Here is a 72,089-nt window from a genome sequence, read left to right as displayed (position 1 = left end):
TTAGGGTTTAGGGTAGTGTTGTAGTGTTTGCGTAGTGTAGGGTCATGCTGGGGGTAGTGTTTTAGGGTTTAGGGTAGTGTTGTAGTGTTTGCGTAGTGTAGGGTCATGCTGGGGTGTAGTGTTTTAGGGTTTTGGGTAGTGTTGTAGTGTTTGCGTAGTGTAGGGTCATGCTGGGGGTAGTGTTTTAGGGTTTAGGGTAGTGTTGTAGTGTTTGCGTAGTGTAGGGTCATGCTGGGGTGTAGTGTTTTAGGGTTTTGGGTAGTGTTGTAGTGTTTGCGTAGTGTAGGGTCATGCTGGGGGTAGTGTTTTAGGGTTTAGGGTAGTGTTGTAGTGTTTGCATAGTGTAGGGTCATGCTGGGGGTAGTGTTTTAGGGTTTAGGGTTGTGTTGTAGTGTTTGCGTAGTGTAGGGTCATGCTGGGGGTAGTGTTTTAGGGTTTAGGGTTGTGTTGTAGTGTTTGCGTAGTGTAGGGTCATGCTGGGGGTAGTGTTTTAGGGTTTAGGGTAGTGTTGTAGTGTTTGCGTAGTGTATGGTCATGCTGGGGTGTAGTGTTTTAGGGTTTTGGGTAGTGTTGTAGTGTTTGCGTAGTGTAGGGTCATGCTGGGGGTAGTGTTTTAGGGTTTAGGGTAGTGTTGTAGTGTTTGTGTAGTGTAGGGTCATGCTGGGGGTAGTGTTTTAGGGTTTAGGGTAGTTTAGTTGTTTAGTGTATGCTAAAGGCATATTCGTTCTAAAAGTTTTCGTTATTTTAATTTTCGGCCTAATAGTACATGCAGGATTTTTTTTGCGGACTGATGGTATGCGGGATTTCGTCATATATTCGCTAATCATACTTTCTATGGCAAAATGAACCCCCTCATTTTGTTCCTTTTTAAATTAAATGTTTTAAGAGTTACCACTTTATTCCAATCAAGATGGCTTCAGGTGTGCCATACCTTTGTAATAAGTAGGACTGTTAGCACTCTAGTTGTTCTTTAGAACACTCTGGGACATTCTGTCATTGGGCTATAGTTGGGCTACATCTGGCTGATATTTGGGCTACATTTGTTTTTTTTGTCTCTGGTGGCCATCTTTGGGCTACATTGGGCTACATTGGGCTACATTGGGCTACATTTGGGCTCCAACATATATATAGCCCAATGTAGCCCAATATATATTTTTCAAAGTTACTTTTCGTACAGACATAGCAAAGGCACATCGGGCTACCAGTCCCTACAATTTTGCCAAGTTTGGTGTAAATCCATTCAGCCATTCAGGCTAAAAGTGAGGCCAACCGCCCTATGGAAAATTGCATGGGAAAAACATGCTTTGGGACCCCCCTTTTTTCTCGGCCCCCCCTTGACGAAACCCCCCCAAATTTTCAGGGGCTGCTCAGAAACAAAATGTTCCATTTTCCTGAAAATTTCAGCCAATTCTGTCCTCAAACGCCAGTTATTCGACATAGAATTTTCAAAAATCCCATAGGAAAAAAATCCTAACTATATATACCTACTGGCTATCGCCAGTAGGTAATATATATATATATATATATGTATATATGTATATATGTATATATATATATATATATATATATATATATATATATATATATATATATATATATATATATATAGATATATATATATTGAATACGATTCATTTTGGCATCTGGGAAAGCCTTTCTGTTAGAGAGCATTGTACAAATAAGCCCCGACCCTTATTCTACTGTGGGAGATTCTGTATTATCTGAAAAGCGAAGCAAGACACCCCCCAAGGGACGATCCAACCCTATTACCTGATGGGACAGAGTGAAGGACCCTGTCTTGGTCACAAACTGGATACCCTCACAAGATGTCAGACCACTGCGCGGTGATTTCTCAGCATGCCAGGACCTTCAGTGTCAGCGGAAGTGCATCCCCTAGCAATCTATCGGGAAGCTCATCTTTTATAATAGAATGTTATGGCTATATAGATAGCCTTGTGGCCCCGTGGTTGAAAATAGTGATGACATTTGTGCTTAGTGCAACACAAGACTTAGTAAATGATGTTCAGGGCGCTGTGATAATGTTGTGTAAAGCTAGATGTAAAAAAAGTTTAGTTTCAGAGAAACGAATCCAACACTGTTGTGTGTGTTGTGTCATGCGTGCACATGTGTGCAAAAGGTCACAGCTGGAAATGTTATTTATGAGGATTACTTTTATCTGGCTTGGCATTTCTGGCTGGACTGTTCCCATGAGGCACAGGGTGAAGACTGATTTGCATGGTGCACAGTCAAAATATCGATTTTTAAATATCGACCTACCTTAATATCAAGTTTTTTATATTGTAGGGACGGAATATCAAAGTCAAGAATATTGTTGAGCAGAACATCGACCTTAAGGTAAGAAATATTGTTTTTTTTAATATCGAAGTAATTCATGTAGTTAGCAAAAATATTGTTGTCAATAATATCGAATTGTTTTTTAGTATTATGTATTTTAGTACGTATTTTATGTGTATGTTTAACATTTTTTGTAATGTATGTTCATACATTTTTAAATAAATGTTTGAAAATTAGTAATTTTGTTAAAGTAAATTTTGCGTTTTAGCATCAGACCGGGTTTATAGGGCAATACGATAGGAAGTAAATTAAATTAATTAAGTATGTTTTTATTTATTGTTAATTAATTATTAATCAGTAATTAATGTTTATTAATTGGTTACATTATAATTATATTAATTATAATTAATATATCATTCATTTTTTTATTGATTGTGTTAAAGGGGGAATAGTGTGGGAAGTAATTTAATATTATTTAAGTAAATATTAATTGAATTCTATTGGTATTTATTAATAATTTTTTTGTTACTTAATTAATAATGGTATTTTTTGTATGTATTTAACCCCTACGCTATCCTACATTTTCCACACTGTTACACTCACTGGAGTGGGAATAGTAATTTTAACCTCTACACTATCCAACACTTTCCCTACTGTTGCACTCACTGGAGTGGGAATAGTAATTTTTACCCCTACGCTATCCAACACTTTCCCTACTGTTACACTCACTGGAGTGGGAATAATAATTTTTACCCCTACGCTATCCAACGCTTTCCCTACTGTTGCACTCATATAACTGGGTCTGAACTGAGGTGGTGAAGTGAGCTAAAGAATGATGATGGATTCAACACAGGTCTGTGATTGGGGGTGATTGTCTGAAAAGTTTCAGCATCTCCTTGTGTTTGCTTTGTTCGCCCTAAGTTGGCAGGGTATGCCCAGATGTTGGTTCCTTGCTCACTTTGCCCCTGGATTCAAGCTAGCCTGACTGATGAAGGGTGTTACAGAAACCAGTCCCAGGATGCTTGTTTAATGTTCAGGGAAGACCTGGCTTGGCAGTTCGGGCTGGACTGTTCCCATGAGGCACAGGGTCAAGACTGATTTGCATATAGCAGGGTCTGAACTGAGGTGGGGAAGTGAGCTAAAGAATGATGATGGATTCAGCTCAGATCTGTGACTGGGGGTGAGTGTCTGAAATGTTTCAGCACTCCGTTTATCATCTCCTTGTGTTTGCTTTGTTCACCTTAAGTTGGCAGGGTATGCCCGGACGTGGGTCCCTTGCACACTTTGCCACTGGATTCAAGCTAGCCTGGCTGATGAACGGTGTTACCCAGAAACCGGTCGCAGGATGCTTGTTTCCGGTTCAGAGAAGACCTGGCTTGGCAGTTCGGGCTGGACTGTTCCCAAGAGGCACAGGGTCAAGACTGATTTGCATATAGCTGCGTCTGAACTAAGGTGGCGAAGTGAGCTAAAGAATGATGATGGAATCAACCCAGATCTGTGACTGGGGGTGAGTTTTTGAAAAGTTTCAGCACTCCGTCCATCATCTCCTTGTGTTTGATTACTTTTATCCAGCCAAATTAATCAATGAACTCCACACATTTTTAAGGTTTCTTATAACATTTGTACCATGTCATTACCACATTTACTTCTGTAGCAAACCTATGCTCTAATCTAAGTTTGGCTTCCTTGTTCATGTCAGAAATCATTAGTCCATTGTGATCTAGAGCTTCAGCGAGAAACTTAAATGTGTGTCGCCCTTCATTTCCAAGTGTGCTTGATAGAAGAGTTTTCTTCCTTTCAGGTCTAAATTCTTGTCCATCAAGTGCTATTATTAAATTATTGTCAAAAATAACAAACCAATCATCCCATTGAATAAGTAAAGGACCCTGTTGTTCAAGAAATGGTTAAGGAGCAATAACAGAGGAGGATTCCATATTGAAGTTAAATTGGGTAAAGATTCCTTACAATTTTGTAATGTAGAGAAATGCTATAATCTAGAAATAAAGGAGAAACATCCAGTGTTTGGTTCAAATGTTTGTAAGTGCTTGAGAGATCTTCAGTGTTCGGGGTAAGTCCTTTTTTAAATCCAACCTGTCCTTTCCCCAGATGATAGGTGCTTTTCTCTAATGCTGCAGAGAGTTGTGCATGCACCTGGAGTGAGACAAAGCAGACAGGGAAGAAATGCTGAGGAAGGTAAGCCTACAGTGCTTTCTCAACTTACAAGAGGGAACACATTGATATGCTTGAGGTCAGCCTGAGTCCATAGCACTCATATGATGCTGTGCTCTGAATCGGAAGAATAAATGGAGCTCGCTGTCTGCAGACAGTGCTCCAGCAGGACCTGTGAGCATGCCATAGACTTGTTCTCAGCACACTCAGTTGATTGCTAGCATGTGCATTTCAGATTTCTTGATTACCATAAATTTAACTCACCCTCGATGACCACCAGGTCAGAGGGAGTGGTAACTCAATACAAGCAGAATAGCATAAAGCAGCTTAGAAACACAATGATTAATGTCATTTAGCTGGCAAGAGATGACAGTTGAGCAGAGAACTAATCAGATGGGTCTGGCAGCTGTCGCCAAAATGTAGTGAAGGAATCCTCAAAACCAAGTTGTAGTTGATTAAAGAATTATTCATTACAGCCTCCCTGAGTGTGACGTCGTTACCTGCGTGAGCCACAAGAGAACACAGAAAACATAGAATTCTGCAAAATGCCAGAAAGGCATGACATAATGCCATGTGCTATAGTCAAGGTTTGGTGATATGAATTTGAACTACTGGTGGAAGAGGGTGGGATCTGAGGGGCTTGACGTGCCCCTACTTTTTAAATTTAGGCAAAAAGATCCCCTACTTTATGACAAAAGACAACAGTCCTGAGACAGTTAATTCTGAGAGTTTAAATGCTGCAGCCAAAGTGTAAGGGGGGGCAGTCTCCTGTGCTGTGAAACCGCGGTATGACCACACAGCTAAACACCCTTCTTGCCATTGTCCCTACTTGCTGTAAGAAATGTAAATGTACTCAATTGGTCAATTTGCAAATGCCTGGAAGCTAATAATGGCTTTAGTTAATGGAATCACTAGAACGTTCCTGTGTTCACAGATTTATTCTTTTTGAGTGGTAGAGCAAGAGAGTTACCAGCTGAGCTGTGTGCTTTTAAAAGACAGTTTTATAAAACAACAGCTCTACGTACAACCTGGAAATGACTAAAATCTAGATTTTGAAAGCAATTTTTTATCTAAAAATCTTTTTGCGCATTTGTAGCAGACTGTGTGTAATGCAAGTTTCAAATAATTACTTACATATTCACAGTGTTTTCTATAACAGACTGGGACCTCATAGCACTAAACATAAACAAGTCACTATTCTCCACTGCACCAACCAGGATTAAGTTCCCACTGACTAACTTACCTTGTATTTATTTTTCATTTAATCTGTGTGTTTTTTTATATGTAGCGACCTGAAGATGAAAGACTGACAGAGTTAGAGAATATTTTGTTTTATTAGTTACACCTTTGACCCCAGCCCACGTTCACTCACTCCACCCCATTGCTCTCAATATCATAGTTCCCACACTTTTTTAATGCAATTTGGCCACTGATTGGAATTACAGTATTACAAACGGCCAGTTAGCTTCAGGACCACTGATGTTTCAGTTCTGGTGTCTAGCACAGTGTCTATTGTGTGCTGAATTCTTCTGTTCACTATATTGAGTGGTGTGCTAGACTACAGAAGGCATGAAAGCAGCACTCCTGAAGTTCCAAAGTGCTGCTTCTCTTTGAGATCTTGGTACCTAGGTTGCAGCAACATAGGAGGGCTAAGAGGTGTTCCGCTCCTGTATCTATCATCTATGAGTAGGCTATCTTGTTTTAAGTTTAAACCTATAATAACTGATAAAACTTAACCGAAAGGGAAAGAGCCATCACCAGTGTAAATATATAAACATTGATAAATGCCTGCACAACAACAAACTAAATGCCATTCAAAGAAAGAAATGAAAAGGGGATTGAAAGAGTTATTTTAATTTCTTCCTGAAGGGGCCAATACAAGGTAGCAGCAAGAAAGACTAGGCTAAAATGATCCTGCTTGAGTTTTGTTGTTTAGGGATGGCACTAAAATATTGTTTCTCCTTACTTTTGTTTTATTCAGTTGTGTGGTCTTTGGTCTAAAGATGTGGGGTTTAGAAGTGTGCTTTAGGTCTTATTTAATTATTTTATAAACTGTAGACAATTAGGAATTATCAAAATCATATGTGATATTTTGGCTACATTTGATTCTTTCACTGATAGGTAAAATGTCTGGTTTCATAATAATCTTTCCCAATATGTGCTATCAAATTGACCCACAGACAGAGAATGGGTGAAACTCTTTGATACGTCAGCCCCTTTTTCTAGCGAGTCAGTGTTGATAGAGGATGAATTGCCAAACACCTCAGGCTTTAAACATTCAATGCAAGGTGTGGTGACAGGTATATGTGAAAAGACTGCTGTACCAAGCATCTGGGGTAGTGGTGAAAACATGTAATACAGTGTCTTGTAATGCTGCTTCAAAAAGTTCTTACCAATTTGTATAAAGATTAGAGTGATATTGCTTGTATTTGCAGGGATTCAGCTACGTATATGAAAATGTTGTTTGATGACTTGTCAAAATCAATACCTGAACTGAAGTGCTTCTTTGTAAGAGACCCTTCCCACCTTGCTGGATGGTAGGCTGAAAGCATCTTTGTTACAATCTTCAGAGTTAATGAAGAATGCTATTGAATTTGTAGTCCATTCTGGTGCAGTGTTTCATTCTGTGCGGAAACTAAAATGCAAATATTTCTAATTTTGTGCTTTGTGTGGCATCAAAGAAAGACTCCTCCCAACTTTGTAATTTAGCCAGTGATTCTCAGTCCTAGAGGCTGTGAATGCTATATTATTCATGTGGCAACCGTTTACTTAATTTTTGCTTAGTGGTGATGCCAAAGGCAAGAAATGTGAGGATCTTCAGTGGCATATTGATAAGGATGTGGAAAAAAAAGTATACACTACTGCATTGTTAGATTTTTACATGAAAACATGACTGCTGTAGTGGACATAATCAAAAAACTAAAGTCTGAAAACACCCTTGTCTACCAAGTGTTTGGCGTAATTGGTGTAGATGTGAACTATGTCCTTGAGAGTAGGCAGGGCGACACTTTTAGTGACTTTGTCACTGCAACATGTTTCATGTTAGAATGGTTGCCACTTTGTTTACAAAGAAATGTTGAGGAGCAATTCAGGAAATTTTATTCTATAATGCATGAGAAATGGCTTACAATGATGCATTAAAATGCCTCTTCACCAACCATGGCATTTGAAGTCAATGTAGCCTCACTGTGGTACTCTGCACAAGTTCTAGATCCCTTCCATAAAGGGGATTTGTTTCCAGATTTTTTCTTAAATATCTATGAGGGCATATGGGCCCATTTAAACGCATATATTGAAGAACCTGTCCCAGAGAATTGCAATCTTCAGGTGCACCAGTATTGACATGGAGAGCCATGTCAATGGCCAAAGTTAGCAAATTGTGTACTGGCTGTTTTGGCGTTGCCTGTCTCAAGTACCAATGTTGAGAGGGCCTTTTCACAGATAAAAGTTTACATGGGAAGGAAAGAGCAATAATCAAATACTCACTGAAAAGTATTGTACAGTGTACTACAATAAGTGTGATTTGTAAAACTTTATTTGAACCTCATATACACTGTACATGCACTCTCTAGATACCATGCTCTATCAGTGCAGAAAGCAAGCACTATCAAAAGCAAAAAAAACACTGTTTCTGTTGTTATTAATGGTGCGCAAGTGTGTAACCACTGGTTTGTAAAGGTATTGAAATCACTGGAAAACACTGAAAAAACCCTACCAGATTTACTAAATATAGCAACTGAAAACTGGAAAGCCTATATGAGATAATGATGTATTCACATTTGGTGTTTACAGGCTAGCAGTCTCATACAGCTTGCAGGTGCTTCTAATTTTTAGAGATAATATCAATGTTATTTGTATTGTTATTATCTAAATATGTTTTTACTGCTAGCCATTGCTGCTAAGAGGCGCCATGTCATGTGATTCCTACAACCATCTTTTGCTGTATTTGGCCATGAACAATTGCATTCTGGAATGTGTAGTTTCATTTTAACTGTGGCTTTAAAAGTCCAAGCATGCATAGTGATGTTGCCTAAAACAGCAGGACTGGCTGAAGTTGTCATGCATCATAAAAGCCCATTTGCAATTATGCATATTCCAGAGACAGAAATGTCGCTCTGTCTATTAGTGCTCCCACCTCTAGCGATTACAACCTTACTCTCAGAGTGCGAGGGATGTGACCTACTTTGCATTGCACTTCCCTGAACACTCATGTGACACTTCTTGAGTAGGTCTAGATTTGTATGTGTGTGATATGTGTGCGCTGTTATGAGCAAACCCAACACAAGATGGTAAATTACAAAACTTGTGTTGTTTACTGTGCATGCAAAGTTATGGAACACCTGGGTTTCCACCCTTTATCTAAGTTTCCCCTTTCACTTTCACCCACAAAAGTATTTTTCAGCTTTGCAAGATATGCAAAGAAAAGTGGGTGTGAAATGATTGAGGGCACTTAAATGTCTGTTGAAATTTAGAAAAAGAGATCGGAACATCAATTTCAAATAATTGCACTATCCACATAATATATTTATTCTTCAAAGAACTCAAAAAAATTGGTCTGTTATAGATCTTAACAAGTTTATTATACCAGATAGACATACTGAGAAAAGTAGAAGTAGTCAATGTAATGGAAGTGAAAGTGGATCTTATCAAAGAACTGGTATGTTTAAGAAGGGGGAGGAAATAATTGAAGATTTAGAAGAGAAGGAGAGAACTTCTTTTGGAGAAAGGGGATGAAGAAGAGCTTTTCAACATGAAGCCATACAGGAGAAAAAGTTGAGGTAGAGTCAGAGATCCAAAAGAAAGCGTGATATAAACCGAACACTGTATGATATTTACTAAAATATGGAAAATTGACACCATCTTCAAGGTTTGATTTTTGTAGGAGAGATAGGGAAACTTGCTTTCTTGTTGTTCCACAAGAATTTGGAAAGCATAGAATTTAGTTTCTTAAACGTAGATTTGGGAATATCTACGGGTAACATAGAAATAGTATACAGCAATAGAGGAGCAATCGTAATTTTGCAGTCCATATGACCGCATTAAGATAAATAAAGGGTTTCCATGAAGAGAGTACACTTTAGATTTTAGTAAAGAGCTCCTTGAAGTTAATAGTAACTGAGCCCTGTATTGAATTTGTAAACAAGTTACCTTAGTATTTAATCCTAGAGGAGTAAGCCCACTGAAAACCATCTTCTATGGTGGAATGTTTAAACGCATATTTATTTAAAGGAAGAACTTCTGTCTTATCTTTGTTGACTTTATAATCTGAAACCTTAGACGAAAGGGCCATTTTAAGTAGCGTAGGCAAGGACTTATCCAGGGACTAAAGAAAAAGAACATCATCTTCATAAGCCGCTAGTTTTGATTGACGATCACCTTATAAGAAGCCAGAGATGGCTGAGTTAAGACAAATAAGTATAAGTAAAGGTTCAAGAGCAAGGACAAATAATAACGGAGAAAGAGGATAACCCTGTTGAACACCACGTTGTAGAGGAAAATATGGAGACACTGCACCATTAATCAGAACCGAGGCCCAGAGATATTGATATAATAGGGAGATAAGAGCAGTTATCTTGGGGCAAAACCATGCCAGGCAAAAGGTTTTAACATAAAGACCAAGTTGATCCTATTGAATGCTTTCTCTGCTTCTATTGTTATTGCTGTAATTGGAGTTTTAAGAAGAGGAGCTTTACTGAGGATAGTAACAAATAATCTATTATTGTAAGGTGCTAATCTACCTTTTTTGAACCCCTGACTGCTCCTTTCCAATAAGATGAGGAAGAAAAGTTTCTAAACAAATTGCTAAGATTTTTGAAAAAATCTCGTAATCTACATTTACTAATGTGATAGATCCGTAATTTTTTCAAAGAGTGGGGTGCTTCCTTTCTTTCTTTATTGGACATATTGTAGCTTCCTGAAAAGTGCCTGAAGTAGAACCTGAATCAATGAAATGATTAAACAAGTGTAACATGCGAAAGATTAAAATATTCAAGACATGCTGAAACAATTCTACTGTAAAACCATCTGGTCCCGGTGTTTTTTAACTTTTCAATGAGCTTAGAGAAAATGGGAAATCTCACTGGGAGTAAGATTTACCTCCAAAGAAACAAAGTCAAATTGAGAGTCTGATATAAATATTCATCAATAAGAAAATATTATACTGTAGTTTTGGGAGAATATTATGTTTTATATAAGTTAACAAATTCATTCAAAATATCTTTGTTTAGTCAAAGAAGCACCCAATAAGTTGACCAACAAATCTATCTTAAATTGCTGTTTCTTCACTTTAAGATAATTAGCCAGTAATTTACCAACTTAATTTCTCCCACTGTAAGAATGAGCATTACTTCTTAACAAAATGGAAGAGGCATTGTTAGAGGAAAGAATATTAAAGTGTAATGTGGCGTTAGGCAAATTTTGAAGATCAATATTCAATTGAGAAGATAAATATTTGTGTTCCAATGTCTTAATGGAGTATAATACGAATTTGTATACTTTATTTTGAATTTTCGTTTTTTAGGACACCTAATCTACGATAAAGTCTCAAGCAGCTGCTTTAAACATATTTCCCAACCAAAGGAGGCAGGGTGGTGGGAAATTCATTAATATAAATTCAGCAGCAAATGAGAACAAGGATTGGAAATGCAATAGGTCTCGCATTTGTTGGAGCTGGAGCTATTGGCATTGTAAATGGCAATGTTTTGTACTTTGCAATAGGTCTTGTATTTGTTGGAGCTATTCACATTGTAAATGGCAATGTTTTTTATTTATCCTTGGGGTTATATATAGCGCGAACTTAACAGCCTCAGTTGTGAACTTCGATTCATCAAAGTTTTGTGAACCCTGAAATTTGCACAAATAAAGTGCTAACAGTATAAATATGGGCACTGTTTAATAAATGAAGCCACTGCAATTCAAGAGCAAAGGTGACCGAGTTACTGCCTCTGGGTTGACGGAGTTGCTTACAGTCACTGCCCGGTAAAGCAAGCAGGCCCGCTACTATGAGTTTATCAAACTTAATGCTATGTTTTCTTATGTTATGCTATGCTATGCTATGTTATGCTGTGGTATGCGATGTTTTGTTATGCTATGCTATGTTTTGTTATGCTATGCTTTGTTTTGTTATGTTATGCTTTGTTATGCTATGCTATGCTTTGTTGTGTTTTGCTAGGCTATGTTCTGCTTTGTTAGGCTACGCTATGTTTTGTTTTGCTATCCTATGCTTTGTTTTGTTATGCTATGCTATGTTTTGCTATCCTATACTTTGATTTGTTATGCTATGCTTTGTTATGCTATGCTATGTTTTGTTATGCTATGCTATGTTTTGCTGTGTTTTGCTATGCTATGCTTTGATATGCTATGCTATGTTTTGTTGTGTTTTGTTATGCTATGCTATGCTATGTTTTGTTGTGTTTGGTATGCTATGCTATGTTTTGCTATGCTATATGTTTTGTTTTGTTTTGTTTTGCTATGCTATGTTTTGTTGTGTTTTGTTATGCTATGCTTTGTTGTGTTTTGCTATGTTTTGTTATGCTATGCTATGTTTTGTCATGTTATGCTATGTTTTATTATGTTATGCTATGTTTTGTTATGCTACGCTATGTTTTGTTTTGCTATCCTGTGCTTTGTTTTGTTATGTTATGTTTTGTTGTGTTTTGTTATGCTATGCTATGCTTTGTTATGCTATGTTTATTTTATTTTATTTTTTTCCAAAAACCTTTATTGAATCATTGTACGGTACATCAGTGCAATATACAGTCAGCAAATCATAGGATGCACTACATTGCAAATATACGGCACCTTCCCGTATCAATATATTCCTAACAGTAATACCCCAACTTCCCTTCAAGTGCCTTCCATGCCAATGAAAAAAGTCTTTCAACAGAGTCCAAAACTTAATCCGTGTAATGTGTCCATATGTGTAGTGGGTGGCAGAAAAAACGTGCAATACCGATGAATGTAGGCACCGCCATGCACAGGAAAGAATTATAACAGATCATTCGCCCTCCCGGGCCCCACTCCCGCTCCCCGCATAAATGGAGTGAACAGAAATAACAATAACGCTCCCCGCATAAATGGAGTAAACAGAAATAACATCCCCCCTTAATGGCCTCCTCATGCTAACATCACATCGCACCCAACTTGCCAAATCCTTCTCCCTTATGACGGCGGCGACCCAATCCCAGATTCCGTGGCCACTGTGGTAAGTGCAATAGTTCTCTCTACCTCGGCCTCAGAAGTTGCTTCCTGCTGAAGTAAGTAGGCGGTAAGTGGGCCCCAAATGTCCCTCGGGCATGACTTAGTGGGTAACATTTCCGCATAGTAGCTCAGGTTGTCCTGCCATGTGGTCATAGTGTGCACCCAGCACTTAAATTTGGGAGCGCGTCCCCTTTCCCAGCGACAAGCCACATGACACTTCGCTAGAAGCAAAGCCATTGCCAGAAACTTTTTGTGTGGCGTATTTATGCTCTGTGACAGTCCCAAGAGAGCCATTAGCGGGCATGGGTCTAGTTGTACTCCGAGCATGTGTGAGAGCCCTTCAAAAATGTGCGTCCAGAAGTTAGCCACTTGGGGACAACTCCATGCCAAATGTAAGAAATCCTCCCCCTCTCTGCCGCACCTAACGCATTTGTCATCTTCCCAAATAAGAAGTCTATAAAGTCTGGTAGGGGTGTGATATAGCCTATGTAAAAATGTAATGTGTATGAGGCGTAGCCTGCTGTTACCAGTGATAGCTCATGTGTGTAAACAGCTGCTTTCCCATTGCTCATCCGATAGCGGAGTTCCTAAGTCCATGTCCCATTCTTGCCTGGCTCTAACTACATGAGATGGTGCAGCTGCCTGCGTATGTTGGTATAGGAGAGACACTGCATGCCTATGGAGGTCTGCCTGCAGAAAAGCGTGCAAAGGAGCTAGTGTTGCCGGTTCTTTGGGAAACGCAGGAGTGGCAGCCTTCACACTCTGACGGAGGCGAGTACAGAGGAAAATGTCCATTGTTGTTGGTGTGCGCGTGGCAAAGAACTGTTCCATGGTGCGGAATTGCCCTCCCTGGTAAAGATCCCCCCAAGTGCAGTATTTAAGGTCTTTAAGCATATTACGGCGAATTGCTTCACACGTAACCTTCATCAATGGATTATTCAAAACAGTCATGTTAGGGGAGTATAGCATCGGGGACTCCAGCTTGCGGGCTATGAGCTGCCACGCCACTACAGTGCAGTCCACAGTAGATGGATCTCCTCCACGCTCTTTAACTGACGTGAAGAGGTAGGCCGCCAGAGGTGTCGGGCCATGTAGCCACATTCAGCTGCCAGATGAGGCATGAAGGGTGGCGGGGTGGAACCAATACAGCGCGAAGTGCGCCTGTGCACAGTAATAGTAGAATTCAAAGTTAGGCACATCGTACCCCCCTTGATGATAAGGCAGCATCATCGTGTGCAAATTAAGGCGCGCCTGTTTCCCGCCCCATATGAGTCTCGTGAGCTGTGTCCTGAGTGTTCGGAAGAAGAAGCTACCTGGATGATATGGTATATTAATAAAGAGATACAGCAGTTTAGGCAGCAGCACCATCTTGATCAGTGAAATCCTCCCCGCCATGGATAGTGGTAGTCGCAGCCAGTTGGTAATATTATCAGTAATTTTGACCATGACAGTGCCATAGTTCGCTCTCATAAGAGCATCCTTATTCCTGGTGACATATATGCCCAGGTATTTAAGTTCTTCCGTCTTCCAAACCAGTGGGTAGTCGAGCTGATGTGGGTGGGTATTGTCAGTTAGGGGGAAAACTGCAGACTTAGACCAATTAATTTGTATTCCCGAAATAACTCCGAATTTGGTGATCTCCCTCAGTATCAGGTTCAAATTATTCTGTGGTTTATGCACGTATAAGGTCATATAGTCCGCATATAGCGAAATAAGCAGTTGCCTGGCAGGATAAATCAAAGCCTTATCGTGATGGTGTTGGCGCAATTTAGCAGCTAGGGGTTCAATGGCTATGGCAAATAGGATAGGGGGCAAGGGGCATCCCTGGCGCATTCCTGTGGAAATGGGAAAGGGAGAGGATCTAGCTCCTTTTAGGAGTACCGATGCTACAGGCTGACAATAGAGTAATTGTATCCATTGGAGGAAGGACGTGGGCATTCCCATACGGCCCAAAACACCCAGCAGGTAGTCCCACTCCAGGGAATCAAATGCCTTAGTAGCGTCAAGAAAGACCGCCACTGCAGCACAATTGGGGTCTCTATCCTGCAGGACTGCGGCAAGGGTTCTAAGGTTGTGCTCCGTGGCGCGGCTCGGGATAAATCCCGCCTGGTCAGGCAATACTAAGCGTTGCATGAGTAGATTGAGCCTGGTCGTCAGGACTTTAGCAAGTATTTTCATGTCGCAGTTCAGCAGCGACAGATGCCGATACGAATCGCAGCTTAGCGGGGATTTCCCAGGTTTAAGTAGGGATGTGAGTAGGCCCTATCGCATGGTTTCTGGCAAGCATCCCTCCTCACGGGCTGCGTAGTAGACCTCTCTGAGAATGGGGGCTAATATGGGGACATATACTTTATAAAATTCTATTGGTAGCCCTTCAGACCCCGGGGCGCGCCCTGATCGCATTTGCATGATTGCATCCGTAATTTCATCTAATTCCAAATCGTGGTTCAAAACTTTCTGCTGGGTGTCCCCCGACCATGCAGTGTCTTCTAGATATTTCGTAAGGTCTAGAGGTGCCCCTCTCTGGGAAGAGTATAGTTCACTGAAGAAGTCTCTGAATGTAGTGAGGAGGTCAGGGAGGTTCCTGCGTGTGTTGCCTTGCCTATCCTGTATCGCCGTTACATAATTTGAAAATTTGGGAGGTCTAATTGTGGTAGCTAGAGCCTTCCCTGGTCGATCTACTTCGCTATATACTCGAGCCATATGTGGTTTACCTCGAAACCTACTCTCTCTATCAGCCAAGTCCTCATATTCTGTTAGCATGTTGCGCATAGTGGCTCTAAGGGCGTGGTCATCGGGGTTCGTGTTAATGTCACTTTCCAGCAGTTTGAGTTTCTTTTCTAAGTTGTCAGGGTCCGTGCGCAGCGTTTTAAGGATCCCTCCCCCCTTGGCAATGCACCATCCCCGTGCTGTAACTTTAAAAGCTTCCCACACTGTGGTAATGCTGGAGACTGATCCTATATTTTGCTCAAAGAAGGTATGTATATCTTGTTCTATCTCCGCCTTAAATGCGGTGTCTTGTAGATACAGAGGATTGAGGCGCCAGCTCCTATAGGGAGAGTGCTGCACTGGGGTCATCAAGTCCACCTTGACAGGCGAGTGGTCAGAAACGTAAGGGCTAGGTGCGTCACCTGTCGCAGCCAATGTGTCATTCCCGCAGATATAAAGATGTAATCAAGCCTAGCTCATGAGGTGTGGACCGCTGAGTAGTGTGTGCCGTCCCGGCCAGTTGGATGCATATGCCTCCAAGAATCTACTAAGTAATTGTCTGCTGTGAGTGCCTGCAGAGTCCTGCAAGAGTTAGTGTAGTGCGTTGGGTAGACGTTGGACCTATCAAGTCGAGGCTGTATTGTCGTATTAAAATCCCCACCCCAGATCACATAGGTGGTACCTATTTCCTGAATTGTATCCCACAGTCACAGGAGAGTATGAGGTTCATCAGTGTTGGGGCCATAGTAGTTGGCAAAGGTGACATCATGGGAGTGGAGCCTCCCCCAGAGCAGACAGTATCGCCCGCCGTTGTCCGTCTCCAATCCGCCTGGCACAAACGCAACCCCACGCTTAGCCAAAATTGTGACGCCTCGGGCATAGGTAGAGTACGATGCAAAGCATCGGTGTGAGGCCCATCTTGAGGCAAAGAGGGGCTGAGTCGTAGGGCACAAGTGTGTGTCCTGTAGCATAGCAACCTCGATATGGTGCCGATCTAAGCATGCTAGAACATGTCTTTTCTTTCTCTGATTATTGAGGCCCTGCACATTCCATGACAGTATCTTAAGTCCCTGCAGGTCACGTGTGCCCTCCACCAGTACCGTAGTAACAATAGCCTATATTCAACCACTCTGCCACATACAGTAGGAAATGACTTAGTCTTGCTTTGGCATGTGATACATTCCCTCCCTCCTCCCACACCGGCTTCCCCAACTTGCCGGGTACATAAGTCCCACCCGCCCAAAAGACTTGCATAAAACTACTCTTTCTGTCCCTTCTAAACGATCCTGTAGGGGGGTATGCCCTCATGGGGAATACACCAGGGGTACACGACCCACCCACTGCCCTCCATACTTTCACCCACACTGTGTACCGTCTTGCGTCAGACAGTCACGGTGGGACGGGGGCAGCCTGCCGAGCAGATTACAGAGATAAAGTGTAATGAACAGTTGAATACGTCACCCTCGCAGGTCAGTCTTCCAATGTCACAGTGTCCGGGAGAGCCTCAGGAGGCCCGAGTAGGTGCATCATCCGGTGTCCGATAAAGGTGAATGAGATCTAGAACGGTCCCTTGCACCTGACTCCGCAGAGGCAGCCTTTCGGAGTCATTTAAGATAGTCTTCGACCAGCTGTGGGTTCTGGAAAAGATGTTGCTTCCCTAAATGAGTAATCTTCAGTTTCGCAGGGTACAGCATGGCGTAGGGAATTTCCAGCGTCTGGAGCTTTTTCTTGACCACGGAAAACTTGCGTCTGGCGTCTTGTACTGACTGCGTGAAGTCTGGTAAGAAGGCTAATGTTGTGTTTTCGTCCTGCACTTGCTTCCTTTCGCGGGCCATTCGCAGAACTGCATCTTTGTCGTGATTGTTTAGAAAGCGGGCTATGACTGGTCGCGGTGGTGCACCCTGAGGGGGGCGAGCCGCCAGAGATCTGTGCGCCCTCTCCACAATGAGGTGCGCCGAGAAATGTTCCCTGCCGAATAAGTCTACCACCAGTTTTTCGATGAATTCTTCCATTCGGACCACATTGGTGGATTCCGCAAGGCCTAAGATGCGTCCGTTGTTCCTCCGGGAACGCGCCTCTAAGTCTTCATTTTTTTCGGCTATAATTCGAAGTAGCTTATCCATCTGTGTTATGTGCCCTTTACTGGTGGTGGCACCATCTTCAAGGTCAGACTCCCTGGTTTGGGCCTCCTTAATTCGCTGTTCATGCTGGTCTAGTTTATTCACTACAGCCTCCATGCGCAAGTTCATCGTGTCCATCTTGACGTCTATGGACTTAAGGCTGTGCTGCAACCCAATTAGGAGTGTCTTCCAATCTTCCTCCGATTCTTCCAGGCCCTCGGAAGTAGCAAGCTCCGGTGGTTGTGATGTGGGCGCTTTGCGTGCTTCAAATGGAATCTTCGATTGTTTGGGCTCTGTGCGCCCCATTTTGCAAGTTCGCAGGCCCAGTGAGGGAGAGGGGGTGCGGCGCAGTAGCAGTCAGTTGAATCCCAATCATAAAAATCAATAAAGGATGTCCGTAAGTGATTCAGGGCAGGCCGATCCAGTAAATATGTACTCCAAAAGGAGGTTCCTCCGTTGCGGCTAGGGCATATGCTGTGGCACCCTTCCCCGGTGGGGATTTTTTTGTCTCAATGTGCTGCATCGGCACCCCCCAACATGAGCTGCTGTCTCGAGCTACCCTGGGCAGCCGTAGTGTTAAGTAGCAGAGGCTGTGGGCATCTCAGGGAGCATCCGAAGTCGGGCCTCCAGGTGAAATGCAAGTGGATGCCGTGGAGCGTGAGCATCGGGGGGGCCCGCGGCAAGCGCATATAGTTAGCTCCTGGGCGCGCTCAGTTCCATGCACCTCCAGAGCCAAGCATCAACCGATCCCCACAAGATGGCCGCTGGAACGCAGGACCACAGCCTAAAGGTGTAGGTGCTGCGGCATGGGGCCCGAGATGCAGTCCTGCCCAAATGTGATGCGGATGAAGCTATTGGGGAGCAGTGCGCAATCCCAGTGTTTTATAGAGTTGAGGGTATTCCACCACTGCGGTGTGCTCCGCGGTGAGGTAAAATGGCGGACAGGTCCCTCCTCAAACGCCTCTGCACCCGCCAGGGAAAGTCGGGCTAAGTAGATCTCCGCGCCAGTGCTGCCCACACAAGGCTCCTTACTTGATTTCGGGACCGATTCAAGGCCCCACCGCACACCAGGCTCGCTTCCACCACCACCAGCCGTGAGTATTCCCCGCCTCCGGCACCCGTACTCCCCAGCGCTGCAAAACGCCTCCAGCAAATGGTCCCGATACCGGGGGGGGAGTATCCCCACTGCCAGCAACGGTTCCTCTTCTCCCGCTCTCCGATGCAAGGATCGCGGGGGCCGCAGATCGCCCCCTGCCGCCAGCTTCCTCCCAGAATGCTTCTTCCCTTGCGATGCGGCCTCGGTCTCGTCCAGACGCCGCAGCTGCCGCCGCGTCGGATCGCTTGGTCACCGCTGTCCACTGAAAATGGCGATGGCTGCTGCGTTGCAATTCGGCTCGCTAGGCAGGCATATGAGGTGTCGCTGGAATCATTGAAGTCTCAGGCATCTCCTGGTGCAGTCAGTTACACGATGCAGCATGGGCGTGGAGGATATTGTTCTGCTCGGCTGGGCTGGAGCCTCACTGGTGCGCGGCCATCTTGGTCATGCGCCACCTAGCGCCCCCTGCTATGTTTAGTTATGCAATGCTGTTTTGTTGTGTTTTGTTCAACTATGCTATGCTATGTTTTGCTATGCTATGATATGTTTTGTTTTGTTATACTATGCTATGTTTTGTTATGCTATGCTATGCTATGTTTTGTTGTATTTTGTTATGCTATGCTATGTTTTGTTGTGTTTTGTTATGCTATGTTTTATTGTGTTTTGTTATGCTATGCTTTGATTTGTTAATGCTATGTTTTGTTGTGTTTTGTTATGCTATGCTATGTTTTGGTATGCTATACTATGTTTTGTTATGCTATGCTAAGCTTTGTTATGATGTTGTGTTTTGTTGTGTTTTGTTATGCTATGCTTTGTTGAGCTGTGTTATGCTATGCTGTTTTGTTATGCTATGCTATGCTGTGTTTTTTGTGTGTAGTTATGCTATGCTATGTTTTGTTGTGTTTTGCCATGCTATGTTATGCTATGCTATATTTTGTTATGCTATGTTTTGTTGTGTTATGTTTTGTTATGCTGTGCTTTGTTATGCTATGCTATGTTTTGTTTTGTCATGATATGTTTTGTTGTGGTTGGTTATTCTATGCTATGTTTTGTTATGTTATGCTATGCTATGTTTTGTTTTGTTATGCTATGCTTTGCTTTATGTTGGTATGCTATGCCATGTTTTGTTATGCTATGCTATGTGTTGTTATGCTATGCTATATTTTGTTGTGTTTTGTTATGCTATGCTATGTTTTGTTGTGTTTTGCTATGTTTTGTTATGCTATGCTTTGTTTTTTTATGTTATACTATGTTTTGTTATGCTATGCTATGCTTTGTTATGCTATGCTATGTTTTGTTATGCTATGCTATGTTTTTCTGTGTTTTGCTACGCTATGCTTTGATATGCTATGCTGTTTTGTTGTGTTATGTTTTATTATGCTATGCTTTGTTTTGGTATGCTATGTTTTGTCATGCTATGTTTTGTCATGCTATGTTTTGTTATGCTATGTTTTGTTGTGTTTGGTTATGCTATGCTATGTTTTGGTGTGTTATGTTGTGTTATGCTATGCTTTGCTTTATGTTGTTATGCTATGCTATGTTTTGTTATGCTATGCTATGTTTTGTTATGCTATACTATGTTTTGTTGTATTTTGTTATGCTATGCTATGTTTTGTAGTGTTTTGCTATGTTTTGTTATGTTATGCCTTGTTTTGTTATGTTATGCTATGTTTTGTTGTGTTTTGTTATGCTATGCTATGTTTTGTTATGCTATGCTATGTTTTGTTATGCTATGTTAAGCTTTGTTGTGTTTTGTTATGCTATGCTGTGCTTTGTTATGCTGTTCTGTTTTGTTGGGTTTTGTTATGCAATGCTTTATTGTGTTTTGGTATGCTATCCTGTTTTGTTATGCTATGCTGTGTTTTTTGTGTTTTGTTATGCTATGCTATGTTTTGTTGTGTTTTGCTATGCTATGCTATATTTTGGTATGCTATGTTTTGTTGTGTTTTGTTATGCTATGCTATGTTTTGTTATGCTATGCTATGTTTTGTTATGCTATGTTTTATTGTGTTATGCTGTGCTTTGTTGTGCTATGCTATGTTTTGTGATACTATGCTATGTTTTGTTGTGTTTTGCTATGCTATGCTATGTTTTGTTATGCTATGCTATGTGTTTTTGTGTTTTGTTATGCCATGTTTTGTTGTGTTTTGTTATGCTATACTATGTTTTGTTATGCTATGCTATGTTTTGTTTTGCTATGCGATGTTTTGCTATCCTGGTGTGTGGTTGTGTGAGTGTGTGTGTGTGGTTGTGTGTGTGTTGGGTTGTGTGTTTGGGGTTGTGTGTGTGTGTGTGGTTGTGTGTGTGTGGTTGTGTGTGTTGGGTTGTGTGTGTGGGGTTGAGTGTGTGTGGGGTTGTGTGTGTGGGGGGTTGTGTCTGTGGTTGTGTGTGTGGTTGTGTGTGGGTGTGTGTATGTGTGTGGCTGTGTGTGTGTGGGGTTGTGTGTTTGTGGGGTTGTGTGTGTGTGGGGTTGTGTGTGGGGGGGTTCTGTGTGTGTGTGCTATGCTATGTTTTGTGATGCTATGCTATGTTTTGTTGTGTTTTGTTATGCTATGCTATGTTTTGTTGTGCTATGTTTTGTTATGCTATGCTATGTTTTTTTGTGTTTTGTTATGCCATGTTTTGTTTTGTTTTGTTATGCTATACTATGTTTTGTTATGCTATGCTATGTTTTGTTTTGCTATGCTATGTTTTGCTATCGTGGTGTGTGGTTGTGTTTGTGTGTGTGGGGTTGTGGTTGTGTTTGGGGGGAGTTGTGTGTGTGTGTGTGGGGTTGTGTGTGTGTGTGGGAGGGGTTAAGTGTTGTGGGGTTGTGTGTAGGGTTGTGTGGTTGTGTGTGTGGGGTTGTGTGTGTGGTTGTGTGTGGGGGGTTGTGTGGTTGTGGGGTTGTGTGGGGGGGTTGTGTGTGTGTGGGAAGTTGTGTGTGTGGGGTTGTGTGTGTGTGTGTGGGGGGGGTTGTGTGTGTGGTTGAGTGTGTGGGGGGGTTGTGTGTGTGGGGTTGTGTGTGTGGGGTTGTGTGTGGGGTTGTGTGTGTGTGTGGGGTTGTGTGTGTGGGGTTGTGTGTGTGGGGGGGTTGTGTGTGGGTTTTTTTTGTAGTTGTAGGTTTGTGTGTGTTTATGGGGTTGTGTGTGTGGGGTCGTATATGTGGGGGTTGTGTGTGGGGGGGTTGTGTGTGTGGGGGGTTGTGTGTGTTGGGAGACTGACAAGGAGGTAATAATGAAAATGCATCAGCTGTAGCGCATCACACCTCCTGCATGTTCCTTGGGAAGGCTGCAGTAGAATAATTCACAATGCCACCACAACCCCTCCCCCCACAAAAAAATTACCTTTGTGAATCATGGGAATGCACATTTTGTAAAATATACACCCCACCACAATGGTTCTATCAATTCTCAGACAATTCCTTCAACACAAGGGCATATTTAATATATTGTCATAAATATTCATGCACTGCAAATGGGAAACCGTCCAGAGGGGAAGAAGTGAACAAAGAGACAGAGGGCAAACACAACACTCTCAACAGGATGATAGGAGAGAAGCAGAGAGCAGTGACATGCATCCAAGAAAGGAAAGAGGAAAGATCGGGAGATTACACAACGGAGGAGGAGACAGAGACAGCAGGAGATGAACGACACAGGACAAAAGTGAAAATATAGAGAGCAAGAGGTTAGAAAAAGTGGCGATTTTAGACAGACATGAGAAGGCAGAAATGCTAAGCAAAGAAGATGGCACGGCACAAAGGCGCAGTATGTGAGAGGTGAAGAACACAGGTCAGGAAATGCGAGGTGGCACAGAGGCAGCAGGAGGAGAGATGGAGGGGAAAGAAGAAATGAGCAAGGAAGGCATCGGGAAATCAGGGACGAGCAGTCCGTGGAAACAGAAGGACTGCAAAGGTGTGTGACTCAGTGTGGACGGAGAGAGATGACAAGGAGAAAGGGATCAAGGAAGGAGAGAGAAAGTAAAGCTTACAAGCTCTCGGCATTGCGTGGTGTGGCGGGGGAGCGGCTTCCTTTGAAGTCTGATGGGGGGGCGGGGGAGCGGATTCCTTTGAAGTCTGATGCCGAGGCTCAGACAAATGGTGTATGATGTGGCTGGCGATGTGCACGCGCCTGGCTCACATGAACTGTACCTAATCCGCAGTTTGGGTAGACTTTTGAAGGCCTTACTATAATCTCACCAAACAAGCATTGCTAAAGCAATGCTGTAGGCTCGACCTAAAAACGACATAGAACATTGTGCATCCTTCTACAATGAGTTGTTAAAACTCCATCTATGAGATTCAGGCTGTGGGGGAACCAAATCCAAATCTGTAACCACCATGGCATGATCTGAAAGCACTAAGGGACTAATGATGGATTGGACTATATGTTGTGCCAAAGGCTTAGAAACAACAAAATGATCTAATATTGTAAGGGTACCATTTGTAGCAGAATAAAAATTGTAGTCTCTGGAAGTAGCGATGCAGAGACTCCATGAGTCAATAAATGAACCAAGGAAAATAGTGGAATGGAATTGCTTGTGTATTTTATAATGGGAAAGGTGGTCGAGGATTGTCTATCTAAGAACGATTCCATAACTTGGTTACTATTGGTACCTAGAATAAACTAGGTATCGTTATATTGTATGCATTTTTGAGTGAATGCGGGCCACACAAGATAATCAAGTTGTGTTCCAAATGTTAAAAATAGTTAAGGGAATGTTATTGATTAAAAATGTAATAATAATCCATCTGCCTATGTCATCATTTAGCTGAATCCAAAGGCGATGTCATCCTTTTACAGGAGACAAAACTGTCAAAGGAAGATGCAGCGTTCATTAATCAACATTGGATTTCGCACACCCTCTGCTCCTCAGCGATTCACAAAAAGAGGGGAGTGATTACCCTTATCTCGAAAAAATCAAACATCTCTATTACCTCACACACTCAGGACGATGACGGCAGGTTACTTGTGGCGCACCTCATAAGAGACGATGACCCCATTCATGTAGTTTTTTATGGACCTAACTCGGTTGCCCCGGAGTTCTGGGAATCTGTCTCAGCTGCAATAGAAACCATTCCCCAAGATGAACTCTTAATTGTCGGTGGGGATTTCAACCTTCCCCTAGATCCCCTCCTAGGCCGCCAATCCAAATGCATATACCGCCCGTCACATTCCCATGATTCTCTGACCCGTCTCTGCTCCAAATACAACCTACACGACTCATGGCGCTTACAACACCTTGACGGACGAGACTACACATTTTATTCGGCCCCTCACAACTCCTAATAGAGAATCGACTACATTTTAATTTCTAGCCCTTTCACTCATCTCATAGAGGAGACTGACATTGCTCCCAAACTGGTCTCGGATAATTCTTGTATCCATACCAAGCTAGTAGGCTCACGCTCGATCCTCCCTCCGAAACATTGGCTCTATAATGAAGACATTCTGTCCGTCCCCGAAAATAAAACTAAGATAGAGACCGCCATTCGGGAATTCTTCACCCTCAACATTTTGCCAGACTCAGACATCTCGGTCGTCTGGGATGCTTTTAAAGCCATGATTAGAGGTGTTATCATTGGCATCCGATCACAAATTAACAAAAAACTGAACGTGACCTGGAAACCCTTGAGAAAGATTTCAAGACTCTAGAGATCTCCCATCCAGCCGAATTGTGTAATAAATCCATCTTAGACCGCCTCACTACATTGAAGTATGAATATAATGCAATTCTAAGCAAAAGAGCAGGGGTATGGATAAACAAATTTAAGGCACTAAAATTATGTGAGGGCAATAAAGCTGGGAAATTTTTCGCGTCTTACCTCAAACATAAAGAAATACAATTCCACATTGCTTCCATTAAAGACCAGGCCAATAACATTCACACCAATCACAACAACATCTTACACACCTTCCAGTCTTTCTACGAGGACCTCTACAAAAACAAGTTAGCGTTTGACTCGGATGCGTGCACCAAATACTTGAATTCCTTAGACCTCCCTAGACTCTCCGAGGAGGACAGCTCCAAGTTGGGCTCCCCGTTCACATTACAGGAAATCTCCACTTCCATCAAATCCCTTAAAAGCAACAAGGTCCCTGGCCCTGATGGCTTCTCAGCCATTTTTTATAAAGAGTTTGTGGGAACTGTTAGCCCGGTCCTCTTGAACCTTTTCCAGTCCTTTATGTCCAAGTGTGCTGTGACTAATTCAATGAGCGAGGCCACCATAATTGTTATCCCGAAAGAAGGGAAAGACCCTCTTTTGACAAAAAACTACCGCCAATCTTCCTCATAAACCTAGATTGTAAAATCTATGCTAAAATCTTAGCCAACAGACTGAATACATTCCTTCCCAAGCTAATCAGTAATTCGCAGGTGGGTTCCTCAAACACCGGCTTTCCAATGACAATACTAGATTACTCTGCCATGTATTAGAGAAAGCCAAAATAACCGCTACTCCTTCCGTTGCCATCACTCGAGACGCTGAAAAAGCGTTTGATAGGGTGTCATGTTTTTTTTTACAACACTGTATGCAGTCCTTTAATCTGGGGAAGCCCTTTATCGACATGGTTATGGCTTTATACTCCTCTCCGTCAGCCCGAATTGCCATAAATGGCTCCCTTTCCGCACCTTTTCGCTTAGAACAAGGTACGAGACAGGGTTGCCCCCTCTCTCCAGCCCTTTTCCTCCTGCCCCTTGAACCCCTTTTAGCTGCCATAAAACATGACAAGAACATCAAGGGGGTGGAATTCGGCGACAGGCGGGTGAAATGTGCGGCATATGCAGATGACATCCTTGTGATCACTGAACAGCCAGACTACTCCATTGAGGGCCTCATGTCCACCATAGAAAACTATTCCCTACATTCCGGCTACAAACTTAACCGGGATAAGTCTGAGGTTAAAGCGCTAAACATACTTGGTACAAGAGACATGTTGGGTAACTCGGACCTGTACTGGCAATCAGGCTTCATTAAATACCTGGGGGTTGAATTTAGAAGCACTCTTGCCGAAACCCTTCAACGCAGCGAAAAAATAACCTTAGATAAAATTAAAACGCAACTAGATGGGTGGTCCCCACGTTTCATTACTTGGTGGGGAAGAATTGAGACCATCAAAATGATGAGTTCCCCTCTAGTCAACTACCTAATCACACAGCTGCACCTTACGTTACCCCCGGAATTCCATCAAAAATTGGACGCTGTACTCACAAATTTTCTATGGAGAGGGAAAAAATCAAGAATTAGTTTAAAGAAACTTCGCCTAGACAAATCTGCAGGTGGAGTCAACCTAGCGGATTTCAAGAGGTATCAAACTGCGTTTTTTGCCAAACAGGGCTCCTACTGGCTATCTCCACCAGAGGGCTACTCCCCCGTGTGGCTTGAGATAGAGAAGGCCCTCCTTGGGAATGTTACCCCAGCGACTGCCCTGTACACTAAATTAAGTTCAATCACCTGTTCGAGACCCATTTTAGAAATACAAGAATAGCCCTTCTTAAAGTGGATAAGTTATTTGATGCCTCCATCAGACGGTCTCGATGGGAAACAATATGGCATAACCCCACGGTGCTCTACAAAGACAAGCCACTATATAATTGCCTTTGGGTGGAAAAAGGCATTTACTTTCCATACCAAATCTATGAAGGGGCATACCCCCTATCGTTCAAAGACATTCACTCCAAATTTAGCCTCAGCTCACTTGAGTTCTATTCCTTCTTGCACATAAAAACAGCAATCACCAAAGCAAATCTCTCTTCCAACCCCCCTCCCTTCCGTCCTACTTTACCAGATTAAACAGGCTAGGGCACCAGGTGTCATGGATATATAAACTCCTACGACCCCAGCATTCCAATCTCACTGCTCATATCAAAGAGTTTTGGACATCATGCTCCCCTTTCCCTATCTCAGACACGGAGTGGGCCAAAGCATGGGATTCCTGCATGCGTCACAAAATCAGCCCCACATTATCCCAAACTAAATTCTGGCTTCTCCATAAAGCCTTTTGGACGCCGGCACGTCTTTTTGCCCACAACATCAGGTCTGACGCTTTCTGTTGGAACTGTAACTGTGCGAGGGTGACCTGGCTCACCTTATCCTCCAATGTGAATGTGTTGCCCGATTTTGGGATAAAGTCTTTGAATTTACTAATAAAGACTTCTTGGGAACTACCATACCTAGTCTTTGGGTTTCTCAAAGCCAAATCCCTCAGCGACGATGATAGGGCCTTGCTTGACCTTCCACTCACCGCTGCTATAAAGGTGGTCCTCAATAATTGGAAGGATACCCGGAAAGCTAATTATGCCTGCTGGTTAAACTGGGTACTTAGTCTCAGTGGCGCCGACAATACGGCTCTTTTGCAATCCCCTTGGTCGCCCCCCGCGCAGACGCTTATGGTTCACCCTTGACAACTATTTTAGTGCCCACAAGCCGCCCTGAACCAACCCCTGGTTGCCTTGACCAACAAGTCACCACCTTGTCCTCACAGGTCACATTTCTTCCGTGGCTGGACTCGCTTGGACATATTGCTGTTCACTTCTTTCATAACATCAAATTGTGGACCAACCATGGGACACTACAGCTGACTCCGTTACTCTATGTGCTGTCTCATGTAAGATTTGCTTTCTTTATTTAGTGTTTTGTGTTGTATTATTTAGGGGTATGTTTATTTATTGGTACCTTTCATCTCCCATTTCGGCTCTTATCCAATTTCACACCTCAGCTGTATGTTTTGGTACCAATTGCTAACCATTGTATGTACCACATTTTTATGATTGTCATCATTCATTTTATTTTGCTGTTCTGCTTTATGTTTGAAACTGCCAATAAAATTCTTTTGAAATAAAAAACAAAACAGAAAAAACATTGAGAAAATATATAAACCACGAGAGCTACTACATAACTGACAAATTTGGAAAGAGGATATAATACAGTATAAAGAAAAAGATCAATATGAAAAGGGATACAGAAAATAGCAAAAGGGATACAGGAGGGAAGGGGGAAAAAAGGAAAAGGATATACCAATAAGAGACAGTACATGTCAAGGATTGACTACTAATAGCACATACCTGAATAATTAGCAAAACGGCAATTGGGGTGGTGACAACACAGATGACAATGGCACATCTGACAAGGGACCATTCACCACAATGGAACGGAGCAAAAGAAGGGGGGACAAACAGGGCAACAAATGTAGTTGATCTGTAAGGAAACTAGAGAAATATTAACATAGATATTGCTGCTAGAACCACAAGATGAAGAAACAGCATGATATAAATCTAATAGTGTGTAGAGGGACCAGCTGTATCCATATTGTCCACCAAATTAGAGTGGATTAATATCTTAAATTCGGCTGGATATTCGTACTGGGTGATTCTATTTTGATAAGGGACCTTATAGAGACACAAATTTAGCACCCAAAGTTCATAATGCCATACGAAGACTGAGACATTGAGAAGATCTGTAAAAAGCAGAATTAGATAGGTGTGGACCCAGTCTGTGAGATTGTTGTATATTGAGATTGGTGGAAGGAGATAAGTCCAATAATTATGGAAGAAAAGAGACAAAGAAGGAGATAGTATCATCAACTTCTGTGCCTTCAGGAAGACCATACATCCACAGATAATTACACCTGTTTCTGTTCTCCTAGTCTTCTAAGTGTTTCTTTAACTGAATAACCTTCTTCTCCAAAATTGCAATTGTATTAGTCTCATCATGTAGATCACAACCCTGCTGTTCCACCAAGGACATTTGTGTCTCCAGCAGGGACTATTCTAGTCATCATGGTGCTGGATGCATTTATTTGTTTCCTCAACAAAGGGGTGAAGTCCTCAGGCCACTGAAAAGACATTGCAGGGGACCCCCGACAACACTGCAGCACCATCGTTGGGCTCAGAGGGGGCCAGGACTCACCACCCCAGGATGCATCGCGCTCCAGCACACACCCAGCATCATCGCCTGCACCAGGAGGCGCTTGTTTAAATTTCAAAGTGGTCTCCCCACAGCGCAGGATACCCAATAACACCGCAGAACTATCGTTGTGCTCAGAGGGGGCCAGGATTCACCGTCCTAGGGTTCATCAAGCTCCAACTCCAGCGCACACCCAGCATCATCGCCTGCGCCAGGAGGCGCTTGTTTAAATTTCCAGTGCCAGACAACACCACATTACAGGGGTACAGCTATATCCAGGTGGAGCACTGTGGTTTACAAACTGTTGTCTGCTATCTCTCATCTCATCCGTTTGGAGATGTCATACAGCCAATTATAGCAGCATTGTCTACCACCACTTCTCTATTCTAGGTGAACTACCACCATTAAATATGTAGCTACCATACAAATGAAAGTCCACTTTGTACCCAGGCTTGGCTCTAGGATTCGGAATCTGGGAGAGCTGTGAAGGAGCATGGGTGGACCATGATGAAGAATGGATTTGTGTAGCATCTCCTGGATGTCTGAAACATGGATCTGGGAATGCTGAATGGATTTGTCTTGGGATGAGCTGCATACTCTGCCTAATGTGGGGGTTGTGCATGCTAGTTTTAACTCTATTTCTAAGGTTTTGTTTTGTACCTAGGTTCTTTATCTCTTTGCTCTCTCACTATCACTCTCCTTTCTTTCTCTCTCACTCTCCTTTCTCTTCACCGCACCATTCTTTCTCTACACCTAAGCCTCGGTTCTCTCCACCTCACTCTTTTCTGTCTCCAACTCACCCTGTTCTTCTCATCATCTGCACCATCCTGCCTCACCTGTTTCTCTTCACCTCTCTGTCCTCTCTCTCTGCCTCACCCTTCTTTTACCATCACATCCTCCTGTCCTCCTGCATTGGCCTATTTATTCTCTCTCCCCACCTCACTCTAATTTCTTTCTCCTCTAATTCTTCTCTCTTTCTACCTCAATCTCCTCTTGATCTTCTCCCGTCCTTTCACTGTGCTTCCACTTCCACCTTATTCTTCTGTCTCCACGTCATTCTTCTCTCTCGCTTCACCTTTATTTCTCTTCCATACCTTTCTCTTACTTTCTCCATCACCAGCCTCCTTCTTCTCTTCACCTTGCCCCCCACTCTCATTTCCCCACTAACCTTCTCCTCTGCCTCACCCTCCTCTCTCTGTCTCTCAGACTCCTACCTATCTCCACCCCTCTGCTTCGCCATCAACCTCTTTTCACTCCATCTCAACCTTGACTTTTTCCACCTCACCTTCTTCTGTCAGCCTTAACTTCACTGCTGCTGCCAATGGGCTAATCATTTTGTGTATGGAAATGAAGCTGGAACTGCTTCTGTACAAGCCTTTGTGCTTCTGTGGGTGTCATAAATGTACCTTGCAATCCTGTACCCATTTTGTCTGGCAGCTCTCAATATTTAAAACATTGAATTCACCAAGGCCTGGATTGGCCTGGATTACACGGTGTGTGTATACAGAAGATCTACAAAGACTTGAGGGATGTGCATATTTTTTAAGAGATTGTAAAGGGCTGTGACATTTTGAAGTTGATGATAGTGCCTATTGCTGTCCCTTCACTTTAAATAAATGTAATACTAATTGGAAGAGCAATAAAAGTTAGCAACCGGTTAAACATCACATGTGAACCTGTTTCTTACCTCAGCTACCGACTGTGCCACAAGCATAGTTTGTGAGGATGGCGACTGGAATTTTAATTTGGTGGCTAGTTTTCAACCAATTCTCGGCTGTCAGTCCAATAAGTAGAATGTATTTTAAGAGGAACAAAGTAAAAATGTATAGCTCATGTGCCTCAAGACAGGCATGTCCCCTTCTCTTCTTCCTTTCTCTAGTCTAGTCTCTCCTTATCCATCACCCTTTATGTCTCCAACTCACTCCACATCTATCACGCTTCTCTCTCTTTTGTTTTACCACTGTGCTGTTAACACTCTTTTCCTGCACCAACACAATTTAGCATTTGCTCATTATGCTCCTGAAATAAAGCACCCAAGGTTGCAGACGAAGGTAAGAAAAGGTGCTCAGTGGTTTTATTACTGCCCCATCCACAACTCCAGGTTAACTGCCTTCACTGCCTTCAAATCCCCTAGAACTAAGATCAGAGAAACAATAATATGTTCAAGGTAAAGAACCTCTGGAAGACAGTTCCACTCTGATTACCTTCCTTTTAATCATCCTAATCCTTTATCATCCTCATCCTCCAACTGTACCCTTCCCTACTCATCCCCCTCTACTCACCCCTCGCCCCTTTCTTAGTTCAGGACTATTAATCACCTTTTCCCATTACCCACATTGCTCATCGTTCTCCTGTTATGTTCTTCATCCACCTTTAATACCATCTTCATCACAGTCTCTGCTTTATGACACATCACTTTCCTACACCTCTGTAATCAGTCCTTCTGTCATAGTTCTTCTCTTCCCTTCTACTAACTGTTTTACTCTTATTTCATCCACCCTTTTCTTGCCATTCTTTGTTTTATTCTTAATTTTTTTCTTTACCCTTATCTTTCCTGTCCTCTAATTACCCTCCATTTCTCATCTCTGCACTATTCCCATCACAATTTCCACTTGTCAAGACTCCAGAATTTCTGATCAAGTTCCCTCCCCTTTGAGCCATGGTTGTGGAAGCTGTGGACCTGGGTTTTTCAGGACTTCTGATTAAAGGACACCATCACATCCCAGCTTTGAGGTAATTATTAGACAATTACATTAGTGGTCTAAGCACGTTATGTACTCTGCCTTCCAAAATGCACCAAAACACAATTAATTGAAGCTCAAATAACTGTGTTTTTTATCCAGTTCATGTAGACCTAGAAGCCCAAAATGTTTACAATTCATGGCAAGATTTGCACATTTTTTACAGCACCTTATATCCCAATCTCAAGACAAAAATGAAAGGCTGAGTACTCATATTTTAACTTATACATTCACAGGTTGTAGAAGCGTCTTAGCAGCAAGTACATTAGCCCATTATGGCCCCTATGTATCAATGCATTTCTCCATAGACGCAGAATGGGGAAAACCCTTTTGTGCTTAAGGTTCTATATTATCTCATTAGTTTAGGAATGAGGGGTTACAGCAGCCCTATAATCCGTTTCTATGTTACATAATGAGAGAATTTGTTGAGAGAGAATAAATGCACATTTCCCTGGGCTCTGTGCCCTACGTTCTTTAGGGTCTTTGATAGAACGTCTGGAGATTGGGAGTAGTCAGGATTGTGGCAGTACATATTGCCAGTGCTGCAACAGAATAGCTGCCAATACAGTTCTTTGTATAATAGGAGCTTGCTTTGCTCCTGACCGTGCTGTATCTTGGTTCTGTTAGTGAAACTTGGAAAACTATTTTCAAGTCAGAAAAGGCAAATCGTGTGGCATTGGCAGTGTTTTTTCCCCGTGGTGTAACAAGTTAAGAATAGCATCACAGCAGTAAGAAAAGAAAACAAACCACCACTAAGATACTAGTGTATGGATCTTTTCAATTATTTTATTAGAAGTCTCAGAATCCTATCTGATTGTTTCTGCCATATACATTGCTGGCCAATTATCGAGCAAGGGAGAACCAAATTATGCTGCATGGTTTCCTAAATTATGTAACAAGAAAAGGGAGCTTGCAGGCCACTTTCGATAAATAGACATGTCACAGGTATCCCTGCTTTTCCAGTGTGTGTGTTAACAACCACCATCCCCACGAACTTCACAGCTGTCCTGAGGCACCAAGTAACCCACCCCTCTGCATTGGTGTTTGTCTTGGAAGTTAAACAATTAAACTCACAAAGTGAGGCTGCATTTCCACATGGATCATTTAAAAGAGCCAAAAGATCAGTGGCGGCTACCATGTGCCGAAGGCTGCGGAGGGAGGGGGCAGGAGGTTTGCAAAAAAGAATTATAAAAATAAAACACTAAGCTTGAGACGCGATGTCCTCCTCCACCAGTCGTCTCTCTTCCGTGGGACCAAGCCAACTCTTCTAACCAATCCTGGCACTGCTTTCACCAGCATGAGAGTAGCATCAGGATTGGTTGGAGCAGCCTCTCTCCACACTCTCAAGAGCACTGGAGGCCTGCGCTTTCTCTAATCCAGCTAAGACTGATTGGTGGGTTAGAGAAGTTTAAAATGTGCATGTCTGGCTGGCCGTCGTAAGCCGGCTGGACAAAGAGACATGCGCATTTTAAAGCCCACATCTCCCTGCTGACACTATGCAGCACTTGCCCCGTCCAGTTCAGGATGGGTCGTTTGCTGAAAATACAATGGTAATAAATAAACTTTGCTACCATTTTATTTTTCAGCTCCGGCCTGTGGGGCGACGCTCCTCTGCTCAAACGCAGGAGTTGGCCCTGCAAAAGATGTTTCCTCCTTGTAAATGGGCCTAGGAGGGCCACTGGGCTACCTTGGAAAAGCCTGACCCACCTGCCCCTTTGCTAGTACAAGTACTGGTTTTACCGCCTAACCTCTCTTGCTTGTGATATATTGTATCAATTGACGATTGATACATTATATCACTGATTGATTGAGGAGTGGGGAAACCCCTGAGCATCGGGGGACTGCACATTTGAACCTTCTGGATTTAAAAGGACTGTTTTCTGATTGTAAGCTGACCTCTCAAGATTTCCTTGTCCATCCATACACGACAAGCTCATCCAATCCTGTTCTGTTTTATTCTAATTGTTATAGTTGTCATCATGTAATGGGAAAATCCGGACTACAAATTCAGGATGCAAAGTTTAAATATGGAATGGATTTGTTACCCACGCCTGGACCTTGCAGCTTGAAAGCTGTTGTAAGGCTGGGCTAAAAATCTGAGCATGGAAAGTGGCATTGAGATTGGGTGAAAGTGTTTACACTTAGCAGCTACGTGTCCATCAGTTCTACTTTACTGCAGGGTTTTAACCCCTCGTTTTCAGTTGCCATTCAAGCAGGACAGCAAGTAGCATCAACATAAAGTGCCACTCAAAATATGTCCCTAGCCAAAACCATTTTTTTATTCTAATTATAGTGTTGATCCAGTTCCACTGTTATGTAGCTAGCAGGGATTCAAACTACCTGTGTGATAATATATAGAAGCCCTCTGTTCTTATTTGTGCAAGTCCTTGTTTCTTATTTGTGCAAGTACTTGTTAACAAAATACTGTATCTGTACAACAAATGTACAACAAATAAGCCTTTACTTTGGTTCTGCTTGTAAATGTAAATACATTCCATTGTTGCATACTGATTATAAAATTGCAGCCGCCGAAAGCAACCGGAGTTGAACAAAGAAAACCCTGCTGCTTTGCCCTAATAATTCACTGACAGAAGCAATCCTTCAAAACGGCAGCGTCCCAATTCCCGCCCCCACCTGACAGACGCCCTCCTCCTCCCTCACCACCCGGCCTCCTCACAAACGGGTTCTTTCGCGTGTGTCCCGGAGTTTATTTCAGTGTTTGCTCTTATTTTGTAATCAGATATAGTGTCGTCAAGAGAGTGTCAAGCAGTAGCATGTGTAATGAACGGAGCACCTGGAGCAACAGCGACCAGAACCCACGCCTGGCTTACATTTCTGAGGTTAAACCTGCAGCGCATTAAACAAGAACCTCGATCAACAAAATCTAAATACACTTGCAAGGCTCGCCGCCAAGACCATTTGATTTGGAAACTGCCTGACGTTTGACCTTTCTGGGTTCATGACCTTTACCACCACTCTGATGCCCTTCAGTTGTTTACTTTCCATTACTGTCTTAAAATAGGGGCCGCCCTAGGAAATGAATTCTCTAAAGCAAGAAAAATAATGAAAATGTCACTTCAAAGCAAATGCTTCAGTGAAAGCTGAAATAATCGAGCATTATAAAGACGCAAATGAGATGTCTTCTGGGACAACAGTGTATTACATTCACAGTAAAGGAATTTATAGATCTCACTTTCACAATGTTTTTTTCATTTTGGAAATTCCATTAAACCAGCTGCAAATGGTTCTTACTTTTTAAATTTGTGGCATGTAGTTTTATGGTACATTTAGCTCTGTTTATCAGATAGTCAAGACTTATTCCACTAATAAAACGAACTGAAGCCAGTAAACAAAACCAAGGCATTAGCAATCTCTTCTAACTTGTCTCTGGAATCAACTGAAATTTCTCCAAATGGCTCAATTGATTCCAGTAGAAACCACATGTAGGGGCCATGTGGAATTCTCACAGATTTTATTTTTAGATGTATTTTATATTTAAATCGCAATCAATTTACTCTTGGAACCTCTTAAAGCCCAGCACCTAATCTTAAATTACTAATTATTTTTGGGGCATTTGTATGAAAATTTGGTTTTGCGATTCACAAATAGCGAATTTTAGAGAATCGCTATTTGAGAATAGCAAAATGAGATGTATGTATGATTTGCATAAAGATTTGAAACCCTCCCCATTCATTCCTATGGGCCTCTGAATGGGAAGACAGTGTCAATTTGCGATTAGCAATTAGAGAATCGTAAATTGAGAATGCAATTTCAAAGTTGCAAGGGTGTCAAAAGGACACCCTGTTGCACCCCTGAAATAAGCATGGGTGCACATGTGGCACACATGCATGCCCTAAGGGTAAACATTGCACTTTGTAAAATGCAAAAAAATGCATTTTTCAAAGAAATCGCAAATTACCACCAAGGTGAAGTTGGTGGTAATTTGCGATTCCTTAAGGCCAAATTGCACTTTTTCTGTGCTTCTTACATTGCATTATAAGGAATCGCAATTTGCGATTCCTTAAATGCAATTGCAAAATACGGAATCACAAATATTGCGATTCCTTATTTTGCGAGGCAGTTTTTCATCAATACATACCACTAAGCCCAATTGCGATCTGTGAATTTCGGCATTTGCGGTCGCAATTTGGAATGATACATATGGCCTTTGTCACTTATTAACCAAAACAATGTCCCTAGGCCAGAGAACAATAGATTCCAATAAATATAGACCAGATAGTTCTATATCCAATGTCCAGCCGGACAGTTTAATTTTACAATGTATAAAGTGCATAAAAGTTAGGTGTGATACAAGTGGGACACCAGCCGGTGCCCGACTAACACAACCAGGGAAGGAACAAACAGGGAATTATAGACAATTTACGGCAGTCTGAATATCATAAATTATACACAGACAATCCAAAAATACACATATGCAAATAATAATATCAGTGGATAAAAAAGCATTTAGTGTATGAAAGTCAACGACGTTTCGAACCCTAATCTAATTCAAGGTTCATCTTCAGGACAACACAAGATTGCCTAGCAGTTATATATACAGAATGCCCACACTGTGGGGTTACATTGCCAAAATACATAATTAAATGGAAAATAGGAGAAGGGGGGAAGAAACATAAACATAAAATTAGGCACATGTCTGACAATTTTAAACAACAGTTGCTAGCAATAAGATCTGTGTTAAGGAGCCACCAGAGAGCCACTTAACATTAGTGTGGTATAAGGCCCGAATTAGTATGAACAAAAACTAAGGAGGCTTTACATGCAATTTGAAAAGTAAGACAGCCCACGAAATGAGAGCGTGTGTACGTAAGATGACCCGTGATAAATAATAACCAATGTCCGCTGTTCACACTAGTGTGAAAAGTAACGTCAACAATAGAAAGAAACCAGTGTAAAAGCCCAGTGTGGTCCAAAGTCAATGAGGTAACCATTTGCCTAAAGAATACCAAATTATTATAGAGCTTACCCGGGACGCCGGAGTAGGCTCAATGGATCGCAAAATAATGTTCGGATGGCCACTCCTGGAAGCAAGATAAGGCCATAACGTGAGACAAAATGTGCCGGTAATAAATTATTTTTATCGGAAGAAATTGCCCGGGTTGTTCAAAACTTACCCGATAGCCGCAATGCAGGGCAAGGATAAGCAGGCAAGTCTGTAAAGACAGTATAGATATATTCAATGCCCGAAGTTCTACAATATTTAGCCATTAGCGTGAAAGGGGAACCAAAAAACCGGCTTACCAATGGATAAGAGAATACGGTTCCTCAATGGGGGTCCTCGTAATACGTGGGGAAACCTCACGATCATTCGGTAGGATCACAATGACGCCAGAAGAGAAAATACTCCGGTGCACGTGATTCGTTGTAAGCCAATGAGGTGGCAGTAGGAGGCCCTACCGGGGCCAGCTCAGAAGGGAGTCAGCCATTACTAAAGGGTTTTGTCTAAATGAAAATAAAGGGGCAAAAGAACTACACTCTTATTTACGGTCACATAGTTGGAATAAACTGTATGTTGGGAGGCGCAAGGTTAGTATTTAATTGGGAATTAATTTTTCGCGATCCTATAACGTACCCGGTTAAAACCATGGTCCAGGTCCATTATATAAATCTAATACAACATAGAGCAGAATAACAAAATTGACCGTTTCGCAAGTCATGCGGATGCTAATTATTAATAGCATTAACACTGGACTAGCGTGAGATCGGTTGAGAAGGTGTCCTCAATGAGACATATACAATTCAGTCAGTATTACTGACCAGTGATAAAGAACCAATCACATACGTCACAGGGTGCAGAATAAATAAAGAATAAAGAATAAAAAATAAAAAATAAAAAATAACCAAAACAATAGTGACAACAACAGCAAAAATAAAAGTGGTGAGAGTGAGTGTGATATGGAAACTTATGGCATGTGGCACAAAACAAGATGAAGTAAGATCTATATTGCAATACCACGCCCAATTGCAAGAGAACAACAAAAAGGTGTTACAATAAACGGAACTATAAAAATTATTATAGTGACAAGGAACAGTAAGCAAGGTACTTTCCAATGATGAATTATACACAGCAAATTGATACAGGCACACATCAATTCATTAGACCAAAGCAGTCCAGTCCTCTATCCTGTTCAGACCACTGTGGATACTTTTGGTTTTCAGAATCCAATAAAGTTCTTCCTTGTTCAGGAGACGTTGTAAGTCAGCTCCTCGGGACGGCGGCTTGATCAGAGAGATGATTGTCCACTTAAAATCCAGTTCTGTATGTGAAAGTTCATTAAAGTGGTCAACCAAGGGGGCATTAGGAGTGTTGCATCGTATCCTACTCCTATGTTGACACATTCTCAGACGAACTTTTTGTGTAGTCTGCCCTATATAGATTTTTGAACAAGGGCAAATGATAGCATATACAGCATTGACACTATTGCAGTTAGAAAATTGTTTACGTGCAAATTTAACATCATTAAAGACGAAATCTTTGCCCTCAATAGTGACATCACAAACTGAGCAGTTACCACACTTTGCATGCCCTGTCAGCCGGGGAAATCCCCATAGATTATCCAGAGTACCATCATGATCTAATTCAGGCAATGCTGCATGTACAAGGTGGTCCTTAATATTTTTGGACTTCTTAAAAGCAAAAAGTGGTTTCTCAAGCTGAAGGATCCCTGCATTGACCACAGGCCAGTGTTTCTTAATGCTTTTGGTAACAGCGTTCGATGCAGGTGAGAAGGTGGTTACACAGACCATCCGATTCTGTGTCTTCTTAGGTTTAGGCTCGAGTAGTACCTCTCTGGGACAGTACCAGGCTCGTTTCATGGAGGCTCGGATTATCTTACGTGGATATCCGCGTGCCCCTAGTTTGTCACTCAATGTTTTGGCCTCCCTAAAGTAGTCAACCTTCTGGTAACAATTTCTGCGTAGCCTGAGAAATTGGGAGTGTAAGGAGTCTCGGAGCGCACGGGGATGGTGGCTCTGATAACTCAGAAGGGTATTTCTTTCGGTAGACTTCCTGTACAGACTTTTAATCAGGACTCCATCCTTCTCCAGTATATTAAGGTCCAAAAAGGGAATACTGGAATGGCTAGAGGACAAGGTGAAAGTTAGACCACTACAATTACTATTTAGCCAGTGTAGAAATTGCGGGAGTAACTCATCTGAATCAGCCCAGATCATAAAGATGTCGTCGATATATCGCCTCCACAGTGCAATACCACTGTGGAAGGGATTGCTCGACGACAAAATTCGACCACACTCTAGGCTGTCCATATACAAGATGGCAAGGTTGGGGGCAAAAATTGCCCCCATGGAGGTCCCCTTGATCTGGTCACTTACCAAACACACCAGGATATTCGGGGAGATGCTTTGATATTTACAGAGAAAACGACTGCTGATAATATGGAGTGTTCTTTTAAACTAAGAGTATATATGCTCAAAAAAAAGTCAGAAGGGTTTTATAGTTACCTAGTTACAACTAAAGCCTTTTCAATAAAGTAAACATATGCATCTGATATGAATTGCTCTGGAGATGTGCGTCTACCAAAACATTCTATTTATGTTTGCCATTAATTCATTGTATTTGTGTATAAAGAAAACATATAAAACCATATTTGTTACTGTGAGTCAGTAATAAAATACATTATTTAAATAATATCATTTTTGCCTCCTACTCATCTTTACTACTTCAAAACCAGCGGCGGCACAGGTAAATGAGGTGGGGTGGGAGCGGGGGGGAAGTCGACAGACGACAGAATAGGTATAATTAAATAACACCTATTCTGTCAGTTTTCCCCGCCCTCCCCTGCCACACCACCCACCACGCTTCCTGTGCCGGCCGCCGCTGTCCAACACAACAGCCAATAAAAAAAAAACCAATAAAACACAGCTGCATGTCCCATGAACCTTAGAACCACACCTCCTCAACAGCCTATCAATAGTGTACAGGCATAAACTACAAAACAGTGAGGCCCCATCTTGGCTGACTCTTTCTTTGCATTAAAAGCAGTCTAAAGTATAAGCTAAACAAAAGTGCATAACAGGAACGAACCACGAGACCAGAAACCCATTCAATGTAGTCACCAAAGTCCAGAGAAACACTGATATCTACAGGGAGCTGTAGCATCACATCGCTTCAGCTTTGTCCGGGACCAGAGAACCAAGGAGAAACTGCAGTTCAAGGATGTTTCAGCCCTCTTTCTGATCAGAGTTAGTTTTTTAAAATGGGGGTCTCTAGTTGGCAACAGTTTGCACCTATGTCCAAGTAGGGACACTAGTCAGGGTAAGGGAGTTTACACACCTAAAATAACGCCTGCTCATCCCCTTGGTAGCTTGGCATGAGCAGTCAGGCTTATCTCAGAGGCAGTGTGTAAAGCATTTGCACATAACCAACAGTAGACAGTGAAAACACTACAAAAGGGCACCACACCAGTTTAGAAAAATATCCAATATTTGTATATATCCAAAACAGGCCACTATGATAAGAATCCAACATAAAGTACTTGAAAATATATACTTTTTAAGATATCCTTTATAATTGCAGAACTATTCACAAAACAGAATTTCTGTCTCACCTCGTGTCAGGGTGTTAGTAGATTTATAAACAGTACCTTTTGTGTTGAGTCCGACACATTGGTGCGAGCCGGTCATGGCAACCATCACGGTTGCGATGTGAAGTGAAGTGGTGCAGTGTGCAGATCCCTCAAGGCGCAGTGTAGGAAGCGGCTCGATGGCGGTCATCCAGAGGTGCCGGTGAGACCAAGGCTGCAGTGAGGAGTGAAGGCAGTGATTGATGCAGTGCTGACAGATCACGGTGCAGGTGACAGATTCAGTTGCGGGAAGCTGGCGTCGCACAGACCAGACTGAGGTGTAGGATGAGGCGGTGCATCATGAAACTTATGAGCGATATCCTCAGCCATAATACAGTCACAGGTGTTGAGTCAGCAAGCAGCGACAGCACCGATGAGACCAGGGCAGGAAGTGAAGCGTGGTGCTGCGGAGTGCAGTGCCCACAGGTCACGGTGCATGCAGCAGCTCGCTGGTGGCGGCGTTGATTGTCGTTGTCTTTGTGACCAGGGTTGCCGTGCGAGATGCGCCTGTGCCCTCTCCGGTGCCTTCAGGACACAGAGCCAGCGACGGAGTTGGTTGCTTTTCCCTTCTCTGTGGCAACTGAAACAACGGTTCCAGAAGCGGTACCCAGAGGTTGGTGAAGTCTTTGCAGTCCCTGAGACTTCAGAACAGGAGGCAAGGTCTACTTCAAGCCCTTAGAGATACTCAGCACACATAAAGAAAGTTCAGTCCAGTCCTTCCACTGCCCAGCGCAGAAGCAGCAACTGCAGGCCAACCCAACAAAGCAACAACACAGCAAAGGGGCAGTACTCCTCTGGCAGCTCTTCCAGCTCTTCTTCTTGGCAGGTACTATGATTCCTTTTTTTTCTCTTTTTTTTTTAAATAAATGACAATAGTTATGACACAGCATAAATCAATAAACTTATCATCCAATATGAAGGGGCTAAACCAAAAAGTTATAAACATAGCAAAGATAACAGTTTAAATTAACATAATCAATAAAGGTTGTTCACCCAATCCAGTTGGTTACTGGCACCCACAGCTTCTTGCCCATGGCCTGTCTCCTATGACCTTTCAATCTATATACTACTATATATGGCTAATAACCTAGCCCTCCAATTTATAACCGTAGGGGGATCAGGGCTGATCCATTGCGATGTCATGGTACCTCTTAGAATGGCCATTGCAATAAAGACAAGGCCTATTTCCGATCTGGTCCAGCCCATCATTTCCAGTGTCTGATCTATCCCTAGGATCACTAGTCCGGGAATTATAGACTTGCCTAGGGTCTGGCCCAAGAAGAGTTCAATGTCTTGCAGGAATTTGACAAGTGTAGGACACCTGAAGAACATATGAGTTGTGCCCGCGACCAATGCCCCCCACCTTCTACATGAGTTCCTGCGCGAGCCAGACCATTTAGCGATTTTTCCCGGAGTATAGTACAGGTCGAAAGCAGAACTGCTCTACCGGCAGTATATGACCTGGCAAAACAATTTGGCTCTGTTTCAGGCTATAAATTGAACGTCGATAAAACCCAGGTCATACACTCGGATACTTTAAGACTGTTTGATATCCCAACAGTACCATCAGCAACATATCTGGGTATCAAAATTACAGCGGCGGTCGTGCAGATACCTGAAATGAATATTATGCCGATCATAAAAAGCGTTGATCAGACTCTCACAAGACTTGATCATTTTCATTTCTCATTGTACGGACGGTGTAATATAATTACAATTTTATTCTTTCCCAAATTCTTATATCTGTTCAGGACAATACCTATAGAATTTCCTGCTTTTTGTATCACTAGAGCAGAAAGAGTCTGTATTAGATTTTTATGGGGTTATCACAAAGCCAGAAGGGCCAATCATGGAAACACCAATCCATAACACAATTTAAAACAGGAGCAATTGCTCTTGAACAATGAACAGCAGTGAGAAAGTGGGCAGAGACACTAAATCAGCAAAAACAGAGTCAAAACCCGGAAGTCAGAAAGCAAAAAGACTGGGGAAACACCAGTGGTGTTCAGTACCGGGCCCTTCCAGGGTTCCGTAAATGACCTACCGTAGAAGGACAGGAGGTCGGTAAGGGCGATAGCCAGGCCCATGCTCAGAGGCTTCAGGGTCAGGGCCGAGGGCAGCACAAACAGCAACAGCAGCCACAGCCCTAGATCCATGGTGAGACAGTTGGGGACAGCGGGCACCAGAAGGCGCTAAGGACTGCTTGCACATTGTAGCAAGCTGCCTCTTCCGCCGCCGCTTAGAGACAGCGTTAACTGTTCCCAGTGCTCATTTGATCAGTTAAAGAAATATACAGGAAAGGGCTCTGGGTCAGACTTGCCAAGTCCTTGGTTGTTTTGGCTTAGTCTTTTTTAGCCATTGATGGTGAAATCGTAATTACATCAGGAATCATTACAGTGTGGCAACTGCATCAAAAGAGTCACTCAACTTGGAGTAGCTTTACATTGCAATTTCACGGTAAACTTTATAATAATTTTTTATTTTCACTGTCCTTGTTTTTTACTTTGGGGGTAAACAACCTCCTCAACTCCCCCTTTCTTTTTTATTATCACTTTTGTATTTAGAGTGTGTACACACACATATAACTCCTTTTTTCCTGTTATTGGAGGAAACCCAACCCCTTATTAGGTTTCGGCCAGCTTGTGAAACCTATTGTATTCAATATATCTTAAAAGAGACTTCCATCCCACATTCATCTTGTATTTGTCCATATGCATGTCACTTTAGTTTTTCTTCATTTCTATTGGCTTTAGCTTTCTATTTTCTTTTCTTTTGGGTGGTTTTTTCTTATCAATATCCCATGGCCCAGTTACTCGTTCTCATCCGCTTTCATGGCTGGAACTTATTTTATTAGTTTAAGGCTAGGATTTGACTTCTTTAAACTACTGTGTGCATACTTTCGCTGCATTTGAAGAATTATTTTCCTGGCAGCATGCACAGCTAAATTTTTATTATTTAATTGCGCATTTTATTGACTTTCCCTGACTTCATGCTTTGAAAGCATAATTTCTTTGATGTATTTGAAGGAAGAAATCTTTTCCTGATAGCATGCACAACTACCTCACTTTTATTATTTAATTGTGCAGTTCCCTAGCTGCACGCATTTAAAGCATGCTTGACATCTGCATGTTTTCCCCAGTATGCTTGTCCCCTCCTCCCCTGACCTCTTCCCCACACTCAGCAGCGTGAGCTCACATGCCAGCAAAGAGACACGCTGTTCAAATGTTCAAACTACTTTTATGTTAAGCGACTGTTATTTCTTCTATGGTACATTGTACATTTTTTTCAGCAATTGTATTTCATATATTTTTATACAGCATTTTCTCTTATAAACATATAATAAAAATGTCTTTAAAGTACACATTTTTCCTATATTTTTGTCTGGCTTCATATACTTTAACAACGTAAAGAACATTTTCTAAGATGGCCATCAAACTATTCGTCTTATTTGAGGTATCACCGGGGTGTGTCTCTTTCTACAGCGCATGTGCAATTTCGACGAACAAACCAGATTCTTCAGCGGCTTTTGAAGCTGCAGATAATCTTAAAGCCATCAGGGATTACTCCCAACAAAAAAATGCCAGTGTAGCACTCTGCATTATATGAGTTGTGCTTGTTTTCTCTGTAGATCAGCGTGACTGTGTTTTTCGGATATAAACATTTTGCGTGTGTCCGATGTGAATTGTCTTCAGAGTATAGTGGAGATGGCCATTCAACGCGATGCGCAGACGGATTCGGACGTCCTCGCTTCTTCGTGAAGTAATCGCTGCGGTGGCATCCCTCCCCCCCCCCCCCGATCATTCCACGGGCTGGTGTAGAAGATCAAATACAAAGAAACCAGAATTCATTTCTTCAAGCATGACTAAGGAGTCTGTAGGCTGGCATTCTCCTCCTCCTTGAAGGACCGATCTAAGGAAGTATATATGCATTATCAGGCTGTCCTACCTTCCCCTTCCTGATGAAGACCCGACACAGATGCACACAAATCTGCGCATTTACATAGGGTCGAAACGTCGATGTTCCTTTCATGCATCCGTCCACACAGAGTCTCAACGAAACAAGGGAATAATTTATCCAGTTGTGACAATTGTATTCAAAAGTGGACATTCATGATTGAGGGCCCGATGTAGGTAATTCATATTTACCACTTCTTAAATACCGAATCATACCGATTCGGTATTTAAGAAGTGGTAAATATGAAGGGGGGAGATGTAGGTATTTCCAGATGTGGAAATACCGAATCGTTAAGATTCGGTATTTACCGAATCTGGAAATACCGAATCGGTATTTCCTATTGATTCCTATGGGCTGTGAAGCCCATAGGAATCAATTAATCGGTAATTACCGATTTTAGCAAGGGTGCAGGGGGTGTCACTTTGACACCCTCTGGCACCCCAAAAATAGGCATGTGCGCCATGTGGCACACAGACATGCCCTAAGGGCATGTCTGTCTGTCACATGGCTAGGTGTGCATGCACACATGTGCATGCACACATGTGCATGCACACCTGAATTCGGTATTTTAACACCCAATTGGATTGGGTGTTAAAATACCGAATTTGTAGGGCCTTTGGGACTCTGAAGAGTCCCACCTACATATGGATTTACAGAATCGGTATATTTACCGATTCGGTAAAATACTGAAGTGGTAAACTTACCGAATCGGTAAATATACCGATTCTGTAAATTCAGAACCACCTACATCTCAAAAGCCAAATACCGGTCGGTAACGGCCGAATTTGGCCGTTACCGACCGGTATTTGGCTACCTACATCTGGCCCTAAATGTTTTGTCTATATGTATGATTATTTGTCACTTCGTTCAACTGTGTACAGCACCCTGTCACCAGTCACGATCTATTCATTTAATGTATGCATAGTCCATGTGTTTGTTTTGGACAGCTATTCATAAAATTGTGAATTAACTCGCTACAAGGTTTATACTAAAAAGATTTACCTTGAGAACCATTGTGGTCAGTGTGTGTCTCTTTATATATCCTTCACTGGATATATTGTTTTGATTTGTATTAATTACAGGTTGTTCAATTTATTTGTGATCCCCAACAGAACCATAGTTGTTGTTTAGTAGAGTAGAGATGGCAGTGCACCTTGAGTATATAGAGCCTGAGTTACAGCATAACCATAGTGTTTTGTTTTTTTACATATTTTCCAAATTATGAGTTTTAACTTCTTCAATGAATACTAGGGTTTTGCAGAACAATGTTGCTTTATTTGACAGAATGCGGTAGTTCAGCAGTACTCCATGACATTCACAATATTTTATGTGCAAAAACGACAACAGCAACTATGTGTATTTCAAGTATCTGGGAGTCTATCGATTTCATCCTCCTCGCTTCGCTTCCTGGATCCATGTAATCACATCTAACAATTACGCTGCAGAGTGTCTCACCTAAATCTCCTTGAAAACTACGCATACTCCTGGTTTTTTTAGGCCAGTGGCAATACACTTGTTAACTTCTATCTAGTATTTTATTTATCTTGGTGCTACTCTTATGGGTTGTAAGTTTGAAGGAGAAGCCATCCATTTCATTTGATTGTCCCTGCAGTCCTATTTACCATCTTGTGATTTGCTTTCAGGGGAGAGCTGCCAGTCATTGCAATGTTTTTTTTCTCTTTGTTTATTTAGGAGAGCAGGATGTGATTCCTTGCATCCTTCCAAAATCATGGTGGCTCACAGTGAGCACTGTGCTTTGTTTGAGAGTCTAGCGGGCTGGTTCCTGCATTTTGTAATACAGGAGTGAGAGTTGGCCTTTATATACAAGATGGCCCTCATCTAAAAAATATCAAAGCTTACAAGGTGAGTTTGGCACTGTGTTTTGGAGGCAGCTGTGGGAATCTGTCTCTCCTCGGTCTCTATAAGGTGAATGTAGGACAACACACCGAGTCTGCATCACTTTCAAAACGTTCCACTGCAGTGAGTGTAAAATTGTGCATACCTCTAGATAGTTCAGCTTCTTGGGGTTGTGACCCTAGAAACAATACAGTCCATGGTTGTTGTTTTTTTTTTAAACCGTCATAATAGAATGGACTGCCATGAATCTCATACATGCTCTCTACTCTGAACTCTTTAATTTTAACCTTTATGTTTTCATACATCACCCTTTGATCTGACTCAGTCATCTTTTTGATGTTTTTATGTACCTTTTAATCTCAGCGTCATTTGTATAGTGTTTTCAAGCACTCTCTATTCTCTCGCTCGCCTGTCATTGAGTTTATATTTTTGACCCCCCAGGCTGCTCTTTCCCTCTGTGCCAAATCATTTGCCTTTCTTACTGTTGTTGTTGTCACGCCACTGGTATTTTACTGATACTCCCCATTGGCACACTTCAATTCTCTCTCTTAGTCTTCTACTTTCTCTTTTAGTGTTATTTCACTGTGATTTCTCTTTATGACAGTCCACTGTCATGTATCTCTGCCTTTCCACTACAGTATTCCCTAAACCCTCTGTCAGCTATATGTACACTATTAATTATCACTCTTCTTGTCATATTCTCTTATTTTTTCTTCCTTTTTGTCTTTTTCTTCTTGCTTCTTGTAACTTCCTCTTAAGACTTGGCTCTTTAATCTTGGTCAATCTGTGTTTTTCTTTCTCTTTTGGTGTTCTGGTTAGTGCCATGACGCCTTCGGGCATACGTTTGTGCAGCGTTATAAATCTTATTTCCATTCCATTCCTCTACTTCATGGCCACTTTTCTGCCCTTTCCCACCTTAAATCACTCATCCTAAACTTACAACTAAAAAGAAATGATTAATAATCACATAGACGAAGAAAACTATTGCATTTACCAATGCTTGTGTTTATATATTTGACAGCACTCTCAATACCCTAAACCCCTATATATGTACGTTGAACACCACATATATATATATATATATATATATGTACACATACATACAACAAATACACACACATATAAATATGCATACTCACATGAAATTCTTATGCCTTTAAAAAAATAATGTCGCTGGTCCCTAGTAACAAAGAACCAAATGGTTAATAACATTTGTTCAAAGGCGTTTATGAAAAACAATTTCAAGAAACATAGTGGTGCAGTGAATATTGGTGCAAAATAACTATGATTGGTGCTCTCTTTGGAGATGAAACACTCAAGTGATAAACCATGATCAACAAGTGTATCAACAAACACATGAACAGCATGGCCCGTTGCAGCAGGTTCTCAACAATCCTATACGGTCTGTGTTTTTAAAGCCATCCCAATATAAATGGCAGGATCATGATCAGGACACGGGATACAACAAGCCTTAGAGAGAGATTAGGAAAGTTAACGCATTTGGTACAGGAGGGGGTCCCTGGTGACAAGCCCCAGGAACAGGGTGGGGGGATGACCTGAGCTAGAAATATGCTTGATACATATAGGGGGCTCCAATCAGCCCATAGTGGGAAGAATAAGTGTGGTCTGGGTCTCACAGTTAAGTTCCAGATTCCTTCAATGCACTCAAATCATCCCAAAATGGAGATGCTCTGGTAGTGCTGACTGACAGCATGGAGTGTTTTCGGGACAATGATTTCTCAAAGGTGCCCCTAAGATTCGAGCCCGAGCATATTTATTTTGCACCAATAATCACTGAGAAGATATGTGTCTTGAAATTGTTTTTCATAAACACCTTTGAATACGTTTTATTCACCATTTGGTTCTTTGAATCTAAAGTATTGTTCCTGTGGACCAGTGTGTTTTTTGTTGGGAAAAAAATATACAGAAGTCCTTTCCCAAATTTCATTTACTTTTCTTCAGTATTTTTTGCTTTAACCATATTTTACTTTTATTTTTTCTTAACATTAATAATATCAATACACACGAATATATCTATGTAATACAGTAATATAATGAAATATTCTAATATTAATTTAATTGTATTATTTATACTACTTTTAACCCCTTGCGTGCTCGTGACGGAACCATTCCGTCACGAGCCACGGTGGGGCTGTGCTGGTGATGGAATGGTTCCGTCAGGGCCCGGCCGCCGCGCCTGCGCGGCGCGTTCTATTGAGCGGGCGGGGCCGTGACGGAACCATTCCGTCACATGCACAGCTCCACCGCGGCTCGTGACGAGTGGTTCCGTCACGAGCATGGCGGCGCGCCGCGGCCCCCCAGCCCCCTAGCGCCGCGGCGGAATTCCCACCACGGCCAAGGGGTTAATGTAACATATATTAATTGTACCCAACCTCCGTTCTTTAAATGAAACTACATTTACTTGCTACGTTGTTAGTACCGCTTCTAATGTTTGGATACTAAAGCTGGTTTTGGATAACGCAGCTCAAATTTTCCCAAAACAATTCTTTAACTATTTGGCATGTGCGTAATATGTTAACTGTATATATTTATATATTTTCAACCTACTTCAGAAAAGAAACTTTGTCTCCTAAAACCACTATTCTTTGACTCACCCCAAACCTCTTTCAAACTAGTCCCACATCTCCACTCTCTAACTCACCCCAAACCTCCCATGCTACTATGGACTCCCAAATAATCCTCTAAAACTCTTCCCTCTTTTATTCTGTTCATCCAACTAACAGGTGCACATGACCGCCACTTACAATAACAATTCATACTTTCTTTCTACAAATCCACTTTGGGTGCTATAGTAGCATGCTACTTGCCGAAAAATACAAATCTGATAGAGACATTTAGCCGCAGATTCTTCCCTTTAAATATTCCCAGGCGTCATACTGGATCGGGAATATTTTTGCGTGATCTGGACCCCTGCGTGCCGGTAGATGGAGTCGGTTGGCTCCACGTGGCACAAGTTACATCCACATCACCTAAATAGGCGCCACCTCGGCATGCTGATGTCAGTTCTTTTCTTTCCGTGCCAGTTATCACTGATCTGGAGATAGAGCTACCCCTCTGTAGCTTTTTGACAGACTTTTTTCAACGTTTTGTCTAATTCTTTTTTGAGGAAATATTTTCTACTGGTGTGTCGAGGTGATGTCTTTGAGGAAGACATGATTTAAACTGTGTTGCGCCTGTCATTGCAGCATGTCAGTTACGGACCCGCATCTAGTGTATCTGTGGTGTCTCCAGTGTGACCACGACTCCAAGACATGCTCGGAATGCAAGGCCTTTGCACCAAAGACTTTGAGAGAGCAGTCCTTGAAGCTGCTTGCGGCCCGGCAAGCTCCCCTGCTTTGCGAGACTCCCTGGAGGTCCCGCTCGAGAGGGTGGTCACAAACAGCTGCAGGAGCCCTAGGTCTTCTTCCTCCCACTCCAGGTCATCAGGACACTTGGGGGAAAAGGTAGAGGAAGTCAAAGCGTGCTTTGACTTCTCCTCATCCATTGGCTGACCTGATGAAGGAGCATCATTGCTCAAGGCACGGTTCCCTGGAATCATTGCCAGGGTCACCTCTGCGCCTCCCACCTTTTCTGGGAGCCCGAGCAACCTCAGCTCAAATCAAAGAATTTAGTGACGTAATGCACCGAGTATTTGAGTGGCCCGGCCACTCTGGCACGCACTAGGGCCCCGTGGAATTGGAGTAGGCCCGTTGTTTTGTATCGGCAGCTCCAATGGGCCCCCATGGATCAAGTAATGGATCTGGATGGGCGCCGGACATTTGACAGCAACCTCCCCCGGCACTTATACTCCCAATGCCACCGTTGGTGTCAGACCCATTCTGATACCCAACGACCTGAAGCAGGACTGGCACCACTGCCATTGGTGCCGGCATGACCCACGCGCCCTAGGTTGGAGCCTGAGCTCTATTCTGAAGGGCTAGGCATGGGAGAAGAATGGGAGGGGATACCTCTCCTGATACCGGAATGATTTCTCCCCCTACCATGGCTACGGAGGAGGGCGTGTCCTATTTCATGATGGTGAGGAGGGGAGCTGAGGTCCTAGACCTCGAGTTACCTTCGGTGGCAGTCAAGACTAATATCTTGATGAAAGTGCTACAGCCAGGAGTGTCTTGCTCCCTTTTAATGAAGCACTGACAGATGTCTTTGTGGGAATCTGTTTCAAGCCCAGCACAGGGGCTCTTGTGCATAGAACACTTGCCCACCGCCCTCGCCATGCACCTCGGGATTTGAAATTCCTCACCCAACACCCCACCCCTGAGAGCTTGGTAGTCCAAGCCTCTAAATCCCATGGTACATTCCTTGTAGCACCCACGGGCAGGAAATCCAAGAGGCTGGACAAATTGGGGACGAAAACATTTCTTTTTGCCAGCCTTGCATTGTGGATGGTGAACACTGCATGGTTATTGGGCCGCTCTCTCATGCTCTGTGGTACACAGTGGTGCAGGTGCTGCCAGAGGTTCCTTAGGAGGGCTGGGCCTTTCTCTCCCCATCAGTTACAGTCAATCAATCAATCAGAGCATTTGTATAGCGCACTACTCACCCGGAGGGTCTCAAGGCGCTGGGGGGACGGGGTCCGCTACTGCTCGAACAGCCAGGTCTTGAGCTGCTTCCTGAAGGCGAGGTGGTCCTGGGTCAGGCGGAGGTGGGTCGGAAGGGAGTTCCAAGTCTTGGCGGCCAGGTAGGAGAAGGACCTTCCTCCTGTGGTGGCTCTTCGGATGCGGGGGACGGCTGCGAGGGCGTGGCAGGTCGATCGAAGCTGGCGTTTGGGAGCGTAGAAGTTGAGGCGGCTGTTGAGGTATCCTGGTCCTTGGTTGTGTAGGGCTTTGTGTGCGTGGGTGAGGAGCCGGAAGGTTATTCTCTTGTTGGCCGGGAGCCAGTGCAGGTCTCTCAGGTGTCCGGAGATGTGGCTGCGGCGGGGGATGTCCAGGATGAGTCGTGCTGAGGTGTTCTGGATCCGCTGGAGTCTCTTCTGGAGTTTGGCGGTGGTTCCGGCGTAGAGGGAGTTGCCGTAGTCCAGACGGCTGGTGACGAGGGCCTGGGTGACCGTCTTCCTGGTCTCGGTGGGGATCCACCGGAAGATCTTACGTAGCATGCGAAGGATGTTGAAGCACGACGAGGAGACGGCGTTGACTTGTCTGGTCATGGAGAGGGAGGAGTCCAGGATGAAGCCCAGGTTGCGTGCGTGGTCAGTTGGTTTGGGTGCGCTGCCCAGGGCGGGGGGCCACCAGGAGTCGTCCCAGGTGGAGGGTGAGGATCCCAGGATGAGGACTTCCGTCTTGTCCGAGTTCAGTTTCAGGCGGCTGTTCGACATCCATTTGGCAACGTCTGTCATCCCTTCGTGCAGGTTGGCTCTGGCGGTGGCGGGGTCGTTGGTGAGGGAGAGGATCAGCTGGGTGTCGTCGGCGTAGGAGATGATGTTCAGGTTGTGCTGGCGTGCGATGGCTGCGAGGGGGCTCATGTAGACGTTGAAGAGTGTTGGGCTGAGCGAGGAGCCTTGAGGAACGCCGCAGATGACTTCGGTGGCCTCCGATCTGAACGGGGGGAGGCGGACTCTCTGTGTCCTTCCGGCGAGGAAGGAGGTGATCCACTCCACTGCCTTTTCCTGGATTCCGACGTTGCTGAGGCGCTGTACTAGGGTACAGTGGCAGACAGTGTCGAAGGCCGCGGAGAGGTCCAGGAGGATGAGGGCCGCTGTTTCTCCGTTGTCGAGCAGGGCTCGGATGTCATCGGTAGCTGCAAACAGGGCGGTCTCGGTGCTGTGGTTGGCCCGGAAGCCAGACTGCGAGATGTCGAGGGATCCGTTCGTCTCGAGGAAGGCGGCGAGTTGCTTGTTGACGGTCTTCTCGATGACTTTTGCCGGAAACGGGAGCAGCGAGATGGGGCGGTAGTTCTTGAGGTCGGTAGGGTCTGCTGATGGTTTCTTGAGTAGAGCGCTGAGTTTGGCGTGCTTCCAGCTCTCCGGGAAGGTGGCGATGTCGAAGGAGGTGTTGATGATGTCCCGCATGTGGGGTGCGATGACCGCGTCGGCCTTGTTGAAGACGTGGTGAGGGCAGGGGTCTGTCGGAGATCCGGAGTGGATGGAGTTCATCGTGCGGATGGTGTCTTCGGTGCTGATCGGGGCCCAGGCGCGGAGGGTGGTGGTGGGGTCGGTGGTTCGGTCGTGGCGTGCGTCGGTTGAGTGCTGAAGCTGTTGTGTATGTCCGCGATCTTGTTGTGGAAGTAGGAGGCGAGGGAGTTGCAGAGGTCTTGCCAAGGGGTGATGTCGTTGTTTCCGGCGTTGGGGTTGGAGAGCTCTTTCACGATGTTGAAGAGTTCCTTGCTGTTGTGTGCGTAGTTGTCCAGTCGTTCCTTGAATGCGGTTTTCTTGGTGGCGTGGATCAGCTGGTGGTGTTTTCGGGTGGCGAGCTTGAGGGCGGTCATGTTGTCCGGTGTTGGGTCTCTGCGCCAGGTTTTCTCGAGTGCTCTGCAGTTCTTCTTGGAGCTCTTGAGTTCGTCGTTAAACCATGGGGCTTTCTTGCTGCCGGGTCTGCTCGGCGGGGTCTTCAGCGGGGCGAGGTCGTCTGCGCAGTCGCTGATCCATTTCGTGAGGTTGGTGGCTGCTTGGCTGGGGTTCGTTGTGCTGGTGGGAGGGTTCTTGCTCAGGGAAGTAGTGAGCTGGTCTGCAGTGATCTTGTTCCAGCTTCTGCGGGGAGCCTGTTGCTGGTGATGGTGGAGCGTGGTCCTTCTGTAGCTGAAAGTAGGGAGAGGCACAGCAAAGTTCAACATTAGGTGTAGTTTGGACATGACCGAATCACTGGGCAGAGTGGTTTCACCGACAGTGACACATAGACGCCAAGCCTGGCTGAGAACATTTGGCTTTGATGGCAACATCTCTTCGGAGATGAGGCAGACATGGTGCTGAAGCGATTTAAGGACTTGCAGGCTACATTCCCCTGCTTCAACCTATGCCGGAACCTACTGCTATTACTATTTCCCATACTCCTATTCTTTTCCTTACTTATACTACTACTGTTGCTCCTCCTTACTCTTCAACTCTTTACTCCTATTCTAATTCCTACTTTTGCTTACTCCTCTACAAATGTCTACACTTATTCCTACTGTTACTACTACTCAACTTTCTCTCTTAGGGCCAGATTATGACTTTAGGTGGTGCGGTCGTGGGCGGTATGCCACCCCCATGCTCCTGCACTGCCAAAAGTTTGTGAGGCCTGCCTGCCAGATTATGAGTTTCCGCTTGTCTTGCAGGCTTTTTTTGACTGTGCCCCTGAAAATGGGCACTGTAATGGGAGTGTCAAAAACAGTTCCCATACAGCATGGACTCTCCAATCCATGCTGTGCTGGAAATGGGGTGCATGCATGCAGAGAGCACAAAATGTGCCCTCCTGCTTATATCCCTATGCGCAGGGGCAACAGGGGGCCCAGTAGGACCCCCTTTGTTTCAGGACAACCAGCCTTTTCATGGAGTAAACACCTCCAAGAGTCCGCCTGTGGTCCTGAAACTCGTAATATGTCTGTTGGTGGCGCAGCATATTTGAAGGAAGTGACTCGATTAGGGTCAGCCGGGTCACTCACAACCACCTCTCAGCCTTCCATACAAATGAAGTGTAGGTCAGACAGAGAATACAAACCAAATATATTTTATTCAGGTACACTCGAGTGGAGTTCGGTCTGACCAGCCTCCTTGGATGGTTGCAGAGGGTCTGACTTCAACCTGACTACATAATATACAATTCAGAACCAATAAAGACATGCCGTCACTGGAAATTTCCAGTTGGTAGCTGGTGAACAAAGCAGATACAGAAGGATGGGTTTTATTCCTGAGACCGGGTACATGCTATCGCAGCACCAGGGTCACTCTGCCTGTGCCCGCCGCTCTAAGGGTGGGAGCTGTCCTATCTAATGGGAAAGGGATGTACTGACAAGAACAGTGTATTCATTAACACAGCGAAGCTCAACAATGGAGAAACAAAAACTATTGCAGCTGCTTTCAGCTGGGGCAGAGAAAGAGAGAGTGAGACAGAAGTTCGTTTTGATCATGCCTCAAAATGGTGGCTGAATATAAAATGGTGCTCCAAATGCTAACTTAAGACATACAATGCATGGAAAACTCAGCTAAAACATTTTTATTCCAACAGATCCTCTTTTTAGCAGTCGCTAAACCATTTTATTATGACCTAGAAACAAATAACATCTTGCAGAAAATAAGAGCTATCAGTACAAGCTGATATGTGCATTGTGAATATTCAAAGATCTCTTCATCGATCAAGACAACATCATGATCGTGGCATTAGTGTCATGGACTGATATCTTTGGCTTAGGTGTCAGACAATTTACACAATAAGCACTACAAGCAGGGCGGCAGTGTATACAAAGACAACATGTAAATATAATACCAGCAATTGCAACCAGAAAGATAATAATCTTCCAACCCCAGGATGTGAACATTCCCCAGAACCATCCGAAGAGAGTCCATGTACCATTTTCTTGGTGTATGTCAGATTAAAGCCTATGCAACTTCTGTAGGGCAGCATATACATTGTGGGCGTGGTCTGGGATGTACACGCAGCAGCTACTGCCAATAACGCGACAGGCCCCTCCCCGAACAGCAAGGATGACATCTAACACCATCCTGTTTATTAGGGTAACGAGCCTCGTAGCCTGGAACTCAGCAGTGATATTGGTCAGTATCCCTGCTGTTGCATTAATAACCCCTTCTAGAACTCTTGTGAGCCAACAAATGTTTAGGCTATTGGACATGGGGCCCCAAAAGGGTACGATACCCTTCGTGGTATCTTCAAACTGTTGCAAAGTGTTATCTGCCTGATCTATATTTTCCGTGTCAATAACCCTTGTGATTCGGGGCAAGTGTACACTCTGACGCTGCAGTCAATGGTCTTTGTGGTAATTCAATGGAGCTATATGCACTGGGGGAAGAAGAAAAGAGAGATAACACCTGCCCAACCATCCTTCTGCGAGCCAGACATAACCTTGAGATCCCCAGAGAAAATAGACATTAGGGGGTGGTATTAAGGGCAGACTATGAGTCGTACTTAACCTATCTGTGAAATTGAATCTGCTCTCCCCTACTTTTATCCTCCCCGTCCCCTGGAGACAGAAACTAGCTGTTGTGTTGACCACTGACACCGGTATTGGCTTATCCTCAGTAACATTTCAAGCCTAGAAAAACTGGTAATACTCTGACGTGTTGAACCCTAGGAAATCAGCTATTGCCATTCAAGACCACGTTCCATTCTTTACCCCCTTGTATGCATGCATACAGGAACTTTAGAACAATCTACCAAATGGCTCTTGGCCTGTCAAACCGGCGGGGGAAGCACTGTGCAGGAAATGTACCATCTGTACCATAGTGCTGAATCAGCACGTGTTCTATCCAGAGCATTGAAATGGGGATGGGGGTGCACGATACTGAGCAATGCACACCAACCCTCGCAACTACTAATGTTTGACAGTGGCATGGACAACAGGTTATCACTTTTATGTGTCAGTGAGGGAAGTAGTCTTGTTGTACCAACAAGGAATGCACAGGATACTTCTCTTGCAGATAATAGGATATCCCTTATACAATAATTAGTGCAATGAACACTATTGATACAAAAACTATTTGACTTTTTGTGCACCAACCCCGCTCTGGACACGGAGGTGCAAATGGCTGTTCTTCCTCAGTAATGAGCCGACCAAACGGATACATTGTGAAGCAAAGAAAATGGAATGCAGTAAAACTGACGACAAAAGGGGGCAAGTGTTCCCAGTGTCCGTCTGAACTTCACTGGTAGACTCCTATTGTTCATCAAAGTTGGCGCTCTTGAGCACTGGCGGTGGAGCTGCTCAGTCCTTGCTTGCGATGAATTCCATGTCGTCCAGGATCTTGTTCTCCCCTACAAGGGAGCATATTCGATCTATCCTGTTCAATGTCCGAAAAATGCACCAATCTCGCCTTGCCCTAAACTAACACTGTTGGTACTATAGGCAAAGTACACCCTGACTTGCGCAATGCATCGGTAGCTAATCTGACTTCTCCTTTGGCGCACTGTTCCTCCGTCTGGGGTGCAAATTGTACCTAGTAACTCCAGGCACAGAAGGGTCGATAAAAAGGGCTCAAGCACACAGGGGTCAATGGAAAGGGGCTCCTCAATTGCATTGATCTCCGGGGGTGTTGCCGCATTTAGTACTTTGTTATTTTCGACATCCGTTTGGGTCCACGTGAGCTTGACATAAGAAAAAGGGGTGAATCGTGGAACGCTCTCACACTCAGAGTCCCCGATACCATCACTCACCCACTGGTCGTAAGGTAAAGGCAGGGGTACTCTGCGGCAATGGTGCGTGTGGATCGGGTGCTTTCGGCCGGTGACCTTTACGGCTATGCGCATGGCTCGGAGGACGTTGATAGGTCCCTTCCAGTGGGGCTCCAAACTCTTTTTCCGCTGGAAATCTTCACCAGAACATAATCACCAGGCCGAATATCATGTTCGGGCCCCCCAGGTACAGGTGGTAGACACTCATGCATCTGTTGGTGAATAGAACATAGACTTTTAGTTAACTCACATAGGTAATCCGTCAACAAAGGATACTCAATTTCTGAAAATTCAAGCGGTCGCGGATTGCCCCCGACATTCGCCGGGCGTCTAAACACGACCTTGTGAGGTGACAATCCTCTCTTAGAATGTGCTGTTGTTCTTGTGGAGAAAAGGGCTAATGGTAAAGCATCTCACCACTGCAACCCTAGTGGTCTCCTTACTCTTAGCCAATTTCTGTTTGAGACTACCATTGTACTTCTCAACCAAACCTGCTGACTGGGGGTGAATCGCAGCATGGAACTTCTGTCTGATGTGTAGTCCCCCGCAAACTAGCTGGATAACCTTTGCATTGAAATGACTTCCGTTATCACTCCAGATCAACGGGGCAAGCCGAAGCGAGGAAAGAACTCCTTCAAGAGTATCTTTGCAGTCGCAATAGCTGTATTTTCCTTAGTGGGGTTGGCCTCAACCCATTTACTGAATGTACAGACGACCACCAACACAGACTTCAAATTATTGACCCTGTTGTATTTTGATAAAATCAATCTGGAGGACCTCAAACGGGGAAGTGGGGGGTGCAAAATTACTGGGTGGTGTAGGGGTACCCTTGACAGGATTGTGCAACATGCACACCATGCAGTATTTTACCAAGTGGGCAGCTGTCTTGGAGATATTGTCATTCTGCCATACAGGGTCTAACAACTTGCAAATGCCATTAGCATTGATATGAGCTGGGCCATGAGCCATTGTCACTACAGGAAGAACATATGCATCTGGCAACATCTATCCCTGCTTCCCTGATTTATCAATCCAACATCCCTCATCATTCAAATGTGCTGTTCTCTCTTGCCACACCGCTAATTCCTCTATCGTGGCCTCACTCTGGATTTCTTTAAAATTCTCAAGTGTATCCTCAAACATGGAGAACTCGGGCACCCATCTAGTGGGACCTGCTACAAACATTATTTTCATCTTAGTGCGGGCTGTCTACTTAGCTGTCTGATCTGCAAAAGCGTTTCCCTTACGCACCTTGTCAGTAATCTTCTTATGAGCGCTGCACTTCGCAATCCCAGTTTCTTAGGGAGCGCCAGGGCGGACCGAAGCCCATATATGAGAGGGCCATGCTGGATGCGTGTTCCATGGGAAGTAAGGAACCCTCTCTCTGCCCAGAGCTGCCTGCAATTATGGGCGAACCCGAAGGCGTACTGGCTGTCAGTATAAATATTAACAAACCAGTCCCTTGCTCAACTCACAGGCTCAAATATGGGCTACTAGCTCAGCTGCCTGGGTGGACTGATAGGGAACTTGTGAGGTCTCAACTACCATGTGCAACGTAGTAATTGCATCAGCTGCAGTGGTGGTGCCATCTGGTAATTTGAAACAAGAGCCATCAACATATAGTTCCCCTTGGGGTTCAGATAAGGGAACATCAGTCAGGTCTACCCATCCATTCATCTCTTACTCAGTCCGAAAAATGCAATCATGTATATCAATCTCCTCATTCTCAGAATGGAGGGGTAGTATCGTGGCGGGATTCAGAGTGGCACAGCGTTTGATCATTATGTGCTTTTGAAAGAGCGTCAGCTGGTGACCAGTCAGACGTGCACTGGTGAGGAGCTGCGTCTTCGTCCTATTCAAAAGTGTATCCACAGCATGAGGTACCATAACTGTGAGGTCATTATCAAGTACGAGTCCAGCCGATAGTCTTATCAAAATGGCCACGACCTCTCTTAGACAGCACGGGAGGGCTCGGGCGACAGGGTCAAGCACAGCAGAGAAATAAGCTCACGGTCGTTGCTTATCCCCGAATTTTTGTGTTAAAACTGAAAGCACACAACCACCCAGGTCAGGAACATACAACACGAAGCATTTTGCATAGTTCGAGATATCAAGCACTGGAGCCGAGGAAAGAGCAGTTTTCAATTGCTTAAAAGACTGCTGACACTGTGGCGTCCAAGGCAGGGGCTAATGCACATCTTTTAGTGTTAGGGCAAGCAAGGGCTTAATAAGCAGTGAGTAACCAGGTATCCACTACCTATGAAAGCACGCACGTCATTTCGAGTTTGCGGGACAGACATTTTAACAATGGTACTGATGCGCTCAGTGGTCAATCTCCTACCCCCATTTGATAGTGACCCAAGTAAGTGACCTGTCGACAATACTGAAATTTGGAAAGGGATACCTTATGACCATGGTCAGCTAAGTGGAGCAACGGTTTAACCGTACTGTCTCTGCAACCCTGTTCTGTGTACGAGGCAATGAGCATGTCGTCAACATATTGGAGTAATACATTACCTGAATACATTACCTGTGGGAAGCGACAAAGAATCCAACTGCCTTTTCAACGCCTGACTATAGATACTTGGACTCTCTGTATAGCCTTGAGGAGCGCAACAGAATCTAAAGCTCCTACCAGCTGGGGTGAACTCGAACAGATACCTGCTGTCAGGATGATTTGGGATGCTGAAAAAGGTATTTTTCAAGTCAATGACAGAAAAGAATTTGGCAGAAGAAGGAATCATCGTCAAGAGAGTTGTAATGTCAGGGACCACCAGAAACTGAGGAATCACTATTTTGTTAACTTCACGCAAATCAATCACAAAACGGTAAACATCTTCATAATACTCAGAGGGACCCGAAAACATCTGTTTGAGGACTGGAAGAGTAGGGCTGTTACAAACATCAGCAGACGTCTCCTCAACCACTCCCTTCTCAATCAAATCTTGCACAATTTGAATCAAAGCTCGTTTACCTGCCTGCGGTATCTTATACTGAGGAATGCGGGGTAAAATAGCACCTTCCTTGACACAAATCAAAACAGGCGATATCTGCAACAAGCCCACATCTGTATCACCCGTTGCCCACGATGTGGGTGGCACATCTTTAAATTCAGCAGGGAGAGGCGCATCTTTAGACAGGCACTGTGTAGAACACACAACATTCGGACCCACTGTCATGTTGACAACCTCCGGGGAGCAATAAATTGTGACATGCAATTTCTTCAATAGATCCAAACCCTTCAAATTCTCTCCACAATTAGATGTCAGCAAGAATGGCAAATCCACAGTGAAAGGACCAAGAGTCAATACAAGAGGTTTGGAAATGGGGCTCACAACCGGTACACCAGAAAAACCTACCAACACATTATTATGGCCAGACAGAGCTGCCCCAGGGATTTTGAGCTGTTTGTTGCACCTGTATCCACCAAAAACTCCTTAGTGAAACAATGCATATCCGCACTAACATACGGACCATGTTGATCCACAGGTATCCGAACTGGTCCCTCACTCTGTCCCTGGCTGCCATAACTGTATGACATCCCTGTCACCTCATCCGTAGCATAAACATCACAATAAAACTGTTTGCCCCGAGGGTTGTCAAAGTAATTTCGATCAGTTCGGCCAGCCTATGTCTCAGCTGCCTGAGCTCTTTCCTGGCAACCATCTCCACAACCCCATCCACGAGACCCCCATCTTCTTAGGACTGCCACTTTCTAGAAAAGCACAGGAGACTCGCTGTGCCAGTGTCTCTCCTCCTTACAGTAAGCACACTGGTTCGGGCCTAAAGGCGTAGTATTTCTGCCAGTAGGAAGAACTGTTGGGTCATACCACCACGTCCTCTACCATTCCCTCGAGAAGCCTGTTGCAACAACACCTTCATCTTCAATTCTTTAGGCTTTTTTCTCCCTCTTCTCCTTCTCCTCATTTTCCCTGTGCTCATAATACTGCGCCATGCATGGATTATATCAGCAAGTAAGTGTAAATGTTCTTTGCCATGTTGTGGGACGTCTGTAATAATGTTTTTCCTATACTACAAACATCTAATTGATGATGATCTGAAGCTTGTTAAAAAAATACTGCACCATATTTAAGATAACAGAAGGAGAACAGGTGGACCATGTGCTCTCAGAAGCCTGTAATCGAGTTGCGATCTTGGGGAGCAAATTTGAAACAATTCTACTAACAAACAAATGCACACCACCTTTAATCGACAAGTCGTGTCCACTAAAAGCCAGAAACACACTTTCAAATCGGGTGAAAAAAATCAGACACACTCTCCTCTTTCTTCTGGTGACAAGCTGATAGCTTGTCCCAGTCAATCTTTCGGGGTGGAATAAGGGAATGCATATGTGATCATTCGGGTAGGCAAAGTAAGTATCTCTGCCTTAGACTTCTCATCAGGCTTCCTGTCTTGGGCCCATGCTTTAATCTGATCCAAGGTACCACTTAATTCCACGACGTGGTCCTGTGTGTGTACCTGTCTCCAAATATCAACAGGCACCAAAGTACATTTTGATATCCGCAAGCGTCATCACTGATGAAGCGGCCTCAGTCAATTTGTTATAAAACGCAGTAGGAGTTTTCCTAGGGTCGGGTAACTGAGTCTCAGGGGACAAAACCTCACTCCTTTTCCATGGGGTATAAAACCACTGTTCTTGGATTCAGGCCACTACCCCTGGTTTAGTAACAACATCATGTTGATCCCGCGGCTCTGGTATTTTAGGGTGATATATGGGGTGGACCTCCATCATTGAAAACTGGAAGACCATCTTCGGGCTCTTTTCAAGCAGCCTACTCTGAAAAGCAACCAACGTTGCAACATTACCAAAAACCTGGCCAGGCGCCACATCAGCTTTGTAGACATGATCCTTAATATCATAGATAACCTGTGGTGCTGCCCCTTTAAAACACTGCTCCCAAAGCCCAATCAAAGTAGCCAACATGTGTTTAAAGGCATGCTGTTGCACAAAATACTCATAATGTTTCATCACATTCCACACATCCTCCACACCATAAATGGGATTCCAGGCCCACTGCACAGCCATATTAGCTACTACCTGTTTTTCAGCCTCCCCCACGTCAGATCGTATCAACGTTTTACCTAATCGGTCCTTGAATTTTGTCCAGTCTCTATCTTCAGGGCGGCGTACTCGTGTCCCAATACTCTGCAAGCAATGTCAGGGAATGGAGGAACACAGCAGGAGTGATAACAGAGGTAGTGAGCATTAACGTCTCTGCTGGCTTTGTCATGGGTGTAAGAGCTGGTGAAAGGGACGCCGAAGCAATAGGTGTTGCAGGAATGCTAACAGTCATAGTTGCCACAGACTGCAAAGACAAAGAAAGGGCAGGAGGTGCAATGGCCAAGGCAGAGTGAGTAACAGTAGCAGAAACAGAGACAGCAGAGGCAGAAGAACCGGGCAACTAGTTATGTGGGGGAAAAATGGGATATACCCTCTGCGAGGCATGCAGAGGTGGTGGTTGAGCATCTAGCAATTCTTCGACGAAAGCATAAATTTCCTCTCGGGCTAAATAAGATTTATCAATATTTAGTCGAAACCTCCTCTCTTCACGTTTAATTCCTATCTTCTGCTTTTCTCTATGATAGGCTACAGCTTTCTAAGTCAATGTTTGCATCCTCCTCTTCCGTTCCTCCTACTCTGTTTTCATTTGCCTCTGTTTAACCTCCTTTTGCCATGTTCTAAGGGAATCAAACATCGACTGCCTACTCTTTTTGCAAACAATTGCTCCTGTAAACAATTAAATTTTTGTTCATCAAAAGTGCCCGTCAACGGCCACCGCAACTTTACATTGCCGTCGTATATTTGTGCCATAACGTACTAAACATATTAAGGCCATTGCCATGTTTTACATACATATCAAAATTCAGAGTGCCTTCAAGGAGGCGCCGGCTGACTTTCTTCCAGTCGAGCATCAGCAGAACAACAACGACAACAAGAAACCCAGAAGCGACTTAGGCAAGGCATTTTAAAAAGTAGGCAAAGTTCATTATGTTGTCTAATGAAGTGTTCAGAAACACTACGTATCCAAAGCGTCCTCAGATCGTACCAAAGACAATTCAAAATCGGTCCTCAGACCATACCAAAGATAAACCAAAATGGTACCATATTCATAAAGAACCAAAGCAAACTCACCTGGTGTGAGGGTGTACGGAATTTGCATAGTCGAACTACCCAAAGTTCTGCGAAACTGAACAAAAACTCCACGAGCACGCAGAATTCCGCGAGCACGCAGAATTCCGCGAGCTCGCTGAATACAACTTTGTGACAGGAGCATCATGCCAGAATGAATCCTGCCCAGCATATATTTTTATCCAAGAAGATGCCACCATTTTGTGCAATACCTCTACTCAACTGGAGTACTACTGGCTAATCAGTGCTACCTCGTTGGGTAAATGTATAGTGCCTTTCCTACACTGCAGCTGCGGGCCAGAAGAGTTGTCTCCAGTGACCATGTGTGTCTGTAACTTTTCCACCACGCTGAAAGGCGCCAGGGTCTCTTGAGAGAGTTGTTCATCATAGTGGGTAAAGGGCGAGAAGACCTTGCATACCACTAGTGTGTGTCGGGAAGGACCAAAGGGGCGGGGCTTCTATGCGAGCTCACATACCTCTCGTTTATGAAGGGGCAGAGAGCGATCAGAGCAGCAGATGAGGAGAAAGAACCTCCTGGTCACAGGAACTACAAAGAGATTGCGCTCGAGAAACTCATGGATGCAAAGGCCTCCATCAAGGATCACAGCTCATTTTTTAAGGTTGATGTGGGGAGAAAGCACACCTGCCCAGCCTCGACCGTGCTCACAAACCTTTTGGGTTGATTAATGCGTTGCTGAATTTGAGCTGCAACTTGGGCACCTGCTTAATTTATAGTGTGGAAGTGTGGCTCAATGGTAATAGCGGCAGACCCTGATGCAGAGGTCTAGCCCGGGACCAGGGTTCAATTCCCCGCCTCGGCGAGTCTTGGGCTCAAAAATTCCCCGGACCTGATAATTCTCGCCTCGGTGCCTATTCCAATCATGGGGTCCCACTCTGCAACTCTGGGCAATAGCTTGCTTAATCTCCACAACGGCCCCCACAACGCTAAGGATGCCTGGCCTCCACCTTGGGGGTGCCCAGGAGTGGACACCTCACAGGGAAAGCCAGGATGGGTTCCACAGCGGTATTCGTACAAGCGCCTTGAGACCCTTGCGGGTGAGTAGTGCGCTATACAAGTATCAATTTACATTTATATCTGTAAGTGCTTCCTGTTGAGGTTTAATTTTTGTGGCAGGAGCATCGTGCCAGAATTAATCCTGCCCTGCATATTTATCCAAGAAGATGCCACAATTTTGTGCAATACCTCTACTCAACGGGAGTAGTTTCTACTGGCTAATCAGTGAGTGCTACCTCGTTGGGTAAATGTATAGTGCTTTTCCTACACTACAGCTGCGGGCCAGAAGAGTTGTCTCCAATGACCATGTGTGTCTGTAACTTTGCCACAGGGCCTGGGTCCCTTGAGTGGGCTGTCCATCATAGTGGGTAAAGGGCGGGAAGACTTTGCATACCACTAGTGTATGTGGGGCGGGGCCAAATAGGTGGGGCTTTTATGCAAGTTCACATGTCTCTTGTTTATAAAGGGTCAGAGAGCGATCAGAGCAGCAGATGAGGAGAAAGAACCTCCTTGTCACAGGAAATACACGGGGATGGCGCTCGAGAAACTCATGGATGCAAAGACCTCCATCAAGGACCACAGCTAATTTTTGACGGTCGATGTGGGGAGAAAGCACACCTGCCCAGCCTCGACAGTGCTCGCAAACCTTTTGGGCTGATTAATGCGTTACTGAATTCGAGCTGCAACTCAGGCACCTGCTTTATTTATATCTATAAGTGTTTCCTGTTGAGGTTTAATTTTTGTGACAGGAGCATCATTTCAAAATTAATCCTGCCCTGCATATTTATCCAAGAAGATGCCACTGTTTTGTGCAATACCTCTACTCATGAATTCCGCTACGCCGCGGATTGTGGAATTTTCTGCAATTCCACGTTCCGCGTTGCTGAAATTTTGCAAATTCCACGAGCAGATCGGACTTTGACGCCCAGCCCTACTGCACACAGGTCAAATGAATTTATTCTTCACCACCGACTCTTTGGAATAAACTGTCAGATCCAAGGGTTTCGCTGTTCATTTATTTAATAAGAAAGGTATGTACTGACAAGAACAGTGTATTCATTAGCACAGCGAAGCTCAACCTTGGAGAAACAAAAACTATCACAGTTGCTTTCAGCTGGAGCAGAGAGAGAGAGTGAGACAGAAGTTAGTTTCGATCATGGCTCAAAATGGCGGTTGGACATAAAATGGTGCCGCGAATGCTAACTTAAGACATGCAATGCATGGAAAACTCAGAGAAAACATTTTTATTCCAACATATTGTGAGCAACTGACCGTCGTGCCACCGCCAGGGAAAGCAGTTTCCTGGCAGTTGTGGCTGTGCAATGGTGGTCTGACTGCCCTAATTGTAATAGAGTGATGGGGAGACAGCTACCGCTGCACCCCTGAGACTCTGGTGGTCTGTGGACCACCAGATTCATAATCAAGCCCCAAGTCACTAGTCTGTTTCTATGCTTATATCGGAAGGGGGCACTTTATTCCGGGAGATGCCTGCGTACAGAAGTGATTGGCAGTGGGTTGCACACAGGATCTGCCTAGCTTAGAAAACTACAAGAGCCTAGAGGAGCAGGATGTGGCAGCCACAGTTAGTCCAAATGTGGTTACAAATATAAGCACATTTCTGCGGCTCAATTTACTCAAACAAACAGCCATCCAGTTCACCATTTCTATTTTTGGGCTCCCTGCTGTAAATGTATGCGGTTTTAATAAAATAAAACATGTAGGCATGATTTTACATCTCTTATGATTAAGCCTTCAATAGCATTTTTCAAAAAGCCAAGACCTATTGGCTTTGTCCGAGCTTAAGGGAGTTCAGGAGCTTACTTGATGAGGCTATGAGTATTTTAATTCCTCCTTCCGACACCACACTTTCCCACTCTAACCACCGAATAACACTGGCGACAACTACCTAAATCACACTCACTCACCAGCATAGGAACAAACTAACAGCTCTCACAATCACCCATATTTATGAATTTATTGTATAGTGAGAATGCTAATCAGTACAGTTTGATTACAGTTCATTAAACCTTCACCGATCAAAACTCATCTGCAACCTGCAGTATCACTGACTCATACAACATAACTTACCACTCAGCCAGTTGCCACACACACACAACCTATTTGTCCACAGCTACTAGTACCATAACGTATTCACAGCTACATCAGTTAGCTACTATTATTACAACTCATCAGCGTCACTCACACAAACTGAAGAAATATAAACCTCCTATAGGGCTTCAGTGATACACCTGGTTCTTTTAACCAACAAAGAAGAGATTGGCACAGAAGCTGTAATATAAAAATAACAGTTTATTAACCTCAGATGAGGGAGACTGTGTTATACGGTACCCTCTGGCCACTGTAGTAGCCAGTCTAAGGCATACAGAGAACAGGGGCCTTATATATGCATAGGTTCCATTAGTCAGCATAAAACCAAGGGGAGTTCCTAGCACATACCAGCATGCAAAACGACTAATATGGGTATACAAAATTTGCTTGCTCAACAAAGTAGGAGGAGAGACTAAACTGAGCACATCAGTAAGAATAGTCTGACAGTTCTATACTAGGAGCAGGTGCATTCTATCAGCTAGGCCTTTCTGAGCATGTGCAAGGCCCTGGAAGAGGGAGAAAGCACATGGCAAGCACATGGCTAACTAAAATGGCTGCAAAGTACAAAATGGCTTTCAGCTCATGCTAACAGATTCCTGCAATCTTTAACAATACTTACACTAGCAACTACCCATATAAAAATAAAATATTCACACCACTAGTCATCAGTCTCATACAATCCTTCACGTGCAGCACCAACCTCATACCACACACCTCCACAATACGCCAAGGCTCATTCAAGCTTACTTTCCCCCTCACTCTGGGTCATGCCTGTTATAATCAAGTTTGGTCATTTCAAGAGTGATAGCTCTGCTGCCTAGGGTGGATTCATACTGCTCACTTTGAAGGCCTTATAACATAGAAGCTCCATACGAACATGGGACCAGGAGCAGTTTATACTGGTCATGCAAGTTTGTGAGTGTTGCCAATAGTGCCACAGGCAAGAAGTTTGACTACAAGCATCAAACGCGACTCAGTGTTGAAGGGAGAGTGGAAGGGGCAAAATGCTGCCAGCATATGAGTGGGCAAAAACCATCGCCAAATGTGAATGACCACCGCTGAAGTACACAGAGCCCATGACTGGATGCCGAGTTCTGGTGCACACCTGCATCTGTGAATGTATTCTTTTTTTTTGGTTTAAATCTGTTTTTATTTTTCATATAAGGAACTAAGGAAGGGTCTAGGTGTACACAGCATCAGGCCCACAACCCTACACAGGGCCGGCCGCGTAGGTCTAAGGAGCCTCCAGGAGTTTCGAGGAGGCTTAATGGAGCATTTTGGGCACAGCTTGTTGCCTACAACCCTTGTTGGGCCGGCCTCGTGATACACAAGCCATGGCAGTATAATACGATTGTGGATATTTTCAAGACCCTTAATAAACAGATATATTATCATAACAGAGAGTGAAACAGAGAGTGTAGGCAAGAGGCCCACAAAAAGAGAGTAGTGATGCGCATACAGATAAGTATCTAGGGGAAGAAGAGGAGTTAAAGGTAGGTAAAGCAACAATGCAGGGGGTTGTGGGAGCGGACAGGGGCGTCATAGGAACCAGTGATATATACTAGCTAGACCAGGAGCCTGAATACGTGTCATGTGGGATTATGGACAGGGTTGACTTGATTGCGTAAGTAATCTGTTAGGATCAGTCGGGACGAAAGCGTCCTCAAATAAGTGTAAAGCCCTGCGTTTCGAGGGTAGGTAGCGTGCATGTTCTATTATACAAACATATTTAACTAGTGGATGCCAGATTGCGGTGAAGCGGGTGTCGCGAAGTTGCATTCGTGCTGTGAAGAGTTCCATAGTTACTACATGCCATAAGCGCACAAACCAATCAGCTTTCTTCCAATATAGCGCTATGAGTTGTTTAGCATCTCCAAGCATGTGAAGGGCTATGAACCAATCACTGCGGGTAAGTGCTTTTAAATTGTCGGGCTTTAGGCCTAAAAAGACCATGCTATGGATTCAGGCAGGGGGAAGACTAGCACCTCTTTAATGTTCCTAAGCACTTCTTTCCAGAACAGGGTCAGAAGAGGACATGCTCACCAAATGTGAATGAAGTCCCCAGATGCGGTCGAACATCTCCAGCACAATGGGGAGGAGGTGGCGGGGAACATTTTGTGCAATCGGGTAGGCGTATAGTACCATTGCGTCATGATTTTGTACGTCGTTTCTCGTTGCGATATACTGCGATAGACCTTTGGAATGTCTCTCCACAGGCGGCTCCACTGTGCGGGTGTGATTTCAGTGAGGGACAACAGTTGCCATTGGCGATGGTATGGATGGGTGGTTATTAATGGTGGGTGTTGCAGAATCTGGTACATCCGGGAAGGCCTTTGACTCATCAAAGGAATGAACCAATCGCTCAAAGGGGGTGAACGGGCAAGTGGCCGCCTGTTGCATCTCTGGCAAGGACACCCAGTGTCGTAGCCGCGCATATTAGATCCCTGATCCCGCTGGGAGCTGGAACTCCTCACAGCATTGACGAAACGTTTTGAGCGTACCCCCTTCGTACAGATCGCTGATCGTTCTGCATCCATCTTTCAGCCATTTGGAAAATGCCTGTGGATTAAGGGCAGGAGTAACTAGCGGGTTGCCTGCAATGGGAGTGTGGGGGAGGGGAAGATCGGGAGTCCCTTGTGCACGGCTACTTTGTCCCATATATCCAGCACCGTCTTTGTGGACACTGTAATATGGGCGCTACGAGAACGCGCAGTAATGAAGCCAAGTAAGATACCAGATGGTTCACCCGGTTACCATCCTATCCATATGGAACCAGATCTTTTCACTCTCAGTCGTTGTCCACTCGTAAACAACACGGAGATAGGAGGCCCAGTATTACTCCAAGAGGTTGGCGCATGCTAGACCTCCTCCGTCCTGCGGGAGCATGAAAACCTTGTCAGAGGAGTGCGGTCTGCGCCCGCCCCATATGAAACTGGTGAGGTTCCGTTGAAGACTCTGAATCTGGTGCTGCGGGATAGGGGTGGGACGCATTGAAACCAATACAATATTTGAGGAAGTATCGACATTTTTATAGCGTGGAGACGGCCCAGCCAGGAAAGGGTCAGAGATTTCCAACCCCCCAGATCTTCCAAAACAGCCCTCCTACACTCCCGCCAGTATATTTGGGTCCACGTGTCAAGGGAGGGAGTCAACTGAAGCCCTAGGTATCGAATGTGGTTAGCAGCCCACTGATAGGGGTCTAGTGTTTTTAAGACTGGTATCTCCTCTTCAGGGATTTTAAGATTCAAAGCCCAAGATTTACCATGATTAATCTTGAGACCTGAGGCCCGCTCAAAGGACTGCAAGAGGGAGTGGAGCACCGGGAGGGATATATGTGGGCGTGTCAGCGTGAGGATGAGGTCGTCTGCAAAAAGCGCCACCTTATTCTGCCGACCCCCCAGGGAGAGGCCATGTATGTCTGTGGCCTCTCTAATCATCTCTGCTAGAGGTTCTGCCACAAGGCAAACAACAAAAGGGACGGGGGAGCCCTGCCGTGTATCCCTGCGAATGGAGAAAGGGTCCATAAGCTGCCCATTGACCCGCAACCTGGCTTGCGGGGAGAGATAGGGGGCCATGATCATAGCTATCATGTTCCATCCCAATCCGATTTTCTGCAGCACTGCCCAGAGAAAGGACCAGTCCACCCGATTGAGCGCCTTCTCTGCGTCGAGCGATAGAAGGCATGATGGTATGTTCCAGTGCTACGCCGTCCCCACAAGGTGTGCAATTCTACACACGTTGTCCACTCCTTGTCTGTTCTGGATGAAGCCAACCTGGCCAGGCATGTCGGGGTCCAGGCATATGGCCAGCATTTTAGTGTAGATTTTAAGATCCATGTCCAGTAGGGATATGGGACGGTAGGATGCGCACAACGTGGGGTCTTTCCCTGGCTTGGGGATAAGGGCTATTTCTGCCATACCCTTGGAGGGCGTTGGCCCTTCTGTGTCGGAGAAAGAGTTGTACAACCGCAGGAGGTAAGGCTGGAGTTGCACCAGAAACAGGCGATAGAAGGCCAGCGGAAGGCCGTCCGGTCCCGATGACTTCCCAAGAGGGAGGTCCTTTAGCGCAACCGCCAGCTCCTCCGTGGTGAGAGGTTCTTCCAGTTGTTTGGTATAATGAGGGTGTTGTGGGACCCAGGGGCACTGATCCAAGATATCGTTGATTTGTTCTTGGGACGGCTCTTCTGCCATGTAGAGTGCGGAGTAATAAGCCCGAAAGGCCTCGCACTTAGCCCTTTCTGTGGTGACTCTTTCCCCGCCAGGGAGCTGGATGTCAGCTATGTGGGCCTTCACAGTGCGCGCTTGCAGGCCTTTCGTCAGCAATCTGCCCACTTTGTCCCCCCCTCGAAGTACTGTTGTTTTAATGCTAGGAGGGTTCTCTCAGACTTATTGGTACGGAGGGTGCAAAGTTGTCCCCTAAGGTTTGCAAGACGTCGCTTACATGCGAGCGTGGGGTGTTCCTGATCCTGTCTTTCTGAATTTTTTACTATCCTTGGAGAGGGTATCCTCTAATAGTCGGGCCTCACACGCCCGTGCAATTGCCTGGGATGTGATGTGGCCGCGGATTGTAGCATTAAAGGCATCCCACACCACAGGGAAAGGCGTTTCGGGAACATCGTTACTCGCAAAGTAAGAATCAATGGAAGTCCGTATGCTTTCCATATCTACTGGGTCCCGCAGTATGTGCGACGGCAGGCGCCACCTCGGGGTACGGGTGGGGCAAGAGGCTGGGTCCTGCAGGAGAAGTTCAACATGGGCATGGTCGGAGATCGATATGTCGGACATAGAGACTGCCAGCATGTCCCTTATCAGAGCGTGAGAGATAAAAATGTAATCAATGCGCGAGTACGAGCAATGGACATGTGAGTATTACGAGAAATCCCACAACTCGGGGAGTGGTAACGCCAGGAATCCAGCAAACCAAGATCTGCTATTTGTCTCTTGAGGGAAGAGGACATCACCCCCGTCCCATACGAGGAGGCTTCACTACGGTCTATCTTAGGGTTCCATGCCAGGTTAAAGTCCCTCTCCCAAGATCAGCGAGGGGTCACCCTGTGACACATGCTCCCTCAAAGTCGTCCTGAGATAGGAGTTCTGCATCTGGTTAGGTGCGTACACATACACAGTGTGAAGAGGCATTGTCCAATCCTTACCCCTGCCCTGATGAAGTGACCGTTCGAGCTGCGGAATACCCTGGGTTCCCCCTGCCTGATGCCAGCTCTGCAAAGGATTGCCACTCCGGCTGTTTTAGTAGGCGCCGTAGCCCAGAATTGGAGAGGATATTTAGGGTGTGCCATGCAAGGGATGTCTGCTTTTAAAAGGTGGGTTTCTTGTAGGAGGATAATGTCAGGGCTGTGTTGTAAGAGGTACTGCCATGTTTGTTGCCGCTTGTTGGGAGAGTTAAGCCCCTTAACATAAAGGGATACAATCTTCAAAGGACCGGGGATATCCATAATTGTGTCCAGCCCAAATTAGTCCATCATGCCTCTCGTTCCAGGCAGAAATCTGAGATCAGGTTCACTAGGACTTCTACAGATCCCTCGTATACGCTTGAGCCACACTCGGGGGTAAAGCCTTTTCGCATCTGGCTCCAAAATATTGGAACAGTCTGCCCAAGGCCCTGTGGGAAACTCCTACTTACTGCACTTTCAGAAAACACCTAAAAACCTTCCTGTTTTAAACTCAGCTGTTCTGACTCCCAGCTAATGGACTGTTTTCTAGGCAGCACCAAGATGCCCCAGGGTGATTTGTGCGCTATAAAAGAACTACTAACATAACATAACATAACCTTAGAGAGCAAGCCAGGTTTGGGAAGTGGGGTGCAGGGGCTTGGCATTCCTGTCAAAGGGAGAGCACCATCGAATGGGGGTTCCCCGTCCACCAGAGGAAGAGAGAAAGTAGGAAAAGAGGGATAGATAAGCGGAGATATGCATAAAGAAAAAAAAGGTAGCCAACATTGGCCGACCGGGCCACAGTGTTCTGTTCCAGGCACGGGTCAGCCTACACCGTAGGGCTCGGGTGATCCCAGAGATGTCACTCTCTCAAGAACAGATAGGGGGTGGGTTGTCTGCTGCTCCCAGTGTCGTCCAGATGGGGGATCCAGCTCCGTCAACACTGCAGGTAGGGAGCTGGGGTGTGGCCAAGACCTTAGAGCCCACACCGTCACCTGCAGGGGGGGACATGTTCCCAAAGACAACATCCACAGCCTGTAGCAAGTGTGAGGGTGAGTGTATAAGGGGGTTTGAGATCATGAGTCTGCTGCCGACTTTTCCCCTTCCAGGGACCTTGATGTTCATCAAGAGGCGGTGAGCGTCCGTGACAGCGCACAGTAGACCAGGATAGCTTGGCAGGCGCCCATGTGAGAGGCTGAAGTTGTGCGGGAATTGCAGGCGGCATTGAAGAGAGTCAAAGTAGTTGCTCTGCTTCTTTGTAGGACCGTATCACCCTATGTTTGTATTCCCACTGAAAGATACCGGCGAACAGGTAGCCCCACTGGTAAGAGATATCCATGCTTCGCAATTTGTCTGTCACAGGTTTAAAAGCTCGGCGCCTTCTTAGGGTGTTGGGTGCGAGATCTGGATCTTGTTCCCATCGTAGACGAGGTCCGGGTTGGCTCACGCTGCTCTGAGGATAGCTTCCTTCTCTGTAAAAAGTGAACCCTAGTTAGAATGTCCGGGAGAACGCCCAGCCTGCCAGCGGGGCCAGAGACCCGATCCAGGGCTGGCTGGGAGGCATCATCGTCCCCCCAGACCTTGTGCAGGAGCTGAGCCACGTAGGTCATAATGTCTTTCCCCTCCGCCCAAGAGGAACCCCCCGCATGCGGAGGTTGTTCCGGCGGCTCCGATGTTCCAGGTC

Source organism: Lissotriton helveticus, chromosome 5_1 (genome assembly GCF_964261635.1).
Source record: "Lissotriton helveticus chromosome 5_1, aLisHel1.1, whole genome shotgun sequence".
NCBI lineage: Eukaryota > Metazoa > Chordata > Amphibia > Caudata > Salamandridae > Lissotriton > Lissotriton helveticus.
This window is presented reverse-complemented; position numbering follows the sequence as displayed.